The sequence below is a fragment of the Physcomitrium patens genome, chromosome 7, assembly GCF_059467195.1.
Source record: "Physcomitrium patens ecotype Gransden chromosome 7, ASM5946719v1, whole genome shotgun sequence".
Taxonomy (NCBI): Eukaryota; Viridiplantae; Streptophyta; class Bryopsida; order Funariales; family Funariaceae; genus Physcomitrium; species Physcomitrium patens.
In genome coordinates, this window is record NC_143416.1 from 17,933,106 (window position 1) to 17,995,368 (window position 62,263).

The following is a 62,263-nucleotide window of genomic DNA, read 5'->3' on the forward strand; positions in this document are numbered from 1 at the left end:
TAACAAATTCTAAGTAAATCCTTACCAAATTAATTAATATATTAAAATTTTAATAACTAAAAACTTAATTATTGAATTAGATTTACAAATTTTATATCTTTTAATTATTTAATTAATAATAAACAATAAAAATTTGAGGAAGATCAAATTTACCAAATTGAAGATAAACTTCATAATTCACTCAAGTATTAGCAACCTATCTTCTCCAGCCTTCATGCTAATCCTCTAGTGCCAATATCTCCTGAATTTACCATTTAATAGTTCTCAAATTTTTTGAAATTTTTAAAAATTAAATTTAATATAAGTATAAAACATATTATTTCAATCTAATGGATAAATTGCTACAAATCTCAAAAACCTTTACTAGTCCTCTAAACTCTAATTTCTCAGATCCAAATATACTTAAATTTTAATTACCTTCAAATAAACCATTTGATCAAGCTCAAACTTATGATACACATTTAACCCAATTATGATTATACAATCACAAAATTCCACTTATAAATCAACTATCAATCTTAAGAAATTCTTTAAAGTATAAACTTTTTATAATTCTCAAAAATTTAATATCACATCAAAGTCATTATAAACACAAATTTTTCAAAATAATTGCTTAAAAAACTTTTTTTTAATTTCCTCTCATATCCTATTCTTTGATCAATGAAATTATCCCAAAATTACCAAAGATACATAATTATGACCTTGATTCATGATTCATTTTCTTTGGATAATAATTCATTATTTTTGAAGGTAATGTTTGCTAAAAACTACTCATTATTCTTTTTTAAAGAAGTCTATATCAATTATTTTTCTTATTTACTTTCCTTTGTCTCATTTATGGCCATTCAAAGTAAGTAGAAGTTTAATTTGCAATTAGGAAGCATTATGTCAAGGACACGAATCTCAAAGAAAGAAAATCCTCAATACACTCTTGTATCACTGAAAGGAAGTAGAAAGTCACTAAAAGATGATATAATATTGAATTAGAAGGGCTATTGCAAAAAATAAGAAGATTAGAAAGTCTTGAAACAAGACTAAAAACTAGAAAGGCTTTGACAAGAGTAAAAAAGGCTTTATTCTTGTCTCTATATATACTTTTTAACTAGGAGTTACGTGGCAATATTCTATAGGACCTCCAACAAGTGTTGACTTTGCTAGCCACATGTATTAACTTGCAAGGCAAGTTATTTATATATGTGCCACATAGTTAGCTTGTTCCACAAGCTACTACATTGAGTTAATTTGTTGGCCAAGTTTCTATCCTACAAATACATCTAAAATCAAAACCACATCTATGAAGCTTCTAGGAAGCTTTTCTAAAAGACTTTATGAAATTAATTTATATTTACTTATTTCTACCAAATCATATATGTAACTATTAAAGTAAATGTATATATTCGTGATATTACTTTCCCATCTAGGAACGAATTCTACAAGATGCAATCATCATCTTTCATGGATCTTTGCAATTCTTCATCTTAGTTTTGATGGAAGTTATCAATAAAAGGCTTCAATTCTCTTTGTTACATTTGTAAGATTCTTTAATGGTTCCCATAAGCATTCACTAATATCATCTCCATTAGTGAATAAGATATTTTAATCTATTTTAGCATCCCTTTAATTCTAAGACTTCTTCCACCTTAAATTCTTAATTATTATCCACTTCTATAAAGGGAGGTGGCATTTGTCTTCTTCCCAAAATATTCACTATCTTATTTGGCTCAAGAAGGAATACATGAAATATAAGATGGATCTTCATAGAATTTGATAGATATAATCAATAAGCAAAAGGATTGATTTTTTTACAAATAGAAAAAGGTTCTAACCTATGATAGTCCAACTTATTATAAAGATGAGTAGTCTTGATATTGCAACAAAATAACCATACCTTGTCACTTACATTGAATTGTGATTGCTCCTTGTGATAAGCATCCGCATTGGTCTTTTGTCATTCTTGAGCATCTTTTCATTGTATCATCATTGTTGCATGTAGCTCTGACAAATAATTTGCTAAATCTTATGCCATAGAATTATCAACTTTTGAAAAGTCAAAAGTATCAAGTCGTAGATGATAACCATAATTAGTAAAAAAAGGTATTTGTTGAGTAGAAGAATGTATAGAATTATTGTATGCAAACTTTGCCAATGGCAAAAGAGATGTCCAATCATCTTCATGATAGTTGATGGTACACCTCAAATACTGCTCCAGAACTTGATTCACCTATTTTGTTTGCCCATCAATTTGAAGATGAAAAGTCAAAGAGAGCTTTATATCCACCCTTAGAATCTTAAATAGGATTTTTTAAAATCTTGATACGAATTGAATCTCCCTATCTAATATAATATCCTTTCGTAATCCATAATAGCGATAGATATTTTCAATGAAAAGCTTGATTATTTCTTTAGTTGAAATAAATTTTGTACATGATACAAAATGAGCTATTTTGATGAAGCAATCTACGATTATGAATATAGAGTCATATGAACTTGAATTTGAAAGATCTGTAATAAAATCCATAGAAATAGAAGACTATGGTTGTTTGGATATAAACAATGGTTGAAAAAGTCCATAGGATTGATAATGAGGAGTTTTTGATCTTGAAAAAATATCACATAATTGGATAAAGTCTTTTATCACCTTCCACATTTACAGCAACCAAAAATCTCTAGATATAAGCTCTAAATTTTTATTGTATCCAAAATGTCTTGCTACTTGAAAGTCATGATGTGCTTGAAAAACACGTAAATGTGCTACTCCTGCTAGAACATATAGGCATCTTTTGAAGTAGAAAATATTGTTCTTAAACTTAAACTTTGAAACATCATGAGACTTAGAAGAAAGATTCTTGATATCATGAATAAAAAGATCAGAGGACATACTTGATTGAATTTTTTTGACAAAGGTCAAATCAATAGGCAATGTTGATTTCATTGCTCAAAGATGAAAATACTTTGGCTTCAAGAAGATTGTTTTTTATTAATCAAAAGATATGTCTCCTTCTTTTGGTGTAAAATAAGAATATTTAAAAAAAGCATCTAATAAAGCTTATTATTTTTCAAGTTGATATGTGATCTTCAAATTAAATCTTGATAATGATATACTCTAACGTACTTGGTGATGATTCAAAATACATTCTGACATGAAATATTTGAGGTTCTTGTGATCTATATATATATTGTGACTGGACTTGAAGCGCTTTTTAAATAATGATTCCATTTTTGAAATGAATCCACAATCGCAAGAAGTTTTTTGTCATGAATCTCATAGTTAATCTTGCCTGCTAAAAATTTCTTAAAATGAAAAGCTACTAGATGGAATATGTTATCTATTTCTATTTGTGATAATACTTCAAGCAAGGCAAATTCTGATGCATCAATTTTCATAAAGAATTTTTTAAAAAAATCAACGCAACACAAAGTTGGTACAAAAGTAAATTCTTTCTTCAAAGCAATAAATGATGCTTTGGCTTCTTTATTCCACTTAAATTTGATATTATAAATCAAACGTGTAAGTAGAGCTACTACTTGAAAAAAGTTCTTGATAAAGATTTGGTAATAATTGGCAAAGCTCAAAAAACATTGTACATTGCTTATTGTTCTTGAAATCTTCCAATCTATGATAGTTTGGATCTTTTTTGGATCCATCACAAGACCTTCATTGGAAATAATGTATCTCAAAAAGTTAACTTGAATAGTGAGGAATATACACTTTTTCATCTTTGTATATAATCTTACGTCTCTTAGTTTTTGTAACACACAACAAACATGAATTTTATGCTCTTCTATATTCTTAGAATAGATTAAAATGTCGTCTTAATAACAAATAATAAAATCATCAAAAAACTCACAAAAGACATCATTTATTAGATGTTGGAAAGCAACAGGTGCATTTGTTAGTCCAAAAGGCATGACATTATATTCAAAATATCTATACCTAGTTCAGAAAGTAATCTTCCATTCATTTCCTTCTTTGATGCAAATTAGGTTATATACTCTTTGTAGATCTATTTTTGTATAGATCTTTGCTTGATTTAGTTGACCAAGAAGTCCTTGAATCAAAGATAGAAGATACTTATTCTTGATGGTGATCATGTTAAGTCCTTGATAATCCAAACACATCTGTAGAGATGTGTCTTTTTTCTTTACAAATATGATAGGAGCACTGATTGGAGAATTAGAATGGCATATAAAATTCTTAGCTAAGTTCTCATCAATGTATTCTTTGAGTGTAGCCAACTCATTTTGTAATAGGCTATAGATTGGTCGAAATGGTGGTTGAATTCTTTCTTGAAGATCGATGGAAAAATCATAAGGATGATGCTGTGGCAGAATATCTATATTTTTTTTTCAAAAATATTTAAGAAATCTTAATATTGGCTAGGAATACCGCTTGATATCTTTTTACTATGAACAATGAGCATAGAATATATAGAAAAAGATGACCCTTCATTTGTGACATGCATAAATGCTTTTGCACCTATCAATAAGGATTTGGATATATTAGACTTATGGATTTCTACTTGCCTAGTAGGACCTTAGGCTAAACTATGAAAAAAATTGAAATTGCAAGAAATCTAGTCTATTTGAAGATTATATCTTTCTAATCTCAATAACCTTGAAATGATTGGATTAGAAAGAGACTTAATCATATTAAATATTATTAAACTATTGTGACTATTATTTGCTACTTCTACAAGAATAGTTTCATGTGTAGTATCTCTAGAAGTTAATAAACGTCCATATGTTATTTCTACATGCATAGGTTTGATTTTCTTCACTAAGGATATATCTTGTTTTTTAACAAAGTCTTCATCTATAAAACAAGTTGAGGCTCTTGAATCCAACAAGGCTAAGACTTTGTGATTTTTTGGTCTTAAACAAACTTCTATTGTAAAGCAAGGTGAGAGATGAGAGTAGAGAATAGGACCTTTTCTAGATGTTGCACATGATTTTAGCCACTTAGTTTCTATTATAGCTAAAGAAATTCATTTTTTGATACATTGTGTCACTGATATATACATTATCTGAATAGTTACTTATATGATTTTGAAGAAGTAAGTAAATATAGATTAATTGTAGAGAGTCTTCTAGATAAACATTGTAGAAGCTTCATAGATGCGGTTTTGACTTTAGATATATTTGTAGGATAGAAACTTGGCCAAGTAGTTAATTATATATTGATAGCTTGTAGAATAAGTTAACTTTATGTTGTAGCTTGTGGAACAAGCTAACTATGTGGCACATACATAAATAACTTGCCTTATAAGTTAAAATGTGTGGCTAATAAAGTCAACATGTTTTGGAGGTCCTACAGTTGATCACCACATAGCTTCTAATTAAGTGTACATATAGAGGCAATAATGAAGCCTTCTTCACTCTTGTTAATGCCTTTTTAATCTTTAAACTTTTTCAAGACTTTCTAGTAAATTTATATTTATTTAATAGTAGTGATATTTTAGATTTTTAAAATTTACTTAATATCTACTACTAATATCTTTTAGTAATAAATATCACTACTATTAAGTAAATATCTTTTACATAGTAGTGATATTTTAGATTTTTAAAATTTTAAAATTTTAAAATAAATAAATATCAATTATTAAAATATAAAATCATTAAAGCATATTGAATATAGTAATTATTTTATTCTAATTCTAGTTAAAAAAAATCAATTTTTCATGATTGAAAGATGTTTTTATATTCAACCAAAGAATCAACTACAAAATTTTTGAATTCTTAAATTAAATTTTTTTACAAACACAAAAGATAAATCATTTATATGCCAAGTAGCTTTGTATTATGCACCTAATTTATACAGAAAAGAAGAACTAGAAGCTATGCATTGCAAGGTGAAAAATATTGATGACAAATTAAGGTCAAAGGTGAATAAAAAACAAGAGATATCTTACTAACAAATAAATCTTGGTACTCAAATAGTTTTTCTTTTTACTTATGTTGAAGTCTATCTAGAATTTGACTAATAAAATTCTCTATTTATTAGTATGGCTAGTTTATTAGTTTTATTATATTGATCTTTTAAATCTTTATTAATGTACAATCTTTGTAATTGTGAAGCATCACTTCTACTCAATTATTTGTCATTATTCATCTATACATATTAATCAACTTGTGATATTGTTAAGAACATAAATTATAAATAATAAAAACCTAAATACACTATTGTGTCTTTAAAAAAGAATAGATATTTACTCAAAAATAGTATAGTATTAAAACTACCATGGTTATTATCAAAGACAAAAAACTAGGGACTTTTGAAACTAGACTAAGTAGAAGAAAGGCATTAATAAGAATGAAGAAGGCTTCATCCTTGCCTCCATATATACTATCTAACTAAGAGCTATGTGGCGACATTTTATAGGATCTCCAATACATGTCCAACTTGCAAGACATGTGTTTAACTTGCAAGACAAGATTTTTATATGTGCGCCACATGGCTAGCTTGTACCACAAGTCACCAATATGTATAATATGTAGCAAACTTGTTGACCAAGTTTTTAACCCACTAATCACATACAAATATATATAAAATCAAATTCATATCTATGAAGCTTCTAAATAGTTTTTCCATAAGATATTATCAAATCTACATATATTCACCTAATACTTCTTATCTAGAGAATTATATATGTCCATAATAGTTATATTAATAAATATTAAGTGTGAGCTTTAGAAATATGTATAAATTTATAAAGATTATACTAAATTTATTTAATATAGCATAGAATCATTAATTATAATTTATGTATTTAAAAAAATATTAATAATTAAAAAAAAATTAAAAAATCTTATATTAATAATAAATTAACAAATTATAAGAAAAATAGTAAAATCATACAAAATTTTGAAACTAAAATACATTATAACTTTCATTCAATTTTTTTTGTCTTAATTTTTTTTTATTTTATTGAAAAAAATTCTTATTATCTTTTCTATACAAATGAAAATTATTACTATTTTATACATACCAATTTTTCATCTTCTTGTCATATTAAATTTATTTTTGATTAGATATTTTTTTATCTTTTATTTTATCTGATTAATCTATTTTTAGATTGATTATATATTTTTAAAAAATTTAGATTATCTTTCCTATTCTATTAATTATTTTTTATTTTCTTAATTACTACTTGAGTTTTTTGATTAATACATACTATATTTGTATTATCTATAGCAGATTATATATAATAAAAATATTACTACAATATATTATAGGAAGTAGTAAAATATTATTGTGTACTTTAAGAATACATTTATACCTGATTTTTTTTCTAATATAAGGTTTTTTTTAATAGATGCAAAGATTGTCCAACAAAATTTACACAAAGGATCTCAAATGGTCTTGAAAGCCCTTAATTATAACCTCTTAGTATATTGCAAGTGCTTTTGTTAGTCCAAATGCAATAACCACCCAAGCATAATCACCTAATTTGATAATAAAAAGTAAAAAAAATGTAATAATTGAATAAGTTACCTGTAGTTAGATTATAGTTGCTTTGTATATTCATAAATAAATATAGAAAATAGCTTCTTGTATTATTAAGTACATTATATGTACATTTATATTTCTTTTTGGTTATTTATTTATTTATTTATTTATTTATTTTACTTCTATTGTAGTTGTACATAAATATATTATATTTTCAAAAATTAACTTAACATCGTATCTTTGATAAAATCACCACAGCTAAGTAATGCCTTAAAATATAGGTATTAAAGAATATCCTTAGAAATTTGATAATTTAGATTTTTAAGAATTTAATCAAATCTGAAATTTAAATTTATTTTCATTTTGATGAAACAAAAAACATATATACAAATAATTAATTAATATTAATAAATAATTTATAAAAATAATATTGAAAATAATAAAGCTGAAAATTTTAATAAAAAAATATTTTTTAAAATCCAAATTATTAAAATATATATTTACAATGAAATAATGTAAAAATGAGTAAAAAAAAATAATATAATAAAATAAAATTACATGATAAAGCAAAAAAAATTATGAAGCAAAAAAAATTAATTATATTTATGAAGCACTAAAAAATAATACTTAAGAAAAAAATAATTCAGTATGAGAAATTAGTAAATAAAAATTATTCTTAAATTTTTTAATTTAAAATTGATGCAAAAAGAACTCTAATAAAACAAAATTGATAAAAAAAGAATACCTATTTATTTATTAATTTATTTATTAATTAATTTATTAATTTCTATATATTTCCTTATTAAATTTTTATTCTATTTGCATTTATTTCTAATTTAATATATTTTTTATTATTTAGTTCTTTCACTTTATTTTGGTTATATCTTACTATCTTACTATCTTTTTTTTTAGTGATTACTTTTATTAATCTCAATAGATTTTTTAAATTTTAAAGTCAATAATTTATTATATTTATTTAGGATTTTTGCTTTATTCACTAAATTTAGATTATTTCATCTTATTTTGTTTTTTTATTTAATTTTTAGCATAAAATTAATGTTTATCTTTTGCAATTTGAAGTTAAAATTGCCTTTTATTAATTTAAAATCTCTTTGTTTTCAATCTTCTTCATTGTATATGTGACTATTAATTTTATATGTTTTTTTAATTTTACTTATTATTGATGCATATATCCTTCTTACTTCCAAATATATCCATTTCTAGTAGCTCTTAATCACACTTTATTCTATTATAGACTTTGGTTTGTTTATTACATATTGCTTTATTTTTTCTTACACTATGTACTTGATGTTCTTTATGATTTCTTATTCATCACAATTTACACCCAAAATTTATACACAAAATCCTTACATATTCAAGTATATGTAAGCATGATGAATTTTACATCCAAATATATACTTTATTTGGATTACACATATAACCAATTTCTTTTAATTACATAATTATAAATATTTGTAATTAACTTACAGAAACATACTTTATTTCTAATATACAAGATCCTTTTAAACATAAAAATACTTGTGCTACCAATATACTACTTAAAAATGAAATACCATAGTTTTTATATTGAGATACTTGGATTGATATCCAAATCAAACTTGTAAAATTTAAATAAAATTCTATTTATAAATATTAATTTTTTAATTTTAAGAATTTTAAAATTTTAAAATTTTAAAATATATTTCTAAATTTTAATCCTTTTTACATATTTTCAAAAAATAAATTAGAGTAATCTTGTAAATTTTATTAATTTTAATCATTTGGTTTAAAATATAATATTATGTGCAAAAAATATTAACAAAATGGTCCAATATATAACAAAGGTCGTTTTGTTGATTTATTGTATAGAAGGTTAATTACAAGGATTTTTTTTTGTACATTTATATAGCACTATACATCAATGTCATATCTTTAGATCCATGTCAGACATTTTTAATTTAAGATGTATTTTAAAGATAAATCCTTGATCTCTTTTCTTAAACCTTAACTTTTAAAGTTAGATAATATTTGAGTTTTTTACATAAGTAGATTTAGATGTTTGTAATATTTTTATTAATAATCATTTTAAATCTAATTAAGACTAACATAATTTTAAATTTTAAATCTTTGAATTCGGTTGATGTATAAATTTATATCTTAAAATAAAAGATGTAAAATCCAAATTAAATTTATTCTAAATTCACTACTATAATAATAACCTTTATACAATAATAAAAAAAATTACAAACCAATTTTATAGATCCAAGTAAAAAATTTAATATAGTTATAAAATATTTATTCAAAAATTCTCTCTAACTGTATAACATGATATCTTATCATTAATAGAAAATTTAATTTTTTAAATTATATATTATCTTTCACTTGTTAATTTCTTATTGATGTATTTTTGAAAATTTAATATGTAACTTTAAAATTTCTAAACAACTAATAAAATTTTAATTTATAAGAATGTAATTTATGAAAAATTCTTCATTAAAGTATTTGAAAACAACTTATACAGCAAGCAAGCAATGAAATGATTCTCTTAATTCAAACCAAATTAATACAAGAATAATCTTTAATTTTATTTTATTTATAAAAAACAAGATTGTACAATCCTTTTTTGTTCACTTTGTAAAATATTCATAATTATTAAGGAGAACTTTTTTTAACAAATGTTAATAGATTGGATGGAGGCACAAGAATCTTAAATGCCAAGAAGTCCTTATAAAAGCTAAGATTTTAAGATTGGATTCTTGAATAAAATGGTCTTCTTGATTATAGAACATATATGTATAGAAACATAATCAAATAATTTTTTACTTCAAAAAATTTGATTCTTCCTATCAAAAAAGTTGTAAACTTTATTGGTTGTTTCAAAAAACAAAGATTACTATTAAATCTTTGACAACCATATCTTTCTTCTTTTATTTAATGCAAACAAAACACCAAATAAAAAAAATAAAAAAACAAAAAAACAATACCCTTTTAAATAGTAAAATTTAATATTTACTTGTATACCTCAGACATTGAGGAGAGGAAAAAAGCACAAAGCTCAAGACCCATTAATTACTTCTTATTATCAACCATATAAAGAAACTTCATAATTATAAATAATTACATATAAAGTGAACATGTAGCTTGTACAATATAGACACAGATAGAGTGGTGAACTGGCTGAAGGATTTCTGCGACAAAGGCAGGATTGCATCTGCCATGGCCATCCTCACTCCCTCACTAGAGCTTGCTTCACTTCACTGACCACATCCCATTCACCTCAAAAGCCTCCCAGTAAGTAAGCGCACCTCAGGAATTTTCCAATGTCGGTGGACTGTGTGGCGAGGAAAGCATGCCTGCCGAATGTGGAGCCAGAGGGGGCACCCACAGATGCGGAAAACATTATAAAATTCAAGCCCTTTTCTGCAAGCTTTCTAGACTGGCTAGCCCCCCACTCCCCCACCTCCATCGCCATTGCGATTTCCTTCATTAAAATCAGTTCTGATAAGCATCGACGTCTTGCAACTTAATCTCGCCTTCATCAGACTTGGATTTCCATGACATGGGGGAATGTGATGTGTCCATGTGCACTTCACCTCTGTGCTGCACGAGCAATTTTTTGGACTGAGATATTGCATTTTGCGCCACCAGCTAGACTACACCAATTTGTCCAGAAACAGGTGCTCACGGATTCCGATGGCAGGACTTAGGCTCCATCGTGGCAACTTGCACGATTTATGAATCGGGAAGGGATCCTGCAGCCATTGGAACTCTACGATGATTCATTGAGGCTGTTGTCATCATTCCGCTTGCAGTGGAACTTCATTTGCGTCGAATTCTGTTGGGTCGAATGGTCGAATGGTCGAATGGTCGTAACTTTGCCACGTGATCGACCACAAGTAAAGATCAAAATTTGGCAGCGGAATAGAATCACGTTCGGCGGTTTTCGAGACAACAATCCTGGCCCTAGGCAGTTGAAGCAAGAATTCACTGGGTCCTGTAGTGTAGGTCCATCCATGTCGAGCTTTACAATCATCGGCCTGTTGCATGTGATTGCGCATCAGTAACCTCTCATTGTGTGAATCTCGCCAGTCTAGTATTGACCAACACCTACATTGCCACCACCAGGATCGACGTCGCCGCCAATACCACCTTCAAAGTGGTCGGTGCGGTTACGACACCTCGACGTATGCCGATCCCGGATCGGACCAGGGGCGGACGCTTCACTCTCCAATCCATTTGCAAAAGCTCTGAAGAAGTGTACTGAATTGTCCTAGAACTGAAACAAGTGATCGGATTCTGCACCAAGTGGACGTCCGACAGTTGGGAATTTGTTTTTCGAAAGGACCGGACGGATCCACTTGCCGGCTCTGACGGAGCCTACTATCCAGAAGACCACGGTGTCTCAATTATCCTCCTTCTGGTGCTGATCATCGCAAAAGGACGACCCTAAGCTTAAGTACACAGTCGACGTACATGGTCGGTGATTCGCTTTTTGCAGTTTTCCTTATGAAGATCACCAGTCCATGGATTCGTGAATGCTGCATGTAAGTTACTAACCCTGTTTCTATTTTTATTTGCAACTGGGCTTCAGTGGAAGTTGGCAAGGGTTTGAACTATCTCTTTTGGAAAATCGATCCAATGATAAGGGCTCTGCTGACATGAGCTCTTATCTACGCATCCTCAGCACAGATGAACTCCTTGTGTCCTATCTTCTGTGAATGAATGAATGAATGAAAAAGAAGAGATATAGAGAAGAAATGGGAGAAGGATTGAGAAACTGCTCACAGTTGAGTTGACAATGTAGCATCGAAATTCATCCTCTACCTTGAATTGACTGATGGCGTGACAAAATAACGAAACAACGATAATTTGCAATCTCTCACAAGGACTGCATGGTTCTTGCTCTCAGATTATCTTAGTTATAAATGGACTGGTGTTTGCAAAACACGCTCTTCTGTTAGATCACGAAATTAGTCAGAAGCCCACAATCTTGACTGGATCAAAATTTAAAGGCTGTTTGAAATCCATGTTTGAAAAACTACCCACAAAAGAAAAACGAGAGCAACCCTGCCACGTACACAAGGAATTCTTTTTACCACAATCGGTAACGAATTTCAAAAGCGGTGTGGATCATTTTGCCTATCCTGGTGACTTTGGCTGGCTGGGGGCTGCTTCCGCTAAATGGACGGATGCAGCGTGGGAGGTGCGGGACCCCATTGTGTCGTGTTTATATATTTTTAAGCATAGAATACTGATTTCATGAGGGATCGCGACGCAGGTTCCACGGATGGGAATCCACGCAATCAGCAAGGCTGCCAATGGGGGAACTCAGCCCACTCGATTACCTATGTCAGCGCTCAGCGGTTCGGGAAAAGTAAAATACGTCCAGGTTGGTTCCGCCTACGGTTTGCCAGGTGCTTATCCACGAAGAATATTACAATGCCAGCCCGTTACTTTCGCAGCTTTTACAGGCACCCACGTCATGTATCATTTTTCCGCCGCAGTTTGCTGAGCGAACGTTACGCGAATCAAGGGGACCGATGGTTCCTGGTGACGAAGTATATGAAGAATACCGACATGTTGAAGCTTCTTTCTCTCTCCACAATGAAGAGCCTCACTTTTCTCATGCCTCCAGAGCTTTGCCCACATCTTAACAAACCTATCAAAGCAAGAAACAAATCCACTCACTGTCAATATATACATGTTTGTATGCTTACAAGTGTGTATATATGTTTTCTACCCTTTTGATTGGTGTCTTTACAATTATGCAACGCAATGAATGGGAGGAGGAGGGCATAAGAATATACTTCCAAGGAATATGAATAGATCGGGATTTATGTCAACGGTGGCGATTATGTAGAAGCCTCTGGGGTTTAGAATATGTGTGTTGAACCTTGTGATTCACTTGTTGCAAATTATGGGTTGCATAAATAACAATTAAGTGAACAAGCTACCAACTTTCAACCAACTCTTAACTAACACAAACATATGGTATATGCAGTAGATATTTGAACTGTTCAGTGTTTTTTGAATTTTATATTCTTTCTGAAAGATCTTTATGGTGGTGTTAGTGGCAGTGTTATTGCTCATTTAATTATTTATACTGTACAATACATTTTATTTTTATTTTTTTTGTTGTGTAGTTTGTATGCAATATATATATATACACACACACACACACAGAGAGAGAGAGAGAGAGAGAGAGAGAGATTGTTTTTTCTGATCATCTTAAAAAATGTATAAAATTATATTAATTAATAGTAGCAGGTAAACAAATAAATAAAGTGTAACAAAGTTCCAACCCAATAGCGTATATCTTTCAGTTATTTTTATTTATTTTTTATTTTTTATTTTTGTTATTGGTTTGGACACTTCGTAAAAGAGAAAACTTTCACTGTGAAACATATATTCAATACTATGAAAAATAATAAAAGTTGGTTGTACTAAAGCACTAGAGCTTAATATGCAGATAATTATTGTTAGGGGGATAGAAGGTTATTTGTGTGTATGAAAATGATGAGAGCACATTATATAACATTGGATGTATATGTTTGTCATTTATTTTTACTACCATACATACAATTTATTCACTGTATATATACATGTATGTGGTAAGTAGATATAACTGTCTATCAAAGAATATGTGGTGTTGAAAGGTACTTTTTTGCATGGGTTCAATGAGGAATGCAGAATTTGCACAATGCTGTTATGTATGGAATCACTGAAAGCGGAGTGTGGATGTGCCCAAATTGTCACGCTGACAATGGTTAAGGCCGCTGCCGGAAATCCTGAACTACATGCATGCCGAGATCGATACCAACGAGTTGATATGGAAGTACGAGAATGGCAACGCAGCAGCAAAGCACAATCACCAGAGCGGAAGGCTCGAGATTCGAGGCAGTTGCCAGGCATAGCAAAGCTTAACCAGCATGTATGGGCTACATTATGAAGGCTTCGCCTCCGACACTAATGGCACGGTACAACGTGGTGGGCTGCGTGCGGAGCCTCCTCAGCATCACCATTATCATCCTGCTGTCACCGGTACAGTGGAGTTTCCATCTGCCAGCATTGACGTCACTGGAATGGGGAGCATTTCAGTCTCGCCCAGCTCCATGCCAGTGTGCTGCTCGGTTGTCTGGAACCCAACTGTCCGTAACAAACCGCAGTTCCAGCCCACTTTTGCAGGCCTACGGTGAACTGATTCGGCAGCCGAAGCTAAGGTAGCTGTAGAAAAATTTGGCTTCACGATCGCGCGGATGCCAGTCAGTCGTTGGCTGGAAACTGAAGACTGAAAACTGACTTTTCATCTAAACAGTGGTAAACGGTTCCAGCGGAGTAATTTTGTTGACGTGGAGAGTGGTCAGCAGTTTGCGGGGACGAAGTTAAGAGTTAGAAACATACTTGGCGGCAACGTACTCGCTGGATACAGTGTACCTCTTTAATCACAAATGGTAGGCGGGTGAGGTGGAACAGCCATCTTTGAAGGATCCGAGTTAGTCAATGCGCTTCGACCTCCCGTTGTACTCCTTGACTGACGTCGCCGAACTGTCGGTAAAGACGAACCCCCCCTGGTAATAATTTATTGAAAGTAGACTGAGGGGGTAATTTACCACTTGGTAGCAAGGTTCGGGGACGAGACTTTGACTGGAGGTCACGCATTCGTTGAAAATCATTGCTGAGGAAGCCAGCCAGTTTTCTGGCATTAAATCTCTCGCGTCAAAAATGACTTGGGAACATAATTTAGTTTAGACACTCCACCGAGAAAGAATTCGCCGTTGGGTGTTCGCCAGGGAGGAAAAAGAAAAAGAAAACAAAACCCTCAGACTCGTACCGCAGAGGATGAGTTTCAGATGAATGTCTGCAGCACAAGTTGCTTGCCAGTAAGGCCAGAATCCTATGCCGGAATGTTAACACGTGAATGATCGTCGACATCCACGATCGACATTCGTCGACTTAGCACGAGTCCAGGGAGTCTCGTTTTTGCCAAAGCGGCTGGTGTCTGGATCACCATCTGTGCAGGCTTTAATTAGTAAATGGTGGGGTCTGGTGGAAGATTGCTTCTCAGACCGGTACAATCTGGACTGGTTCCGACTTTCCTCCTATTGAACCTTTAAAAGTTTGCTTTGAGAATGGTCTAAAACATTTTTAGTTGTCGGTGCTCAAGAAGCGGCTACCAATTTGCGCAGGTTTCGTTAGCTTCTAGGCTTCCCAACTTTCTTGGGACCTGCATGTGCCTGGGCTCCACAACCACCGCCGGTATGTCAAATCGCTTATAAGCGACTCAGAGGCACCTGGAGAGTAGATGGTTGTTTCGAAACTGGGGCGCGCTTTCTTTCTCTCGAAGTTTGAGGCATGCGTCGATAAGTCGGCTAAACCACCAGAGCGCCGATTATAGATCGTCGAAGTCGAGCTTGAGCTTGACCAGGCCAGTGGTCGTCGCATGTGCTAGGCTACATGTGCAGGATAGAATTGTACTGGTGGCGGACACGAAACTTTGTGGGCGCAGCAGCCGTGCTCATGCTGCGTTTCTGAGCAGCAATTCACTGAACACCTTCCGGGGATGTGCGTGTAAAGAGTGACGCTTCTTGAATGTTTGGCTCAAATTTTGGAAGATTCGTGGTCCAGTTGGAGTGACTTTTCAGTTTCTGTGGTGTATCAATTTGAGGAGAGTTTGAGAAGGTTAGGCCTAAGTTGTTAGGGAGAGACAAAATGCCGGAGATGTTGGCGTCTCATTCTGCCCAACGATTTTCGGCTCTTCTAGCATTTCAAAGAGATGTCGACCCGGCATACCCTACCCACATGGGCAAGGCGTCGAATGCCGGGATGGACGAGTTCAGCTGCCCGGACAGGAGAGCCCCTGGCCATCACCGAGTCCGCCATGACGACTCCTGGCAGCAAAATTGGTCGGACACTCTGTCAGCGTTCCTCGCATCGTCTTTCAGACCGAAGCAGAAGCCCTCCCCACCAGCGCGTCCATGCGGCGTGGAAGCCATGGCCTCGAGTTCTCGCGGCACTCTCACCCGATCCCAGGGCCAATTCTCCCCACAAAGATTCATACAGAACGCAGTGAAGCGAGCATTGGGCACCACCGATTTCGCCACGAACGCGAAACGACCGAGATTCGAAGATCAGTTCCATACGCCGGTGCCGATGGTGTGCGGTTAGGGTTCTCGCACAATAGCCTCCTGCCGGTGTACATACATAGAAAGCTACGTGTGCGGTGAGGCTCATCGTGGGATTCGCATGTGCATAGAAGGGTAAAACTACGTGATGAAAGTTAGGATCAGAACAAATTCTTTGACCCGCTTGTGGGATAACAGGCATCAATCAGACAATCAACCCATCAATCAATCAATCAATTTCTGAGAGCAGAGCCAGAGCGTATGCTGATGAGAAATCTGCATCCCACTGGAAGTTTGTAGAGTGTTGTTTATGTTTTTCGCACCGCCAGATGCAGTTTGATCCTATCAATCCTCTTCGCAGCGTCTGCACAGCTAATGGAGCTTGACACCGCAATTTCTCTTTGCTAACATGACAAACATGACCACCATTCACTTCTCGTCTGCACCCACTTCACACATTTCTTTTTTTGTATTTCCTCTACTTTCTGGTGTGCTTCATAGTTTGACGATTTCTACACTTGTTGAAGTGACATCGAAGTTGTGGGCATTGGGAAGTATCTGTTCTTCTCCTCGAATTCGAGGTTGGATGGATGAATGTGGATGGACAAACAAGTGGGTGGATGGTTATATGAAGACTCTTTCAAAGAGGGATCAAATACTGAATAGGTGGCTTGCAAGGAAGATATTGTGATGGTGTGGCTTGCAAGGAAGATTTACGATTACAAAGATATAAAAACAAAATAAATCAAAACAAAAGAAGTTGGGAGGTAAGAGAGTCATTGGATGAGGGTTGTGAAACAAATGAAGTGAAAATGGTTGGAATATACTTTACTTCTATATCTGTTGTTAGAATATCACACAATATGCTGAAGTTGATGAAGCCAAGTATTTTGTTGTAGTAGAATTTTAACATTGTATCTTGGATTGGTTATATCCTTTATTAATACATTAGTTGAGACTCTACTCATGGCATGCGTATTGCCACTCATTGCAATTCTGATCAATGTAAGACTTTCTACTTATTATTAATTATGTGGCCATACCACATAATGTCATTAAAAAAGCAAACAACTAGTTGGAGAGGCTTATGATGGAGACAATATTAAGATTCAAACCACCAGTAGAACTATTTAGGTAATATATTTTTATTTGACGTGGTGCAAAAATAAAAACACATTATGAAATTTCTATGTGTGTAAATTCCAACTTGAAGATGTTATTTGACATAACAACATAACTTGATCCTTTTCAACAGTTTGTTGTTTGCACACAAGATGTGAATTTGGACAAACCATGTTTCAAAGTGACATATTGATGTATGTTTAAATTCTTTGTTCTATCATTATAGTTGACTCTATGCTTAAATGCTAGAAAATTAATTAGTTCAAAAAGCAAAAGAAGAAAATGCTGGCAATTTTGGATATTAAAATAGTGATTGACTTAATTCCATCAATATAATTTACATATGCTCATGTGTTCATATGTTATTACAACAAGATAATATTTAATATCACTTAAAATAAATTTTCATAAACAAAAAATTGTACTTTGTATCAAAATAACCCTGAAACTATTGTTTATTAAATTGTGGTTTGTTATATTAAAAATAAACATGTTCAAATATAGTATAAAAATTATATTAAAAAAATGTGACTTTTATGTTATGAATGACCAATTTTTTAGTTCATGTTTTTATTTTACACGCTTTCCAAACTAATCATGAATAAAAATATTTCTACTTTTAAATAATTTCAAGATTTATTTTTTGAAAATAACACCAACAATTTGTAATGTACTTAGTTTTTTAGATGTTACACATGCATATTGGAATTGTATAAACATGTGAGGCCAATTTCTTTAAAATTTTCTTTTAATTTTTCCTCTATTCCCAACCCCTGTCCCCAGTAATAGTTGCTGTTGTTGTCCCCCCAGCTCCCATTTCTAATTTTTAATTCAAATCTCACCTAAAAGCACCAGCTGTGAATGAGCTTGTGAGACTTGGGTGGGAAGCTTAGTATTGTCGGAACAGGTTTGCAACCTTGGATAGGAGCGACCCGAGCAGCTGTTGCTGTCGTGGAGGTGAGCGATTCCAAGTCCGAACCTGCAAAATCGTCTGCCTCCCTGAAGTTTTACCAAGATCTCACACCTCAAAATTCGGTTCTCTGATCCGCTACCACGGGGTCCATGCCAAGTCTTGGCTTTGTGAGATAGTACGTACACAAAGCCGAGGGCTCCTGGACATGATTAGAAGAAGCAAAAAAATCCAATTTTTCCGACTTTGGATTGTTGGGCCTCTCGCAATACCAACTAAGGCGATGTACCACTAGATTCCTCGGCGTATTCATCTGCCAGCCTCCTTGTGGTTCACTCTCTGCTGAGCACCGTTTAGTTGAGAGGAGGGAAGACTGATGCAGTACTGAACTGGTCTTATGATAGCTTAAAAGTTACAACCCCGACCAACGTCGTTCTGGAGCGAACAATCAATGGTGCGCGAGGAAGATCATTAGTGCGCTCAGCCCATGATCAAGGACCTTTGTCAAATCGACTATGTTCTAAGGTACAGTTAGATTTCTCAAGCTTTTGGGGGCATATGTCGTGATATCACATTCCTTCAGGGCTCATTGTAATCAGGGCACTTGTGCTCATTCCAGATTGCTCCATGAAGAATCACAGTTGTAGATCCGCCGGAGGTTGCTAGATCGCAGAGAACGCACCTGGACTGTCGTGGGATGTAACGTTCCACCTCAAAACAAAACGATCAACACAGAACTGTATGCATGTAAATAATATGGAAGATGAAGAAATACTTCTTACTACCCGTTATGATCCTACACCTATTAATTTGGCCTAGAAGGATGTCTTGGCTTTGATTAGCCATATTAATTACATAAAAAAAAGACTAGTGATGTCGAGGCCTAATTATTTCATGGTTCTCATTAAACATCACTAGCATGATGTTTAATCCACTACCTCCTACAATTGTGTGTAGGAGATGATTTTATCTACTATAGACACTTTTAATTCAATAGACTTCACTTCTTATACTCCTTAGATTGTTATAACATGGGCTTGGATTTTTGCATTAGATCTTTAATGTCTTTTAACAAGTAGGTCAAATTTTTTATTTTTTATTTTTTTATTTATTTATTATTATTATTATTTGAAAAATCTCTAATAATTGAATAATGGTCATGTCAGCCTTAATTTTATTCAAGTCCCTCCATAAATTATAAGACTTTTTTTGCTTGTCAATTGCATTCTAGCTTAAGGATTGTGAGTCCTTTCCATTCTTCTATAAAAAGAAATTCCTCTACATTGATTTTTTTCTTCACTATTTTGAATTTTTGAGTGAATGTAGGTTCTAAATCTTAAAGTTTTTTTTTTTTTTTTTTTTTTTTTTTTTTTTTTTACTTCATCACATTATCCATTGCCTCTTTTTTGGATTCATTTAAATTTAAAAAATAAAGAGAGTTGTCTAAACTATTCTTACTATCTATTGATAGGAAAGAGAGTAAGTATACCTAAACCTTGTCATAGTTGGCAAAGGCGACATGTTTGGATTTTTTTTTTTTTTTTTTTTTTTTTCTTGAGCTTGTTTATAAAAAGTATAATTTGCATAGAAAGAAGAAGGTTGATCTTTCATGGATTGGGAGACTTATTCTTCATTTGATATTTCTAAATATTTCACATCTTCTGAATTTTGGCCATCATTTTATTAGTTATATTGAAATTAATTCATATTTAAAGGAATGTATCTTCTTTTTATATTTTAACTTGAGGGAAGATATTGGATTTGATAATTATTACTATAATCGTAAAATAAGTTGAAAGGTCTTAAACTATTCTTGAAATTTGAGTTTCTTACTTCTCTCAAATAATATTAGACTTATTGTTAGTGATTTTTTTTGTAAAAAATTCAAAAAAAATACCTTGTCAAATTGCTTACATATATTTATACAATTATTTTTTCTACAATTTCTACATTCTATCATGTTTTCTATCCAACAACTATTAAATGAGTGTCTTTATTTTTTCAAATATTGTGCACTTCTTGCTATTGTCATGATTGATTCCTAAAATTTTGATTAGGATTTTTTTCAAGCTTAAGGTGAGAATTGAATCTTTTATTACCTTGATTTCTATAGAAGAGAATATATGATTTTTGCCTTCTCAAATTTTGTTGATAATTTTGCTAGTTTGAACAAAATTGACTTGTATGTTCTAATTGGCTACATTGAATGTACAAAAGCTCAAAAGTGTATCTATCAAATTCTATAAAAAATAGGATTTGGTTTGAAATTTGGATCTTAAAAAGAAACATTTATTCTTGCATAACCTTCATATAATAGGGTATAGATAAGATAATTGTGTAGATAGTTGGAACCATGGAAGTTTCTAGAATTGAGGTCAAATTAGTGGACCAAACATGATCCATTGTAGAACATTCTAGAAAGAGTTTAGGATAGTTATTTAGATGGGACCTATCATATAACATTCTAGAAAAGCTTAAGGTAGTTATTTAGGTGGAACCTATCAATGGAACCTTCTAAAAAGAAAATTTAAGGTGATTATGTAGGTGGAATCCATCACCTTGGGACATTCTAGAAAGTCCAAGGTGATAGGACAAGGTATAAATAGGATGGGCTAGGGCATTTTGGAACATTTGATAGATATAGCTTTGGACCCTTCTTCTTAGTAAAATTTGATTTTTTATCTTTCTATTCAGTTCTATTTTGTTCTATTCCTGTTTGCTCAGTTTGATCTTTCATATCCTATTATGTTTAGTTTTGTTTAGTTTTATTCTAATCTATTTTATCTTATTTTTTGATGAAGCTTTACGTTGGTGGGAATTAGAAGGAACTTGGATTTTTGAAATAGTTTGATCTTGTTTCATTGGTATCAAACCAGATATGAGATTGTTTACTTTTGGTAGCATGTCAATAGTTATCATCTAGTCCAAGGTCAATTATTATAGTCACACTCAATACTATGTTGAAGCCATCGTGAATTACTCTTAAAAAGTCAATCGGGAGGTAAAAATGTATTACAACAATAGAAAAATTACAGTATGAGAGATATGGCAGAGCAATCCCTAATGAAGGCTCAAATATCACACCTTTTAGGCCAGATAGCTACTTTGCAAGGATAAATAGAAGCCTTGAGGACAAGAGAGTTGACATCTACTAGGTTGAAATTGAGTAAGCCTAATATATACTTTGGGACTTCAAGACAAAAAGATGTATGTCAATTGATCTTCAATATGCAACAATACCTCCAATTATCTAGAGCAAATACTACTGAAGGAATTATATATATAGTTAGCTATTTGAGAGATGCAGCACCTATTTGATGGCAACATTGAGTTCAAAATTATAGAGCTCAAGGTGGATATTGTAACTAGCAGGAGTTTGAGACCAATTTTAAGAATTAATTTTGGCCCATTAATGTGAAAAAGATAACACGTAATTAGTTAGTAAATCTTGCTTAAATTAAGTTGGTGCAAGATTATGTATCCTAATTCAAGTCCCTATGTCTCTAAATTGGTAATATTTTAGATGTAAAGATGATGGATTGATTCCTACAAGGTTTGAAACTTGGAATCCAACGAGAAATGGAGCTAAAGGATCTACAAATATTTAAAGCAGCAATTCGGATTGCAGCTTGGGTTAATGCTATAGATTTTAGAAATTGTGGATTATAACCTATAATACAAAGTCCTATGCCGCTATCTAATACTATGGCATAACAACCAATGCCAATGGAGATTGATGTCCTAAAAAGATCACTGACACTACAAAGACAACAAGTATTGGTGCTAAAAAGATTATTTTTCTATTCTCGAAAGTCAAGCCATCAGATTGAAGGTGGTCCAAAATATCAAAATTTAAGCATCAAGAAGACAAGGCAGATTTACAATTTCAAAACTCACCAAGTTGATAATGAAGTAGAGCATAAAAACAAGGCTCTCTAATAAGGCACTATGGGCGAGTATTGGGGATAGCTATTGTCTTTCAAAGATAAATGGTATGGCCTCAGAAAACTACAAAAAGAGTCAATTGGTGCATCTAATGGGACTACTAAGAAGACAACCATATCAAGTACTTCTAATTTGTAGCTTTACAAAAAATGACATCTTAATTGAAATTGTTGACCAACTTAGAATTAAAATTAAAGAAATCAAGGAAGGAAGTATATACCTTATAGATGACCAAGAAAATATATTAAGTGAGACTTGTGAAGAAGAAATTTTAAGATTGATAGACATGTTGTCATACTATAAATGCTTACAGTATGTGAAAATTAGTTAAAACATAGTATATGTTAATAAATCTAGATGTGTGTTAGAGTGGTTAGTAGATTAAATTAAAAAGAGTTGGTATAAGAAATTTTACTTTTTTTTTTTTTACTTTTTTTGATTTTGACATTAAAAAATATATAGGACCTAAATGTTTAGTATGAAGCCTTGGGAGAAGGTGGAAGCTTTAGGATGAAAATCTAAACTAGTAGGAGGCTAATTGGGAGAGATGAAAGTAAGGCATGGTCGGATGAAGGCAAAAAATGGGGAACTTCATCTCTATTGGTCGAATACCATGCCCAATGGGCTTTGAGGAGGTTGCCTGCAAACTTAAGAAGGATTTTCGGTGACTTCAAAGAAGGCATTTGGAGATGAGAAGCTAAGATTATAAAGTTTAGGATTTGGAGTACAATTTGTATATAAAAATTAGAGGATTTGGAATTAGCGTGAAGAAGTTATAGCTGTTTGAAGTTAAGGTGTTAATTTAAGATATATTATTACTCTTTTGAGGATATGAGGAGTTGTATAGTAGCTTTTGAAGATCGGAAGGTGCAAATGGAACGGCAATTTTAAGGCCTACATTTTTCACAAAAAATTATTACTTTTGAAGTTCTTGTAAAGGAGTTATAAGGAGTTGAAGGCAGCACTTCTAAATCAAAGGCAGTAAGTGAGCAGTTTTGTTTATAGTAATGGTTGGAGCCATAACTTAAGTTCTCGGATGAATTTTTGGCTCAAACTTTTTGGAAAATATAAAATTTTGTGTTAAAAAGCTATACATGTAAATTTTGTGGCATTTAAGCTTATATTTTGTGAGAGATGAAGAAAATTACATGGAGGTATATAAAGACAAGGGTTTGAAGTGGCTATTAGAATTTGAAGTTGAAATTTGTTGTAGAAGTTAATATGAATACAACAGTAGCTTATGTAAAATTTGAGTTTGTTTGGACAGTCGGATTAGGAGATATGACGTGTTAAAGTTCCGAAAAATTTCCACATAAGGATATAGAAGGTTTTAGAGGATTTTATCATATTTTGGATATTGTTGGTTACTTGAGGCTTATGTATTTGGTATAATTTCTCAAAAAAGAAAAATTTATATATAAACTTAGGGCTTCTTTTATTTTGAAGCTTGATTGAATAATTAGTGATAGTGAGAAGTGCAACGTTTTCTTGAGGCAAATTCTCTCTACCTCGACAATGTATGTCTTAAAAGAGAGATTTAAGGTCACAAAGCTAAGGTATGATGTTATCTTTGCTATGCCATAGCTATAGATGGAAAATAAGTAAGTTGATTAGATAGCAAAGATAATCTCTTTTAAAGATAGAAGAATCAAGGTGATTCTTTGTACCTTCGCATCAAGTGAAGAGAAAAGAGAAATTCCAACCAAAAACTTACTTGTAGAGACGATCTTTATGAAGAAGCAAATATAATATGAGCAATTGGTATATATGGTGGTTCCAAATCTTGCATCACTGGAACAAAAGATAGCAATCCAAGTCAAATCTTGAATCAAATCAAATCCTAGTTCTAACCAAATCCTAATCCTAATAAAATCCTAACCCTAACCAAAATCTAAAACCTAACCAAATTCTAATGCTAATCAAATTTTAATCAAATCTTAAATAAGCCCTAATAAAATCCTAGTCAAATCCTAATAAAATTCTAATCAAATCCTAAAAAAATCTTAAATCAATCCAAAATATTAAGCCTAACTCAAGACCAAATTCTAAACCGAATCCTAATCAATTCCAAGTAATTCCTATAGCAGATTTAGAACTCAATAACTAATGAATGATCTATTTATTTTAATTCAAATTTTGAACATTTCTAAATAATTAAGTTGAAAACAGGTACAAAAAATGTTAAAAAGGATTGGAACTACCAAATAGATGATAACTTCAAAAATGTGCTCAGGTATTGGCCGGCCTCCTTCTCCAATCTTGATGCCAATCTCCCAAAGCCAATTACTCTTGATTGAACTATTATTTTTCTTTCAAACTTTATACACTTGTTAATAATCAAGTTGACTACCTTTGTGAAAAAGATTTGTATCAATCTAATTGGCGGATTGACAGATATCTAAAAAAACCTCACTGGTCTTCAAAACCATGAATTCTAAGACCATAATCCACAAAAACCTTCATGCTTCTCAATCTAATTATTTGATCAAATCCAAATTCATAATACACATCAAATACAACTACATCTACAAACACAAAATATTTTACTTATAGACCTGCTACCAAACTTAGAAAATTCTCCAAAAAGTATCACCTATTTTATTTTATAAAACTAAAGTCATCCAAAACAAATTCTAACTTTGCAAAGCTCTTACAAAGTCAATACACACTCAAATCACCCAAAATCAATACTTAAAAAAATCCTATCAAATTTGCTCTCAAATCATACTCTTTGATTTTCCAAAATATCCTAAAATTATAGTTGAAGCTTGATTTTAAGCCTCAAGGTCTAATTTCGACCTTGGTTGATAATTGGTCTTCTCTACATATCAATTTTTGTCCCATTTGAGATAAATTCTACTAAAATCAACTCCTAACTTCCTGCTACATATGTCTATATCTTTTATTTTTCTAATCTATCTTGTTTTGTATTATTTATGGCCTTACAAAATAGATAGAAGCTACTTTTCTAAAAACGCAGCATTACTACTAAAAGTTTTACTACCTTCATATCTTTTATCCATATTTTTCTATTTTATCTTTTAACTCGGCTCTTTTATAATAAGATCCATATTATTATCTTTTACTATATAATTGTATTACAATATAACAACATGAATATCAGAATGTCTTTCTAACCAACCTACCTAGTAGCTTATCTCTTTAAGAGGTGCCCCCTTTCAAATAGAACTATTGCGTGGAGCCAAACTAGTAAGTTGACTAATTTATTTCGTAGCACCAAAAGAACTTGAAGAGCTATGAAAGACATTGGATGAATTCTTAGAGAAAGATATCATTGAAGAAAGTACATCACCAAAGAAAGCACCTATATTCTTTGCATTTAAAAAAAATGATAGACTTTGCCTTTGCATTGATTATCGAGGCATCAATAAGTAGACTGTTAAAAATGCATATCTTCTTCCACACTTAGATGATCTTCTTGACCAACTTCAAGATTTGACGATTTTCAATAAATTGGATCTTTGAAGCAACTATTGACAAACACCTATTGCAAGAAAGGATGTAAAAAAGAAGGCATTTTATGCATGCTATAGACATTTCAAATGGTTGGTTTTACCTTTTGGCCTCACCAATGCTCCAACCTCTTTTATGGGTTAGATAAACAAATTGTTTTAAGACCTTTAAGACAAGTATGTAGTCGTCTTCATTGACGATATTATCATATGTAGTAAAATCCCTAAAGAGCATGAGCAACACCTATATTATATACGTTGGCTATAAGATAGCTGCTTCTATTGCAAGCAATCAAAATATGAACTTTGAAAGTCAAAAGTCATCTTTTTGGGCATGTAGTGTCCCTTGAAGACATGTGTATGAAGCAAGATAAGATAAAAGCAGTGGAGGATTGGCCAACCTCTAAGAATGCTTCTAAAGTTTATTTATTTTTAGGCCTTGCTATATACTATTGCCATTTTGTTTGGCGATTTGCTCAAATTGTTGCTTCATTGATAAATCTATTTGAGAAGGGTGCGCCATTTGAATGGAAATTGGAATAGAAAAATGCCTTTGATAAGTTAAAAGAGATACTCATTACTACTCCAATATTACAATCATATGATTCTAATCTTTATTATATGCTTGACATTGATGCTTTCAACTTTACTATTGGAGCGGTCTTTCAACAAGACTTTGATATGGGTCTTCAACTTGTGGCATATGAATCACGCAAGCTCAGAAGAATAGAGTGCAATTACTCTGCACGTGATTGAGAACAATTAGCAATTATATATGTATTAAAGTTATGACAACACTATGTATTGGAGAAGCCAATGGTTGTTCAGATTGACCATTGATCATTATTATATGATTTGTATCTAAAAAATATGAAATTATAGCATTATTGTTGAGAAGAACAATTGTTATTTTTTGATATCTAGCTTGAATACAAGTAAGGGCAACAACATAATGTGTCAAATGACTTATCGAGGAGACCTTACTTGAAGGAAAAATCAAGAAATAAGGCAAAAGTCGCTACTACTAGTAGTGTCATTGTAAATCTAACTAAAGAAGCAAAAATTAAAGAAGCTATGCAGTGGAATGCTTATTTCAAGATGATTAGTGATTAGCAAAAAGTGAGCAATATATAATATCAAGATTACACTCTTAATAATGACTTACTCTATTTCAAAAAGTAAATTTATATATCTGATAATACTAAACTCCAGACGGGCATACTTCAGGAGGGATATCACATTCCAATATCTAAACATCTACAACAAGAAAAGATTCTAGAATGGATCTCAAGCATATGATTTTGGGCAAGTTTGGATCGTAATGTTTGAGCCTTTGTACGCTCTTGTAAATTATGTCAATGTAATAAAGTATGCAACGTAGTATCTCTTCGATTATTATAACCAATTTTGCTTCCTATAACATGTTGGAAGTAGGTGACTATGGAACTCATTATGTGTTTGCTACAGATGCTTTATAATCATATTGTGGTTGCCGTCTCTGTGGATCAACTTTCAAAGCAACTTCACTTCATCATGGTATGCTTGAATATGAATGCCTTAATATTTGTATGAGTCATCTTTGATATTTTTTTTTGTCACGGTGGATTATCTCATGTTATTATTTTAGATCAAGGTCCACACTTCATAAGAAGTTTTTCACAAGCCTTGTTCAAGCTACTAAGCAGACAACTTACTATTTCTATAGTCTTCCATTTTCAAACAGATGGACAAATAAAGCGTACAAATTGGACCTTGGAAGATATGCTATGGGCATTTGTGGTGGCTCATCATAATGACTAGGATGAATATTTGATGTCCTTGGAATTTTCTTATAATAATAATATTCAAGCAAGTATCAATCATTCACCATTTTTCTTTAATACAAGTCAGCATCCAATTATGCCAATAACTCTCCACCGTCCCTTTAATACTAATAATCTAAAAATAGAGGAATTTATATAACAACTTATAATAGCCTTACAAGATATACGATATTACTTCTTTATTACACAAAATTGATAGAAGTAGTATGTTGATAACTATCGATAATATAAGACATTTTGGGAGGGTTATTACGTATTATCTTTCAACGCCAATTTTTTACTTGCTACATCAACTCAAATTTGTAAACTAATACCTCGGTGGCTACGAACTTTCCATATTTTTGTAGTAATTTTTGATGTCACATACTGCCTTGAATTTTTGTCACATATTAAGATCTATCTAATATTCCATGTTTTATAATTGAAGTAATTTTATATCGAGCCAAAGGACTTTTTGGATTAACATCAACCACCACCACTACCAGTTGTAGTTGATGACTAACAAGAATATGAAGTGGACAACATTTTGGAACATAGCTACATTTCTCGTGGCAGTGGATGTCTACAACTTCAGTACAAAGTTCTTTTGAATGGTTATTCCATTCTCAATGCAACATAAAAACCTGCACAAAACCTCATCTATTGCCAAAAGATAATTCGAAGATACTATCAAGAATGAAAGAGGAATATTTTACATTAGTAGAAGAGAATTGATTATATCAGGGCATAGATAAAATAATTGTATAGATAGTTGAACTATGGAAGTTTCTAGAATTGAGATCAGATTAGTGGAACAAGTAGAATCTACTATAGAACATTCTAAAAAGAATTTAGAATAAACATTTAGATGGAGTCTACTACAAAATCTTCTAAAAAAAGCTTCAGATGGTTATTTAGATAGGATCCACTATTTTAGAACATTCTAGCAAGTTTAAGGTAATAAGACAAGGTATAAATAGGACTAGCTAAGGCCTTTTGAGGCATCTGATTAGGTATGGCCTTAGATCCTTCTTCTTAATAAAATTTGATTTTTCATCTTTTTGTTCAATTCTATTCTATTCTGTTTCTATTTTCTCATTTTGGTCTTTCATGTCCTATTTTATTTAGTTTTATTTAGTTTTGTTTTAATCTATTTTGTCCTATTTTATCATGAGGCTTTATATTAATGTGAATTAGAAGGATTTTGGATTTTTGAGATAGTCTCATTCTATTTCACTTCATCTCTTGTCTCAATTTATTTAAAAATATCCATTAGCTTTGAAAAACTTCATTTTAAAATTCTTCCTTCTATCTATATTTATCTTTGGAATATATTAATTCAAAGAAGTTAGAAGATAATCTAACCTCTAAAGATGCCAAATAGTGGTTTATGGGTTGGAATTGATTTTTTATACCTCTTTACAAATATCCCTAGAAATTATTGATGTTTTGGACATGGATAGGAATAAAACTTGGGATCCAATGGTCTTCTTTTCTTTACATTTTTTCTTATTTCTTGTCAATGTCTTTAATGACTCAAGTTATTTTCTTGAAATTTTATAAATTATTTAGTCTTTACTTGAAAATTTCTCTAATTATTTCTTCATTATTGAATCCTTGAATGAAGATGTGAGTGAGGGTATTATCCATGAAAAGAGTTTCCATGAATTAGGTTACTATAAGTTCAAATTACCAAATATATTTGGTGATTCCTTCCATTTTTTCTTATTTCAAAGAAGAAATGGCATAAAAGACATTACTTTGTTCTATTTTCTATCTATTTTTTTTTAAAGTTTTTTTATAAGCATGTTTCAATTTTTAAAGGTTTGGAAGAAATGGTCTCTTTACCATTTTTATCTTCCATCTTTTAAGATGCTAGAAATCCATACAAAAAAATAACCAAATTTATTTTTTAAACATATCATGAAAATTCTATAACTCTCTTTACATGTACCACTAGATCATTATCTCTATTTTTTAAAAATATACAGAGGTTGTGAAATATAAGAACTATTTATAAATCCTTTGGAATTAAAATTTACAAATTCTTTGATTGAATCAAAGAATTAATGGATATAGAGGTGAGTGAAGATTCTCTCTCATGCTCCATTAAAAAAAAAGTATTGACTCTTCTCTCTCTTTATTTATATCAACAAATAAATTAAGAAATTCATTTTTTTTTTCTTTTTTTTTTAGTTATTTATTTAAATTCAATTCAAAAGTATTTAATAAAAAAATATCCTTTGATATTAGAAGTAGATGTTGTTAATTCATTTGTTGGATTTCAATTCATTTGAGTATTGATTTGTTTTTTTTTTCACCCTCGCTTTAAGGTTCTATATGGATGAAGATAGGTTGGATTGCTTAGATCTATTTGAACAATGCATCTATACAACTATGGATATATTATTCAACTTAAATTTGATCTTAATCTATCGATCTTACAAATAATTCTAAATTTTGGCTTTCCTATTGGCAACTTACTTAAAGTATCTTTTGATAAGTAAGAGAAACATAATAGAAACAATTTAAAGAAGAATGGTATAGAAACTATTCCAACTTTACTTGATATATAATATGATCATGTAAGAAAAAATGATTCCAAGTAATATTATTTTTTAAAAACAAATCTATATTGGGATGGCAAGAAGCTTGAGCTTTCATTTTTTTCTTGCTTCTTTACATTAAGATTACTAAAACATTATCTATTATAATAATTAATACCAAAATTTTACTACACCAAAATATTTCTTAAGAAATAATTACACTTTGTTTAAAGATTCATGTATTTGCATCTCTAGCCAATTTGATTTATATTAAAGAATTCTCAAAATGCAACTTTCTTCTATCTAATTCCAAATTAAACATTTGAAAGAAAAAATTGAAGTGGAATAAGAAGAATTTTCTAAGTCTTTATTTTTCTTCTTAAAGAAACCTATAATTCAGCTCTAAAGATTATTTTTATCTACATCTTCTTCCTAGATTCTACCTTCCAAGTTCTAACTGCCACTCCTTGCTTTTAAATGATTTGCTAAATTTTCAAAGAATATAATAAAATAATAAAAGTCCAAAGATTCACTTGTTTTTAAGCTATTGGCACTATTCCTTCTTTTTAAGCTTCTTCTTGTCAAATCTCAATTTGTCATAGCGAAAAAATAAATTTAAATTTAAAAATTTCTATTGAAGAAGTATTTATCTTACAGAACAACCTTAGAATTGTTGATCTTGATTTTTTTTTTTCATTATTTTTTTGCTTTTTTTACCTTTTTTTATCTTTTTTATTTTTATTTTTTTTTATTTTTATTTTTTTTCCCCTCTAAACTTTTCCTATCTATCTTTTTCTATCCACTTCTTCTTGAATTCTTCTTCTTTTTTGTTAATAAAAAATTCTCTTGAGTCCTTATTGGACTCTTTTCTATACTATTCATGTAAAGAGAAGAGACGCAAGGGATAATTAAATTTTCTTACTACTAGAGAGTGGCCCCAAATAAAAAAAATACAAAGATGCAAAGAAATAGTACAAAGAATAGAGGAGCTTCAAAATGCAACTCCTTATGCCACTCCAAGCTTAAATTTCTTTTTTAGAATTTATGCACATAAATATCAATTAAATCAAATCTCTAGTTATCTTTTAAGATTGTTAGAAATACCTCACCTCCTACAAATACACCAAAATATAAAGTAAAATAAACCTTCACTACTTGAAAGTCTACTCTAATTCACAATAATTTAATTATCTGAATATTCTAACAATTATTGATTAATATTTGATTTAATGTCCAAGAAGTCATATAATATTTTAATTGTGAGATAAGATAAACCACCTTAATTGGTGATTTATTCTAATTCACAACTACTAATTAACTAAAAAGAGATTAAATAAAAATTCTTCTTACTTCTTAATAAAAAATATTTATCTTTCTAACAAATTAAATTCATATGCAAACAATTACAATGCACAATACAAGCCATTTAACAATACAAAAGCTACACACATTTAAAAAGAAATTGGTTTTTATGTTTTTTATTTTATTTTAATACAATTTTTATTTTTATATTTTATCTAGTATAAAGTATCATCCAAGTTAATTTTCATCTAAGGAAAATTTTCATCCACAAATGAGTTTTCATCTGCAAATGACTTTCCATCCACAAATAAAAATTCATTCACTTTAGCCAAAAATCATCTATCAAATTCATTCATCTATTCTTAATCTAGCTACATCCACTTTTTATCATCCTTTCAAACCCTAAATTCATCCAACTTAAACCTACTTTAAACACCACTTTAAAGGCACCTCTTGACAATTTTAAATTCTATGTAAATGGTTTATCATATATTTTATTTTATTTTTCTTCTATACAATGGCCAAGAAGGATGGAGAAAAACAACTAGCTGTGCACAGTGGGAGGACTCACTCTCTTCCAATTCGCAGCTCCAGTCCTTCACCCTCCTTACTGATGATGCTGGGTGTCTGGCAATGATTTGCCGTCTTGAACCGACCACATTGGTTATGCCGATGAAGATATGCACGACCACAGAGGATTACTCGCAGAAAACTCCAACATGGATTCACCCGACTCTCCCTTGGAACTTTTAGGAATAGCAATTAGCAACAACCCCCCTTGTGAAGAGTAGCCTTCTCGATTGCTCAGCTTGTGAATGGACTTCCCTTCCAATGCGTGAGGGAGCTAATAACCGAAGGTAAGGCCAATTATCCAACAATGAGCATGCAGCCTAACCTAGTAAAATGGACCGTGCTCCTATTCGCTACTGTAACACATTCAGAAATCTCTTCAAAAATCAGAACTTAATCTTGACGATGGCTGCAGCCCATAGTAAGTCACAATCGGATCCAAATGACATGAGAAGACCACCGCTTAGAAGCCGGCAATTCGGAGATATCGACAGAAAATAACAATCGATGTTGATGATGACGAGATCTTGATCAGCAACTTGTCGTATCGCAAAATCGGCAATAGTTGCTGCTACCAATGCGGTGGTCAAGAAGCCAAGGTTGTAGATAACAACTCCACGGCGAGGGTTCGATGGAGAGCACAGGATGCCGACAAGGAAAATCTCTCGAAATTTTGATTTGCAATGTGAGCAACTTCACGAGGAGAATTGTGTTGGTCGGATAAGAACAGAAAATCTAGCCTCAACGCAACACCACCAACAGGAAGAGGGAAATCAAAGCTCGTTCATAACGATTGCGACCAGATTACTGGCTCCTCCGAACAACGGCGCAGCAACCGCTTCGAACACAAAATTGACCCTCGTTGGGCCGCAATCACAAGGGGAAGGAAAAAACTAGATCCACCTAAGCGCTTCGCCCTCTTTTAGATTCAAAGCTCTACTCCTAGTTCAACAGCAACAAACCTGCGGAGCGCGAATGATCCTGCAGCACAAGCAACAATGCTGCCATACAGTCGTTGAGGAATCAAAACGGAAGACCAAGGGTTGTCGTCGCTCCACACAATGGCAGCGCGGAGCCAGCGCCACCACCAACTCTCTACCCACCGGCTGAGCCACCAACAAAAACAATAGAACCATTCCGTCAATGCCACATCCACAGCAGCTTGACCTCGTAGCAAGTCCAATGAAGATAAGCTACACAGTAAAAAGATCAGAACTTGATCCTAACGAAGCCCTTGATGAGTCCAAGCTTCGTCCACTATGAGAGTCACCACCACTGGAAGTACTACCACCACCAACGAGGCTTCTCCGCACACAGAAAGGGAAGAAAAAACAAACCAGTGTTACACCGCAACACTCCAACGATATAAGGGAAAGAAAATACTAGAACCACACCACATGCAGCGGACAGCACTGCTGAGCCGCCGTTACCGAGGGAGAGATTCTTTTTTTCCAAACCGCAGCAGAACTATGGGAAAGACAAAACCGCCACCACCGCTGCTTTTGGATTCCCCGCAGAACACAACGCCTAAAAATCGTAGTCTCCACCCTACCGTACAGTATTTCGATCGTCGTCGACCGTATATCTACCATACTAGATTTATACTATATTTGTATTCCATATATCATATCTGTATGGTTTTAGTACCATATCTGGTGTATTCAGACTGTAATATTTTTTCATACGTATTTTACTCCATATGTCATCTTCCTACTATAATATACTATTTATACTATGCTGGTACTAAATCAAGCCATATCCAGTACGTATTCAGGCTGTATTTCCTATATCTGGACCATATGAGGACCTTCTTTAGACCATGTACGTATCCCTACAATACTAGAATTTTGAATATTTCAGATTCTTTCTAGATGCTTCTAAGATACTAAAAAGATGCCAACTTGATACTTTCTAAGATGTTTCTAAATTTGGGATTTTCTACATTATACACATGACATCTTAGGATAATTTAGGAAATTAAGCTGACTTATAGGAGGCAAAAGAAGTACAAAGTTATATTTTCTATAGTTATTGTATCTTTTAAAATTTTGAATATAAAGAGGAGATGAAATATATAATCTATTGCAAAAGGTTTTAAATCATTCTATTGATTTTATATTAAGTATTATAAGTCTAAAGTGAGGTAGGTTAGTTTAAATACAATTGAGGATTGGATTGATAATTTAGTACAAACTAGTGCAAAGAAGAGAATAGAATCTAACTAAGATATAAATAAACAACAAAGATCTTTATAGCAATAAGCTTCATACTTTTTTGGACCAACAACAATCTTCTTGATATTGCAAAAATAATCCTAATTTTTCAAAGTCTTTACAAAGTTATTTCAAACTCAAATCACTTAAAATAAATTCTCAAAAAATCTCTCTTTAATTTTCTCTTAGACTCGACTCTTTACTTAACTATAAAACTCTAAAATTGCCATAGGTACATGGTTATGTTAGGGACATAGTCCTTAGACCTTTCTAGAGACAAGTTTCTAGAATCTTCTAGAAAGAAGTCTCTAGAAACTTCCAAAAGATTCCTTGAATATTCTCTTAGAATATTCTTTAAAGATTCCCTAAAGATTCTTTAAAGATTCCCTAAAGATTCCCTTAGAAGGCTCTAGAAGATTCTTAGAATATTCTAGTAGATTCTAAGAAGTTACTTGAGAAGCTTCCTAGCTCTTGGGTAGTTGCTCGAGAAGCTTCATAGTTCTTGGGAAGCTTCTTGATGCGCTTCCTTAGAACCATAGGCCAGTAGTATATATAGGAGTCGAGGCTGAAGAGTTCTTCAGTCTCGACAACACATCTCTTGAAGCTCTAGCTCAATTCTCTTGGCATTGCTCTTGTACTCATCTGATAATCTAGTTCTTGTCATTTCTTCTTAAACTTCTTGTTTAGTTTTCTTGTTTGTATTTTTGGTCCGTGACAGTTTGTCGAGACTACCTTTATCTTAATATCAGAGCTGAATCCTTCTTGTGTGAGAGCAGATTACCCCTCTTCTTGAAGGTATTCTAGCGCTTTAGGGGTTACGGATTACCTTCCTCTAAACTGATATTTTCTCAATCACAATATCAGAGCTTAGTTCTTTGAGGCAGAGAGTGGACTACCCCTTTCCTTGGAGATACTTGAGCGTTCTAAGGGTTGCGGATTACCCTCTCTTGGACTGATATTAATTCTTTCTTTTTGTTTAGCATAGCTAGTAAAAAAGACTGTTAACATCGATTTCAGAACTTTGCCTTCTTGATAGAGTGCGGATTACCCCTCTTCTCGAAAGCATTGAGGCATTTTTAGAGGTTGCGGATTACCCTCCTCTAAAACTAAAATCGTTTAGTGTTTTTTTTTTTCTTTTCTCCGAGTAGGTTTTAGTGACAGGTAGTGCTACAATTTTCTCCAAGAGACTTAGAAATTTCTTCTTCTCTCAAAATTTTAATCCATCTATTCTCTAAATATGGAAGTAGACCAGGTCATAGACAGTGCATCTCCACAAGTATACAATATAGTGGCAACTCTTGCAGATCTTCAAGCTCTTATGAATAGTGTACGAAAGGAGATTACATTTCTTCGCAATCCAAGTAAAGAACCTCAAATTGATCTAGTGACCGAAGAAGCTAGACGCGAAATTCATAGCCTACAACAAGAGATTATTCGACTGAGAGAAGCAAAACATGTGTCACATACGACCCCTATAGATACTTCAAGGATTAGTACGAAAGAACCAAAAGCGAGTATGCCAGACAAGTTTGACGGAACAAGAGCCAACTTCCGAGGTTTGGTGCAACAAGTACGGCTTTAACTACGCCTATATCCTTCTCGTTATCCGAATGGATTTACCCAGGTTGCTTTCATAGGTACTTTTCTATTAGGAAATGCTCGCTCTTGGTTTGCTCCACTATTGGAGAAGGATTCTCCAATATTGTACGACCTAGAGGCTTTCATAGAGAGACTTACTGCTGCGTTTGGAGATAGCGATCGAGAAAGAGTGGCTGAAAGAAAGATACAAAATCTGCGACAAGGATCACGTTCTACTGCAATCTATGCTGCAGAATTTCAACAGCTTACATGTGATCTTGATTGGAATGATAAGGCGTTCATGACACGATTTCGATATGGACTGAGAGATGATGTCAATAACTTATTGATCACCATGCCTAAGGCGGATACTTTAGAAGAACTTATATCTCAGGCAATTATTTGTGACAACCGCCTCTTTGAATTACGACAAGAAAGACGATCAGGCTGGAAAAATGATGGAGCATTTGCTACATTTTCAAAAGGTCCAGAGAATCACTCCACAGATCCTGAACCCATGCAAATTGATGCGGTACGTTTCAAACCCCTCACAGCTGAGGAAAGGAAGCGACGGTTTGAACAAAACTTGTGTTTATATTGTAGAGAAGCGGGCCATAAAGCTGTAGATTGTTGGAAGAAACAGAAGCCTCAAACAACAAGACTCAGGAGTATAAGCATGCAGGAAAACAAGGACGCCCAGCCACAATAGAGACCGTGCGGTTGGACATCTCAACATCCAAAATTAATCAAGGTCCCTTTCTCTCAGCTCAACCTTCAGATTGTTTTATGGTACCTTTACATCTAGGTATTCAAGAACTACAAGTCGATGCTTTATTAGACTCGGGTGCATCCGCTTGCTTTATAGATGAAGAGTTTGCCAAGCTTTACAATATTTCTCTTGTAAAGAAACTTAAGCCTGTCCATGTAGAAGTCATAGACGGACGACCATTGTCTTCGGGCAATGTTATCCATGAAACTAAACCATTGAAGGTACGTCTTGAAAACCATGAGAGCAATATTGTGTTTAATGTTATCAAGACCCCTTCATGTCCTATCATTTTGGGACTATCTTGGCTTGATAGATATAATCCATTGATAGATTGGAAGTTGCGGAAAGTGACATTTCCAACAAACTCCTTGAAGGTGGAATCTGCCAAGACAATGTCTAGAAACAAATCCTTGTTTATAGGTGCAAGGGCTTTCATGAAGGAAGCCAAGCAAAATACACCTCTTCTCATCTTCGCAACTCCGACTCGAGAAGATGCAACTCCGACTTTGGTTATTCCAAAGCAGTATGAAGAATTCAAAGATGTCTTTAAAAAGAAGAATGCTGATATGCTGCTAGAGCATCGACCCTATGACTGTGCCATTGAATTGCAAGAAGGAGCACAACCACCTTTTGGACCAATCTACAATTTATCGCAGACGGAGTTGACTGAGTTGCGGAAGTACATTGACGAGAATCTAGCCAAGAACTTCATCCGTCATTCGAAGTCGCTAGCTGGGGCACCAATCTTATTTGTGAAGAAGAAAGATGGCTCACTACGGATGTGCGTGGACTATCGAGGTCTCAACAAGGTGACAAAAAAGAATCGCTACCCACTACCTTTGATCTCTGGTCTTCTAGAACAACTTGGGCGTGCAAAGATCTTTACAAAGATTGTCCTAAGGGGAGCTTACAACCTTGTGCGAATTAAGGAAGGAGATGAATGGAAGACAGCGTTTCGAACAAGGTATGGCCATTTTGAATACAATGTCATGCCATTTGGTCTTACTAATGCTCCAGCGGTCTTTCAACACATGATGAATGACATCTTTCGAGAGCATCTAGACGATTTTGTTGTCATCTATCTAGATGATATTTTGATATTTTCTAAAAATGAGGAAGAACATGAGAAGCACGTTCGTCTGGTACTCAAAAAACTACGGGAGCGAGGACTCTATGCCAAATTGGAGAAGTGCTTATTTCACCAAACTGAGATGGAGTTTTTGGGATTCATTGCGACTACGGAAGGCTTGAAGATGGATCCAAAGAAGGTGGAAGCAATCATGTCTTGGGAAGTTCCGAAGACGGTTAGGGACGTACAATGTTTTCTTGGATTTGCTAAATACTATCGGATCTTCATCAAGAATTATTCTCAAGTTGCTGCCCCCCTCACTCGGTTAACGTGTAAGGACAAGCTCGAATGGGGACCTATCGCAGAAAAAACATTTCAAGATTTGAAGATGGTATTTACTACAGCTCCAATCTTGGTACATCCGGACTTTACAAAGGCCTTTTATTTGGAGACAGATGCTTCGGATTTTGCTTTGGGAGCTATACTTTCACAGATGGGTGTAGATGAGAAGCTCCATCCAGTTGCGTTCTATTCTCGAAAATTCTCTGCTGCTGAGATCAACTATGAGATCCACGATAAGGAACTCCTTGCTATAGTAGATTCTTTCCAAGAGTGGCGCCACTTTCTCGAAGGAACTGCACATCCAGTGACCGTATATACGGATCACAAGAATTTGGAGTATTTTATGTCGGCTGGGGTTTTGAATCGGCGTCAAGTTCAGTGGAGTATGTCGCTATCCAGGTTCGACTTTGTTATTACTTATCAGCCTGGGAAGCAACAAGGGTTGTCCGATGCATTATCAAGGAGATCATATCTCATGCCAAAGGCTGGAGATGCAGCATTTGATCAATAGTGCACGACATTGTTGAAGCCAGAGAAATTTTGGCTCAACGCAGCTATTGTACCAATTGATGCTGACTTCCTCGACCAAGTACGGGCTACAACCATTGAAGATTCTCTAGCCCTTGATATCAAGCAACATGCTAGTGATGATAAATTCAAGATGGAAGGAGATCTAGTATATTTCGAAGAGCGGTTGTATATCCCAAAAGGGCCAACACGACTTCGAGTTCTTCAATCTCGTCATGACTTTCCAACTGCGGGATATTTTGGATTCAATAAGACCTTGGAACTTATTTCCCGTGATTTCTGGTGGCCTCAAATGTGGAAGGATGTGAAAGATTTTGTTGTATCTTGTGACATTTGTTCAAGATCCAAAAATCCTCGACATCGGCCTTATGGACTTCTACAGCCATTGCCTATTCCACGCCGACCATGGTCTTCGGTTTCCATGGACTTTATTACGGATCTACCACCATCAAATTCATTTGACAGCATTTTTGTTGTCGTAGAGCGGCTTACAAAGATGGCGCATTTTGTCCCTTGCAAGAAGACATCGTCAAGCAAAGACACAGCAAGACTCTTTCTTGATAATGTGTATCGATATCATAGTCTACCAGATGATATCGTATCGGATCGAGGAACCTAGTTTGTGTCAAAGTTTTGGAAATCTCTTTTTGAAATATTGAAGGTGGATATCAAGCTTTCTTCGGCATTTCATCCTCAAATGGACGGCCAAACAGAACGGGTGAATCAAGTTTTAGAGCAATATTTACGTTGCACCATCAACTATCAACAAGATGATTGGGTCGCATATCTACCGCTAGCCGAGTTCGCATATAACAACATCCTTCATGCGTCAACTCAATAAACGCCATTCTTTTCCAATTATGGATACTATCCGAAGCTTGACTTATGGAGTTCGTCAACGATTAACAATCCGGCAGCTGAAGGATTGGTGAAGGAGCTTTCGCAGCTTCAAACTACATGAAAGCTTCAATTGCAAACTGCCCAAGAATCTTACAAGGCGTCCGCGGACAAATTTCGGAATCAGGCACCTAAATTCACGATTGGAGACAAAGTTTGGCTACTTCGACGAAATATTAAGACCAAGCAGCCATGTGACAAATTGGACTATCGGAGATTGAGACCATTTGTTATCCAGAAGCAGATCAATCCTGTAGCGTATCGTCTGGAGTTACCAGCTACTATGAAGGTACATCCTGTCTTTCATGTTTCTTTGTTGGAGCCTTATCGAGAATCGTCTTTTCCTGGAAGAGTACAATGTCCACCACCTAGCATAGAAATAGAGAACCACGAAGAATATGAGGTGGAAAAGGTCCTGGATTCACGGCAAAGACGGGGTAAATTAGAATACTTTGTGCATTGGAGCGGTTACGATATTAATGAACGAACATGGGAGCCGGCCGAATATCTCGCGAATGCGCCTCAAAAGGTACAGGAGTTTCATCGACGATATCTTGAGAAATCCAAGCCAGTTCGACGATAGCTTCTTACTGAAGCTTGTTCATCCAGAAAATAGAAAAGAGGAGAGAGCACCACCAAAATCCATAGTTGATGTAGTCATTCTCTCGAAGATAGCGTAGAACTTTGTTAGTAGCCCAAGTTTGTTCTTATTGTTTTAGCCTTTGAATATGGATAGCCAAGATACTACACTTGTCATGTCATCTAAAGCAACTAGCTCACGAAGACGACCGCGAGATGAAGAACCGCTTGCACCACGATGACGTCGAAGGATTCCGAGCAACAGATCGCTGGTGATTGTATTTGAGGTCGAGCCTGCCTACAATGGTCAGCCAGAAGGAGTGTTTGCAGGACAATTTCACAATGAAGACACGGATGTTCATGCTTGGTCAAAAGTTGAAGGCGTGGGCCACTACCGTTGGCTTCAAGGACCATTGAATCACTTGCCTTGTGAACAACAATTGGAGTTCATAGCAGAGGTTATGCGACAGATCTTCATTTTCTTGCGTTGGTATTGACTGACGACAACATTGCTTCTCGGAGACCTCGAAGCTAAAGGAGGAGGTGATGTTAGGGACATAGTCCTTAGACCTTTCTAGAGACAAGTTTCTAGAACCTTCTAGAAAGAAGTCTCTAGAAACTTCCAAAAGATTCCTTGAATATTCTCTTAGAATATTCTTTAAAGATTCCCTAAAGATTCTTTAAAGATTCCCTAAAGATTCCCTTAGAAGGCTCTAGAAGATTCTTAGAATATTCTAGTAGATTCTAGGAAGTTACTTGAGAAGCTTCCTAGCTCTTGGGTAGTTGCTCGAGAAGCTTCATAGTTCTTGGGAAGCTTCTTGATGCGCTTCCTTAGAACCATAGGCCAGTAGTATATATAGGAGTCGAGGCTGAAGAGTTCTTCAGTCTCGACAACACATCTCTTGAAGCTCTAGCTCAATTCTCTTGGCGTTGCTCTTGTACTCATCTGATAATCTAGTTCTTGTCATTTCTTCTTAAACTTCTTGTTTAGATTTCTTGTTTGTATTTTTGGTCCGTGACAGGTTTTGTATTTTGAGGTCTGATTTAGACTTTGGTTCAGAATTGGTCTTCTTTGAGTATTAATTCTTGGTTTTTGAAGATGATTTTTACGATAGACTATTCTTAATTCTTTTTTAAAGATTCTTGTATTAGTTGATTTTTTGGTCTACTTTATTTTGCTTCAATTATGGCCATACAAAATAAATAGAAGCTCATTTTATAAAGAAAGAGCATTAGCACTTACTAATTTTACTACTTTGTTGACTATTATCTATAATTTTAAGGTAATTTTTTATAATATTTTTAATTAAATTCTTCCGTAATATAATTTTTTTTTTATTTAATTATTATATTATAATACAACATTGCACAATTATTATTGTACTTGGACAAACTTATTTTTTGACATATTATCTTTGTTGGTAGTTATATTCTTTATTTTGTAGTTGTGTTGCTTCTTTGAACAATGCTGAGTAGTGTACTTAGATTTTCTATAATATAAGCACGATTCTCCTCAACAATGATAAGTCTTTTCTTACTTACTAAAAGATTCAAATATACCATATCAATTTGCATGACTTTCACTTTTGAATATATGTATTGAGAAGTTATTGGTGTTACTAGTAAATTGTAAAAAAATTGAAGCTTACTTGAATAATTTTTAGATTAAAATTCAAAAAGCCTATTTTCATACTTCACAATAAAATTGATTGCTTGATTCATTGTCTAAGGATTATGTAAGTTCAACATCAATTTCTTTACTTCATATTGTAATCTATAAAGAAATTGATTGATGAGTGTAACATCATCCTATTTAATATCAATTGCAAGTTCTCAAAATTATTAAGCATATAATATTATAGATCAATTGCCTTGTTGCAAAAAACAAATTATCTTGGCTGCAATACAAATTGTATCATGTTTTATATACATGGATTAAAACTCCATAAAAATGTCTTCAAATTATCTAATATTGAATCATATTATTTAAAAGAAGATAAAAATTATTATAAAATAAAAATTAAAAGTAGTATTTTAATAAATCTAACTTATAATCTTAGAGTTAGATAGCTTTGAAATTGAAATTTAAAGATCAATTGTATTTTATTGATGAATTTCCAAAAATTTGATCTTATGCCATGAAACTTCTTATGTAAGATAACTTTTGGTTCTCTAATGGTTGAATATTGTTCTACTATAGAAGAAATAACATGATTTAGCATAGATGTTGAAACAATTGCAAATATTTCTATATCTTCAATTTTTGTCAATCTTATTGCTCTTCAAAGTAATAAATTGAATTGATGCATTGCAAGCATTAACTTTTTCATCTGTTCTTGCATTTTGTCATATAAACAAAGATCATTATACACAACACATCAAGTACAATAAATCAATCATAATGTATATAATTTAAACCAAATAAAAATATACAACCAACACATTCTTAAATAAAAGATTATAAATCTACACACAAGTAAATCAAACTATCTCTTTCATTACAAAAAAAGAATCCAAGAATGAAAAAGTGAAGAATAGAAAAAATCCTAAAGCTTTATTAAAATGGCTAAATCACGATAGCCAAGCAAATCTTTATAATATATATATATATATATTTTCAAAATCATTCATAAGATTTAACTTGACAAGAATATTAAGTCAAATATATTTTTTAATTTAAATATTCAAACTTTAATTGATATTAATAAAATCAACTAATAAAAAATTTCAATAGATGAAAAACTACTAAACAAACTAAACTACATACATTCAATGAAATTTGGCACCTAATATCATATCATGTGAAAATTTGTATTATTGTACTCTTCATTTCAACAAGCTTTGTCATAATAATTTAATAAAAAAAATAAGTTTTTTAATACAACTTAAGACAAATAGAAAGAAAGAGTTCAAAATAAAGAATATTCTAAGAATAATATTAATTTAGAATTGAAGAATTTACAACTTTTAATATGCTTACGTCTTAATCAAGAAAAGTCAAAGCTTTCATATTATAAGAATACTCTTATCAATGTATCAAAGTAAGAATTCAAAGTATGTAAGTAAATAAATAAAATATTTATTAAAAACTATTGATAAAAAAAACAAATAAAATTGTATATTTAAAAATATTAGAATGGCTATTGCCAAAAGTCAAGAAAACTAGAGACTCTTTAAACTAGACTAGAAGTAAGAAAAGAATTAATAAGAGCAAAGATGGCTTCTCTCTTGCCTTCATATATACTATCTAACTATAAGTTATATAGCAATATTCTACAAGACGTCAAACACGTATCCAACTTATAGAATATAAATGTAATTTGCATAACAAACTTCCTATATATGTACTACATGTCCAACTTATACAACAAGTTGCCAATATATATCACATGTGGCCAATTTATTGGCAAAATTTTCAACTTACCAAATACTTATAGATATGTATAAAGGCAAAGTTGCGTCTATAAAGTTCTACTTTTATCCAATTTATCTAATTTTATCTACTTTTATCTACTTATATTATTTAATTAATTATTGGAGTAAATATGTATGTTTATGATATGTTGTAAGTGGTGATCTTGGCAAAAAATAATATAATAAAGATAAGTATCTAAAATTTCTTGACAAGTTTTCTACTTCTAATCTTTAAAATTTAAAGTCTTTTTTATTTAAAAGAGAAATTATCAATGTATAAATTTTATAAAATTATAATTATTTTATTTTTTTATATTTTTATTTCCATATGAGCATGGAGATTAATAAATAGGATCAAATCTTGCAAAGCAATTTTGAAATTTTTAGGTTTTAATCTTTAATTATATATTTAGTAAGTATAAAAGTTGTGTTTTATAAATAAAACTTTCTTCTTTATTTTATAAATAATAAACTACCTTTTATAATATATTTTTTTTAGAAAAGCATCAAATTTTAGGTACATTCAGTAGAAAAAGATGTAGTAAAATCATGCAGTAACTATGTTAGATTCAACACTTAACTGTATATACAATGTGAATGCATCAAATATGCATTTAATATATATAAAATTGCAGCATTAGAATTTAAAAAAATAAAGTCGATGCTAATATAAACTCTTATAAGAAAATATAATAAAAAAAAAAAATTTTGATCCAAAAAATAAACTTTGCAAATGTGGCTTGATGTAGTTTATGGCATATTGTTCATAAGCGTGTACTTTATATTCTTTTGCAATTCAGTGCACCAATTAAGTTTTGTTAATGATCAAAATATTTTATTTATATATATATTTATATATATATATATATATAAAATCAAACAAATAAAAGTATTTATTGTTGTTGGGTGATATCTTATTTTGACTCCCAATTGTTTTAACACAAGTTAACCTTTGCAATATTTTCTTATTCATTGTATGATTTTAACAATAATTTTGCTTTGCTTTAGATTGCCTTGGAAACAACTTCAAATAAACAAATTAAAAACTCTAATTCATACTAAGATGATATATTCATCTATAGATTTTTTTTCAGTCATGTGTATTGTATATGTGGTACTTGCATGTGTCTATTATAAGGCTGGAAGTCGTTCTAAAATGCACACTGTGGTACAAACTCTTTTGAGAAATGTGTAAATAAGTGATATGAGAATAATTTTTGAAAATAATATAATGTTTAAAATCGCCTTCAATAATAAGAACATATTAAATATAAATAACATATACATATTAAATATAAATAACATATACATATTAAATATAAATTTGTTATTAACAAAGAAATTATATGTTAAAAAGGATGAATGTAATCTTTTGAATAGTAATAGTCTTATTGATTTGTATAATTTGGCTTAAAAATCCAACTTCAAACTGAGCCAAGTAAGTTGCAATTAGTCATAATCTACAGTTTAAAATCATAATTAAGTATATTTATTAAGTTTATTTATATATCTTACATATTTTGTGTCTTATAATTTTGCAATTGTATTAAAAAATAAAAAATATTAGCTTATAATTATAGAAAACACTAAAGTTTACCTATTAAAGGGTATTCAATGTTCATAAGAAAGTTTCTTTTCAAAATACTAATAAGATTTATTTTATAGTTTAAAATATATATATATATATATATATATATAAGATATTATAAATGCCAGCACTACCATCTTAAACTTTTACAATTGACACTCCAACATTTGCTACTGCCACCACAATCTACCATCTCCTATATGCAAGTACTCTTTTTGCTATTGCCACTACAACATGCCATCTATCACATGCCATACATACCTTGTAACAATGCTAAATAGAAAAGTATATATTTTAATTATTTATTAAAATTATCTCTATATATTTAGATGTGTAATTATTTTTAAAAGTAATAATATGTATTTCTTTTTTTATTAAAAATATCTTATTTTTTTATACTTCAATTTCTTTTTATTGAAATTAAAGTTAGAATTTATATTTTCAAAAATAATATAAAATTAATAATATATTTTTTAAAAATTATTAAAATAAAAGAAAAACTTTAAAAATATTTTTAGTGGGTGGTGAATTGTGGTGGTAGTAGCAAAATGTATAGTGGCAAGTAGTAGTTGGCAATTTGCAATGACAATAGCAAATACTATGGTAACATAGAAAATATTGTATGGATATATATATATATATATATATATATTCATATATATAAACATAAGTATTTGTGTGTGTGTATGCATGTGTTTATCTCTATATTGATATATATATATATATATATATATAGAGAGAGAGAGAGAGAGAGAGAGAGAGAGGGATATATATATATATATATATATATATATATATTTAAATTTAAAATTTAGAAATTAATTTTAAATTTACATCAAAGTATAATATCAATCTATATACAAGTAAAAAGTTAAAAAAAAATAAATCAATTTTTCGAGTAATGCATGAAAGCATTTTTAATTTTTTTTAAAATAGATAATTTCTATTTCATATTTTTTAAAGCATCAAGTCTAAAAACTTTAGAAGTTTCATATATAAATTGAGAGCTCTTTAAGTTTCTATAAAAATATTAAATAAAGTTATATTTAAAGTTACAATGATTTATATGTGTATTTAAATGTAAAAAAATAGTTATATATATATATATATATATATATATATACACATTTGAGATTAACAATAAGACTTAAAAAATTTTATTTGTTAGAAATTATTATACAAAAGTTTAAATTTATAAATATAAAGATTTGGATACAATAAGATATTGTGAAAAAATTCCAAAGTATAACACATTTAGATAGTATTGTTAAAAGTTATAAATTATTTAGTATAATATATAATTGAATAAAATAGTAAAGACATAATATATTGACCTTAAAATCTAGATCTTAAAATTGATAGTTCAACATTGCTGTTATAAATATCAACAAATAATAATTTACATAAAGTCCAATTTTTATATTATATCAAGTTTAAAATCTTTGCATTGTTTTTTACACTGACTAAGTTTTTTTTATTTATTAGTATTGTTTGACGCTCTACTGCACTAGTACATTGTTTTAAGACAAATATAATTTAACAACTTAGAGTCCAAATTTCTTTGATTTGAAGACTTTTTGTACTATGTTTATACATGTTTTAAAATAACTTGAGACAAGTTGGCATTAGTTTTGAGTTTTTTTAAAAAAAATTGCATGCTACAAATGATGGCCCTACTTTCATAAGTAGTAATTTGTTTATTGATTTATATAATTTGGCTTGATGATTTGGCTTCAGGGTGAGTCATTCATGTCACATTTAGGTATAGGATATGATTCAAACCCAAAACCAATTACATTTTTCCTCTCTTGTTTTTTAACATGTCTCAGATTGCATGTATTGAATTTGTATATATTTTGGTTTAAAAAATCTTCAATGTTTCATAGAAATAGTAGTGAATTAATGTTTGATCATTCATATTGGATTAACCTAAACTATATTTTTGTCCCAAACTCCTGTTATGCACATTTCTAACTATCTAGCATTAGCTGCCACATTTGATTTTTACGAAATATTATAAATATTTTTCCTCAATTATTTTCAGCATATTAAGTGCACTAAAAGGAAATCAGAGCAACAATTTAAACATTTACAATTCTAATATGCTCCCAACACAAAACCTTCAGAGTAAAAGTCCCGTCACTAAACAATTACTCCAGACTTTAAACGCACACTACATCCATGACTGATGCATTGTAATACAAAAAAAGGGGATTGTCAACTTCATATTCACAGTCATCATGCAATGCCTTCTGCAATATCCTCACAAAACTCTTGATGTGGATGAGGACAATGCAACCTCTACCTCATGTTAACTACGTCTTGTTTCAGTCATTTTCCAAATCACTGACCATAAGCTTTGCTTCTGTGGAGTTTGTTGCAGAAGCTTCTTCCATATCTCAAAATGAAACGACATCAGTTTGGTGCTTGTGGGTGGAAGCTATTCATGCTTAGCAACAGCGGTGGACACGGTTCATAACCGAATTTGGGTTCAAGTTCACACAGCAGTTGAGTTCCGTGGATGCTGAATGACATGAACTGAACAGGTTAGAAAGAATATGAGGAGAAGAATGCTTTCATAACTGCGTAGTGACGCATACATGCGGGAAGGTCTAACAATTACAGGAAAGGTAACCATGAGGCTTTCTTTTCATCAGCTTCTTTCGTCTGTGCTTTTGCAAGTACACGGACTACTTGAGTCATCTCTGGACGATCTACTCCATGCGGTTGTATGCAGTGCTTGGCAATATTTATCACTAGTTTCAATGCCTTCGGGTTGTAATGACCACCTAGTTTTGGATCTGCCACGGCTTTGAGTGCTCTGGATGCGGAACCACTATTATATTGAGTCTCTACCTGGAATTCAAGAGCAGTTTCAGACAGAGTCAGCACGGTTGGAGTTCCATACTCGCATAGGAGTGAAGGGAATCCTCGATTTTATACTTCAGCCAGGACAAAATCTTTACCGTATGTTTACCATGTGAGAACATCGAAGCAATTTCTGTGAACATGCAACAAAGTAGAGCTACAGTCCGGCCAGACTTATGAGACGAACACCATCTTCTACTACTCACACCAGGCAGAGCTTGACATCAACGTCAGAAGAGCGGTAAAGACTGGCTCACCCAATCGCCGATGAAGCAATGCTTGTCGGCATTGTTGATTGGTTTTCGGCCTGTAATAATCTCGAACAGAACAACTCCAAAACTGTATACATCACTCTTCTCTGTCAGCTGACCCGTTTTGAGATACCTGCACCATACAGATTGGTCAGACTGCTGTATCGTATTTCATGAAAAGGCCTTGGCGAAAGTCATGGGAGGTCGATGAACCAGTGGCGACACGTTTCCGGCGGATTACACAGCATGTTCTAACGGTGCGGAGCATTGAAAACACACCGAAAAGTAGGACTCTTGCAACAAGCAAAATTCGGAGGTGAGGGATCGAGAAATACAAACAACACACTTAGAATAGCAATCTACCACATTGGTTCAGTAGCTAGACGCGGATAGCAGACATACTCTGGATCTAGATACCCAAGCGTTCCCTTCACCATAGTGGTAACATGTGTCTTCATGACGTTATCTTGGTCAGCTCCTAACTTTGACAGGCCGAAATCAGCAACCTTAGCTACCATGCCTTTCGTAAGCAGGATATTTTGACTTTTGATGTCTCTATGAATTATTCTTGGATTACAGCCGGTGTGCAAATACTCGAGCCCTGATACAAAAAATGATCAATATGGATTCTTCAGCTTCATCATCGACACGTATCCTGGTTCGTGATGAACACACAAACTAGCAAATTGGGAATGGTGTTGCAACTCCTAGGTGTTGTTCACCCATTCCAGTTCTATCCAAGGTCAGAAGAGATTTTGCTGGGCTAATACTGAAAACAAATGCGGGAACATTGATCATCATACCACGGGCAGATTGCAACGCAATATTCAAACGTTGTTTCCAGTCGAGGCTCTTTGCTCCTATTGCATTTCATTGCATGAGACACGTCAATCGAGTTGCAAAATCCGATTGCCATGGTGCTCCAAAAGTCAAAAGAATTCTGCTTCATTGACTAATGCTGCAAGCCAAAAACAAATCTTACAACTGCCTATTTCTTTCCAGGAGAAGTAATTCTGACCTTGAAGATGGTCCCATATACTCCCTTCTTCTGCAAATTCGTATATAAGAACCTGTCTCTCCTCTTGACAATAACCCAAGAGCCTCACCAAATTCACATGATTCACTCTTTTGAGAAGATTCACCTATCCCAACATGACCAAACGAGAAAATTTAATGAGATCAGGAACATAAACTTTAAATAATTCAACATTTCCACAGGGATATATGATAGAAAAGTTTAATTCCATGATGAGGAAACGCAGAAGACGAAGACGAAGAAAAATAAAATAAATAAATAAACAAATAAATAAATAAAACAGACAATAGAAGTAGGAAAACCTCATTGAGGAACTCGTTTGTCCCTTGTTGAGAAGATGCATCCAGGACTTTCACCGCCACCTCTCTTCCATTGTTCAACTTCCCCAGGTACACAACACCAAAACCACCCTTTCCGAGCCGTTTGGATTGCAAATTATCCGTCATAGCCAGAACTTCGTCCCAGTAATATTTCTTGACAACATCTTCAAACATTGCATCACTTGACCTAACTAGCGGGCAGGAGGCGCTGCGGGCATTGACTGGTACTTTAGGTGGCCCATCGGCGGTTGTCGCAGACCTATATAATCTTGGAGAGGCATGACCCCCATGTTCCGCAACTCCGGAGTTATGCTCTGATCCATGGTCTCGAAGTGGCCCTGAGAACTCCTCAGAGCTTACGTCAGAGGTGGAGCTTGATTTAAAAGATGCTGATCGGTCGGATGAATCATGCCGCCTACTCTGTGAAGCGTTGCCCGACTTGTGGACTGGAGACAGAGCAGCAGACTCGTAATGTGTGCTTCCAAAGGCGCTCCCAGATCGATGATGGATTGGTGATGGTTCAGAAACTTCATTTGGCCTAGATTCTTGTGGAGGTTGAAAATATTCACGTGGTCTGCTCTCTAACCCATCGTCTCTCTTGTTCACGGGATAGAATTCAGAAGTTTCACGTTGCTTGGCCTCAGAGCCGCTATTTGACCGATAATGATGTGTTGGTATCGGCCCGAAAACATCCTGATGCCTGCCCCCAAAAGTCTTATTTGGTCTATACACGTGAGTTGGTTCAGAGTGATCACGAGAACTGGTAACCACACCATTACTCGAGCTCTGTTGCTCAAGTTCAGAAAACCCCTGTGATCTTCTCTCAGAAGCGCTGCTTGATCTCTGAGTTCCTACTGGCTCAGAAGACTCCTGCGGTCTACTCCTCAACGTCTTGCTTAGCTCGTAAGCTTGTTGAGCTTCAGAGGACTCACGTGTTGACCTGATGCTTGTCTTGCTGGAATTGTACACTGGTGGTCGATCAGAAAATTCTTGCGATCTCCTTTCCATAGAGTTGCTCGACCCATATGTTTGTGGTCCAGAAAATTCCTGTGAAGTGATTCCTGAACCAATGCTTGATGCGTAAGGGGGCGGCGGTTCAGAGAACTCTTGTGACCTATTCTTAACGTCGTTGCTGGATCGGATGGTTGCCTGTGATGGTTCAGAAAATTCATGTGACATATCCGAGACAGTTGTGCTGGATCCAGTGGAATGAGGGGGTTCGTAAGTTTCCCGTGACTTGCTCTCTGTAAGAGTGCCCTGGACTTCTTGGGAACTTGTCACTTCAGGATGATCTAGCTCTGGCTCTTGTGAGAAGAGAATCTTCAAGTCGTTCAAAAGTTCCAAAATTTGCTCAAATCCTCGCTCATTATATGGCACATCCTCTAGACCTGGTCCCTTGTTCATTTTCATCTCATGTAAAGCTTGAATTTCTTTGTTCAGCATTTCTGCCGTCTCAAGTTTGAATTGCGCAGCAACTCTTTCCAGTTGATCTCTCGAGCGTTCGTGTGACCCATCCAGAGCAGTAGTTAACTCAGCATTCAGCAGGGTGTCAACGGGGTCTTCAACGGCGATTGACCTTTTGAATTGCTTTTGTACCATTTCAACCTGGAGAACGTGGAAGATTAGAATAGTGTTCAAGGAAGTTCTGATTAGAACTTACCAAATTGCTTCACGCTGGAGAACACTATTGCTTGAATCAAAATAGTTGGCTTGATGCCAGTCCAAACGTACAAGCAAAAATCAAAGTTCAGCAGCCACAGAATCTGCTACACCAAAAAACTGAGTGCACTGTGGATGAAGGATGGTTGTGGACCGCAACAATGTTGTGCAAGGTGGTTCAAGGCTACTTGAATTGCTTTTAATGTGGTAAGAAGCGCAACGTCAAACATGAAAGATAAAAATTAGTACAATTCTTCGGGAGTATTCCGGTCCACAATATGTCCTCTTTGGTGTAGGTAAGATTTACCTGCTCCCGCACTTCTTCAGGGATTTCAAGGTCCTGTAACTCTGGCAACTTGTCCAATGCTTGCAAAAATTTCATGTTCAACAACAAGAATTTATTTGCCACCTTTTGTTGCTCCAAGACCTGAAACAACAACGTATTCTCTAGGCTCATCAAAGACCGTTTTTAGCACTCTCAGGACAATGAAAGAGTATCAAATTCGATTGACTCGAGGTGTCACAGTACAAAGTCCCCACGACGAAGGTCAGCAAGTCAATACTGAAACAGATAAACCAACGGCAGTTGAATACGATGCCTTCAGTAAAATTTCGTTATCCAAAACCCCGCACTAAAAAGCAAAGATATAGATGTTCCAGAAAACCATGGGTGGAGTCTTTCATACAGGAAGCATGAAAATTACGTGGTAGAAACTCACCAGATAAAGCTTACTTCCATCGTGGCACAAGAGAAGCAAGGATTTGGCTTTGATTAGTTCTGACTTTAAGGAGTTAAAGCATGCGAAGACCTCTTCGGACAAACTTAATCCACTATCTTTGAACTCATCAAATAGTAGGACGAGTGCCTTAACCCGCCTTGTGAGCGTGGAACACTCCTTTTTGTGAGCCTTGAAGTCTTTGATTGACGCTATTTCAGTGACAACCTCAATTATCCTCTCTAATAAAGCGCCCTGCGATCTGCTCTCCTCGGATTGGCTTATTTCAGATGCTTGTAGTGGTGCAGAAGTTTCCTGGTTCCCATTGTTTACGGAGTTACTCGATCCATGTACTTGTTCTACCTCTGTAAACTCTTGTGACGATTCCACCAATTTGCTTGACCCAGACGCTTGTGGGGGTTGAGGAAATCCACGTACCCTGCTATCAACGACGTGGCTTGGTTTAGATACTTCTGGTACCTCACCGAGCTCTATCGATCCACTCTCCTCAACAACGATTGAGCCATGTGATTGGGGTGGCTCAAAGTATTCTTCAAACACCATTTCCACAGCATTGCAAGACTCAAATACTTCTGGTACTTCAGAGAATTCGGTGGGGTCGTCCTCAACTATATTGCTTGAGTCATAATTTTGAGGTGAAACAGAAAGTTCTCGTGATCTGCTCTCCTCGGCTTCTGGAACATCCTCAACCGAAACTGCATTCCCGTCGCTTTTCTTGTCGCCCAAACGAGACCCCCGTTTAAGCACAAGCTCCTCAGCTTTTTGTTCCAACTTCTGTTTTAACTCTTGTTTTTCTTCAGCATCCGGTTCACACTCATCGCTCCCTTCGGCCACCTCAGAAAATTCATCTGAATTATTCTCTGCGATTTTGTATAATTCATCTACTTGTGCTCCCAAAATTTCTTCTGAACTGCTCTCCACGGTGGTGCTTGCTTCGTGGAGTCTTGACGAGGTATAGGACTGGTTTGAATTTTCAGATGACGAAGAGGGTTTACACACCTACAAGTAAACGAGAAAGTTTTAAATAAATAAATAAAAACGTCCCTCGATTCAATTTACACAAGAGCTGTGGGGTATTTCAAACCTGGATTGGAAGCCTATGGCAGCGCTCCTCATCGTGATGCACGGTGATGTTGGCAATGTCAACCTCGTCCTGCAGGTAGAATCTCACACACGACCACAACGTAGTAAGTATGACAGGTTGGCATGTGAAAAGGATAGTGTTACTGACTCTTTACTTTTCATTGTTTCTAGCTGTAATCCAGAGCCACCAACAACAATTAAATAAACAAAAATCATTGACTGACGATAATCTTTTGCATAAAGATTCAACAATCAATTCTAGGATAAAACTTGGATAGTTAAAATACACTAATCTGAAGGGTTTTATGGTTCTGTAATCCTTACCACGCAAATTTTCACCTTCTGTCCGGTTGTCTCATCTTTGGCTGTAACCGTCAAGATATCGTATGCATCGATGTCAAAACGCACAAGGATCCGAGGCACACCACGTGGAGCAGGTGCTATCGCAGACAACTCAAATGCGGCAACCAACATGTTGCATGTTTGAGGATGTTCACCTTCATACACTTGGATATACATTCCATCCTGGTTATCATGAACTGTAGTGAACAATTGTTCACTACTCCTCGGAATGCTGGAATTTCGTGGATGCATCACATGCATCACACCTCCAGCTGTCTCCACACATAAGGATATGGAAGTAACATCCACAAGAAGGAAGCTGGAAAGTTCTTTGTAACCATGAGAGACTCCAGATCGAGCAGCAGCACCAAGAACAACAGACTCATCGGGGTTGATGGACTTGATGATTATTGATCCATCATTGAAGAACTCAGTCAAAAGATGCTGCACCTTAGGGATGCGACTGGAACCACCAATCAACAAAACTTTGTGGACGTCAGCTTTATCCATCTGTGCATACTGGAGACAATCTTCCACACACTTGATGCATTTTTCGAAAAGGTCCATGTTCATCTCCTCGAAACAGATACGTGAGATACTAGAGTGGAAGTCAAAATCCTCAAGCAAGGAATCGATTTGAATGATCGTCTCCGCTTCATATGAAAGGGCTAACTTCACTCTCTCCACTTGATTTTTCAATCTCCTCACGACACGAGGATGACTAGTGATATCTCTCTCATACTTCTGCTTGATTTCTTGAATAAAATGATGAAGCATTCTGACATCAAAATCCTCTCCTCCCAATTGGCTGTCTCCTGCTGTTGCTTTTATTTCTATAACTCGGCCATCGATGCGGAGCAAAGTGACGTCCAACGAACCACCTCCGAGATCAAAAATCATAATGTTCTGCTCACCAAGTGATTCAAGATCCTTGTCCAACAAATAAGCAAGGGCAGCACAACTAGGCTCATTAACAAGAGTGACTGTTTCAAAACCGGCCATGCTGCAGGCGTTCCGAGTGGCTCGTCTTTGTGCAGAGTTGAAGCAAAGAGGAACACTTACAGAAGCTTCATCAACAACTGACCCCAAATACACTTCCGCCAGATCTTTCAACTTCCCCAAGATCATCGAGTATACTTCTTCAGTAGAGAAGACCTTCTCTTTACCCTTGTACTCGACATGTATCATTGGCTTATTATCCACACCACATGACACTCTAAATGGCCACTGAATGTTCACTTTATCAGATTTGATACGCAAATCGCTGAATTTTCTACCAACTAACCGCTTAACATCTGTAATAAAAAAAAATCAACACTGTCAATGTTGACAGAAACACGACTCAATTTCCTTCCACTGAGATGAGTGTAACCCTGTCAAGATTTGTTGCAAAATTTGATATGAAATTAACCTCATGCTCTAAATTGTTGGATTTCTTATGCAATTCAACCGTGATTATTTTGTTTAAGCAAATGCACATAGTTTTAGACTGCCCATGGAACTCTCACTATGTATACCCCATTCTTGAATAAAACTTCGATATTTATTTGAAGCAGTGCGCCTGAGAAGTAATCAATGTCAATTATCTTCTTTATTACACATTTAAGCTTCTGTCTTGAGTTATAATCACAAAAATTCACATGGTTTGACCAGAAACGTACCAAACACTGTGTTCGCAGGATTCCTCGTTACTTGATCCTTGGCAGCGTCTCCAATGAGACGCTGTGTCTCAGTGAACGCGACATAGCTGGGTGTGGATTGTTTACCATGATCATTAGAGATGAGTTGGAAACGATGTTCCTCATTCAACCAGATACCCACACGACTATTTGTGGTCCCCAAATCTATTCCAATGGCAGGTATCGTATCCTTAGATTCAGCCATCGCATGAACTAGATCTAAGCTGATTGTAGATAGCTGGCTTGGAACAAATGAAATACAGCGTACGCTAGTTCTACTCCCGCTTTACACAAAGCAATCAGTCGTCTCCACCAGAAAGCTTGAAAATCCTTTCAGCTTGCAAATTGAAGTTATTGCTCAAGTTGTAAGTAACTCCAGGATAATTCTCTGTACACGCCGTTGAGATAAATAAGAAACTGATATGGTACTAGAAACTAAAAAGAATTACTTTTCAAACTTACAATCCCGAGGGCAAGGGTGTGCTGTGACAAATTAGATTCTGCAAAGGTAACGTAGTATCTGACTACGCTAGACGACAGATAACAATCTGGCATTTCAAATAATCCTCATGTACAAGTGCTGCTGCAATCTGAGCCCTGATTCTACTCTGAGGGAACGCTACATCAAATAGGCTGCCCCTAGACACCAAAGAACATGTCTGTTACTGGACTTCTCGAATAAACAAAAATCCATGAACATCCTCAAAGGATATTTCAGCAATTGCTACACCTCTCACTCAGCTGCGCGCAGCTTGAAGCCAACGAGGTCCTTTTGTAGATCATTATACTAAAGTCGGACAATTTTCTTTACCGATAGAACACATTCTCCTCAAACACTAGGAATGCATTTCAATGATATTCACTGAAGTGTGACAAAACTCACTACAGAAAATTGCAAGCCGCTATTACAATCAGCAACCTTTGACGCAGAGAAGAATCCCAGCTGAGAGCAATATCAGCACGGCTTCAAGCAATAGAAAACCCAGCAAAGTTCTCCAGCGAGCGCACCACAATCACAAGAGCAACAGAAAAGAACTCTGGACATTCCCTACTCTATTGAAGGAACGAACACTACACTAAATTATCGAAATGATGGTCTTTAACAAGGACTGCTGTCTGTATGGTATTATCGATCGCAGAGTAGAGTAGACAAGTGGGGATTAACGCTTGAAATGGTGATTGATCGACTACCTTCCAACATGATCCTCACGGAAAGAAAACAATATCATCCGCCCTTCATTAGTAAGCGTACTGGCTCCCATATCGTGTCGCAACCACTTGCGACGCTCCCATCCTTCCTAATTCGCATTTCTACAACCACTCAGAGCTTGTCATTGAAGATGCTCCCAGAAGGACCAACCCTGATCTGCACTCGAACTTTCTCGTCAAATAGATAAACCCCTGCTCACCGCCTGTGTCTAATACGAAATTACTAAGTAGATGGCTAAGTTGGAACAAAATCCCACCAGCAACTGACAAATCTGGGAAGAGAGCAAGACAATCAAACAATCCAGATCCATAAATATTCCATTCAATGATCTCTTGCAAACTACTTCCTCAACAACAGTCCCTTGTAACACCTCAAACACCACAACGCACACAAACCTTCCACCAAGAATTTAGGTGTGGCAATTTGGTACCTGGCATAAAGATTCAGATCGGCTGTAAGAAGCAGTCTCACGTCACTTCGTAAGCCAAACGAGGGGAGCAAGCTGTCAAAATCCAACCAGAAGTCCACAGTTGATCCAAGTCACTGTACTCCAAAAGTTCAAGGGATCCACACTAATCAAACAATTAAACAAAGTGAAAACATCCTATTCGACCGAAGAGGTGAATGATGACTCCCTCATGCATTGTTGGACTCTTTCTTTCTACAAACACGATCCCTACCGTGCCACAGGACTGTTGCTGCGGCAAGTGGAACAGCGGGGACAAACCCAGAATGGCGGCTTTGTCACTACATCGAGCGAGAGCATCGGGGCGCGGGAATTCCATAGATTCCCCACAGTAAAGTTAGTGGGACGTTAAGGAGAGTCGAGAAACCACATTCGCAATACGTTCCATAGATTGATAGAGTCAAACCAACTACTGATGATGACCATTGGAAGATTCCCCGTGTCAAAATTAGGAATTAGCTTGGTGTAGCTCGAGACTGGATGTGAAATTCCCAGTGTTCTACGGAAGAACAGATGCTGGCATTCAGCAGCTTGGACACGAGAAAGGACGATAAGATAGCATCCTTGGGAAGTAGGAATCCCCTCCGTCCTCCCATTACTTTCTAAAGAAAACACTGTTCGAGAAGAATGTAAGAGATCTGTGAACAAGTGGTGGGTTCCTGCTTCTCGAATACCGAGTCTTCCTTCTGGATCAAACCTATCGAGGAAAAGATCCTCACTTACTACGCAGCTAATGAAAAAAGGATTGCACCCGATTTCCGAATGAAGAGTTTACCTTGTCATCTGGTAGGGTCGAGCATTATTGGACGTCAATCAACAGCCTTAGTTATCCTGACATGTGAACAGTAATTACTGAACCCAGTGCTCTGCACGAGATGTCCGTGACCGTGTGGAGGATCCCAGTTTCCAAAAGATGCTACATTGACGGTCATAGAATGGCAGATGGCTGAGACCGTGAACACCGATAGACTTCTCGGACTCTTAAGGTGTTTGATATTTTATCGGCGAATGCACGAGAGAAGAGATTTCTCCCCTGTTGAAATTTCTTACCCTAACATTGTTGGCCAAGTGGTGGATCACGATGTCCATATCTAAAGTTGCGCGTCTAGATCACGCCAAGACCCCAACAAAACATTCATTTGGCCATACATGGACATCTCAAACATCTCCATCTTTTTTTCAGTCCGAACCCGATACTTTAACCATCTTTACTCTTTCAATAACGCAGTCTCAAATGCTAAGGCCCTCACGCGAAATCTTATCGTCCTAACTTTCCTGGAACAATGCATTCGAGTTACATATAGAGAACAGTAAGATCAATCGAAGAAGGTTTTAACTCCTAGCTCGATCCTTCCCCTTCTGAGCGAAAGATGCGAAGCTCCCGCGTGATACTGACAACGATCTTCTGTATGGATCTGTGCAAATCATTGGTTTGTGCGGTATTTATGGTTTGATAACGAAAGTTACACAGGCAAGTATTTTTCAACCTTGCAGTTCTGATTTGTCACTGCTGTAATACTGCATCCTGAACTTTCCTTGTCTTGTTTCGTTCGACTTGATGTGATCAATTTTTCAACCCTTACCGAAATTTTTGCGGAAACTCGTAATATTTTGCAGGAGGTGTGCACAGCAACTGTGGGCACCTTTCCTTTTGATGTTTTTTTCTTTCAGGCGACGCTGTGCATCGGCACCTCGGCACTTAAAGGAATGTTGTGCATTTCTCTCTGGTTCGCTTCTTTTGGTAAGTCCTTGGATTCAGGAAGATGTTCAACGCTTGCAGTTGAACAAATCAAAGATTTCACTAATTCTGGAATGGCATACTGTCCAATAAATTCCACTTTGGCATCACGACTCTTGGCGTTGCATCGAAAACTTCACTGTTGCAGTTAACTGTCTGCATAACAGAGCTTTATTTCTTGGGAGGAATCTTTCTCATACCATTCAATTGTTAGGATCACTCTGTTAGCGGATGCAGTTAAACTCTGTTAACAGGGAATTTAGAGTATAAATTCCACATTATCTGTATTGTCATGTTTAAAATGGTCGTCTCCAACCATTTGCGTGGTTTAGGTGGGCTGGCTACCCATCGCAGTTAATACGAAAATTGCAGATTTTTTGTGCATGAACTTCCATTAGAAAGGGCGGTGACAGACTTTGCTGTGTGCAATCTCGTCCCTTATCTTGTTATCATGAACTTCTTGGGTTAAACTGAAGGGAGAGCGTTCTAGAAGGTGAAATCTACAGCAAACAGTGAGAAGCACATAGTGTAGTATACCAAAGACTGCATCACTTCTAATCCATTTGTCATAAAAAAGGATTTCAGGATTCTAGCTTGGTCTATAACTGATCACCAATTGTGGAATTAACGAAGAATTATGCTCTTTAGTCCAAAATCTCGTTGGAGCAGTTGAATAAAACCGAACACTTCAGAATTTGAAACTGCGTGTGTGAGTCATCGCTGAGAACATATGTGGCGTGACAATCTAGGCACACTGAGATGCAAACCTGACAACCCTTCTTGCTTCCTTCATATTTCGTCAGAGCATTGGATTTTGACCAATATTGGAATCCAGTAAAACAGTAGGATAATAGATACGATGTTAGAGGCAATCACTGCTGAATTGGTGAGTCGTCAGCTGCTATGCCTGCTCATGTACAGTTTAACTTCATTATCCTTTACCAGAACTGTAGAAGTGCGAACTCAACGTTTCCGTCCTCTTATACCTTAACTATACATTAGTTTAATGCCCAATTTCATGCTATAATCGAAACATGACATGGTCTCTGCAGTAAATATCTTCATCGAAAACAGTGTTTTGCTTGATTTTGACTGCTAGGTCAAACATCATGTTCTCAAACCACGCCACAACTTCACGAATTGTGCATATATATTTATATTTTTGAGATACTTGAAGAACATTTATTTCATAAATTTTTTGAGCGGGTTTGTAAACAAAGCATTCGAAGCCCCAATATACCCTCATTCAATGCAGGTTTAAGAGTATGAAAATCATAATACAAGATGCTCTCAATGTTATCCTACAATTCCTGGTTCAGTTCATGCATGATTAGACCACCATGTAAAACTCTGATATTCCAAGGTGTTAGCATTCTTTCTCTAAATTTTCACATTAATTTTGCAATTCATCATTTGTTCCAACATCTAAAATATATTTATTTATATATTTGGTTGTTTGAGATTTTATTTGCAAATATTTTTTCTTTGTATACAACCATGGTTGATAAGTTTAAATCATACAAGTTGTATTATATGTGTATCATTCCATACTAATTTATCAAAATTATTGATTTTTTTTAGTATTTATATAATTTATAAAATTCTTCTATTAAAATAATCAAATTTATTTTAACTATTTAATATCATGATAAATTATTAATTATAAATTTGATATTTAAAACTAAAAACCTATCATGGGCTCTTACAACAAGGTTTAATAACAATAATTGTTTATTCTGAAGTACTTAATATGTGTTTGTGTAATTTAAAATTTATGAATTGTAAATTTAGTTTAATATACATAAATTTTAACCTAATAATATTCTAATAAATTATTTTATCTACATTTTAAGATCTATTTTTTTAATCTTAGATTTAAGATATAAATCATCAATATTTTATATTTTTAAATTTAAACTCAAAATCTTTAAAAAATAAAAATAAAAATAATTAGAAATTATAATCTAATTGGCTTTTTATTTTAAATTTTTAAGTTTTATAAGTTTTATAATTTTTTATTTAATTTTAAATTAATTAGATAATTTATAAAATCAAAATTTAAATTCTAATAGTGTGCTTAAAAATATTTAAAAAAATTGCAATACCTTTATAGAATATTTTTAGGTTGTAATCACATTCTTTTATAATTTTAAAAATAGTTGTTATTTGAATGATTTTGGCAACTTGTCATAGATATACATAGGTATTTCAGTAAATATCTATATAATTAGGTAAAAGTATATAAAAGTAGATAAAAATAGATTAATTTTATAAGACCTTCTAGAAAAGCTTCTTAGAAGCTCTATAGATACTACTTTGATTTTACATGTGTTTGTAGTTTATTGGTAGGTTAAAAACTTGGTCAATAATTTAACCACGTGTTGGTAGCTTGCGGAACAAGTTAACTATGCGGTGCACACATAGAAAAATTGCTTTGCAAGTTAAGATACATGTCTTGCAAAATCAACATGTTTTGGAGGTCCTATAGGACATCACTATATAGCTCCTAGTTAAGAGTACATATAGAGGCAAGAGTGAAGCTTTCTTCAGTCTTGTTATTGCCTTTCTAGTCTTTAGTCTTGTTTTTAGACTTTCTAGTTTTCTTATTTTAAGTAATAGTTATTCTAATTCAATATTATATCACCTTTGAGGGACTTTTTAGTTCTTTCTAGTGACATAAGAGTATATTGAGGATTTTTTTTTCAAGATTTATGCCCTTGATAATTTAATAAGAGTGCTAACTTATTATTTTTGTCTTATTTTAGAAATGAGTGTATTATCTCACTTCTATTGTTATATTTTGAAGATTGTGGACTACCTACCTTCAATCATTTTTTTTTATATATAATTTATTTTCTAATAATGTTATTTTCTTTAAAGAGAATAGATTATCCTTTTTCATGGAAATTTTCATTTGGTATAAGAGGTTGTAGATGGCCCTCTTCTAATTTAACTTTTTGAATTTGTTTGAGTTGTCTATAGAAGGAAAGATTATAGATGCTATTCTTAGCAACTATTATAGATCTTCAAGTCCTTGTCAATATTCTAAGAATAAAAATTTCACATATTTTAAATGTGAATCATGGAAGTATTATGCCTATGTCTATGGAAGAAGTTTAGAGTCTGCGACAAAAAGTTGTGCAATTGAAAGAAGCAAGTAGATCAACCTTGCAACCAAATTCACATAGTTTTACCTCTATAAGTATATCGAGGACAAAGATTAGTGTACTTAAGAAGTTTGATGGAACAAGATCAAAATTTCAAGGATTTTTATAATAAACAAAGTTCTATTTAAGGTTGCATTCCTTCCAATATCCTGATGGATTTACTCAAGTCAGATTCATAGGTATACTTCTATCAAAAAATACTCTTTTTTGGTTTGTACCTTTAATGGAAAAAGTTTTGTAACTCCTTTAAGATTTGAATTCATTCTTAGAAATATTTACGGCCACATTTGAAAAAATAATTCAAAAAAAGTAGTAGAAACTAAGTTCTTATTATTACAGCAAAGATCACGGTCAGCTACCATATATGCTGTTGAATTTCAAAATCTAGCTTGCGATTTGGACTAGAATGACAAAGCCTTTATCTATCAATTTTGATATGGATTGAAGGATAATATCAATGATTTGTTAGTAATAATGTAAAAGGCAAAATC

The 62,263-nt window shown here is 33.8% G+C and overlaps 1 protein-coding gene and 2 long non-coding RNA genes across 7 annotated transcripts; 1 reads left to right on the forward strand and 2 right to left on the reverse strand.

Annotated features, from left to right (window-relative positions):
- Positions 1-31,408: 31,408 nt before the first annotated feature.
- LOC149988602 (uncharacterized) lies at positions 31,409-33,715 on the reverse strand. Of its 2 annotated transcripts, XR_016504319.1 has the most exons (3): positions 33,577-33,715; positions 33,202-33,345; positions 31,409-32,974 (listed from the first exon to the last, which is right to left on the reverse strand). It is a non-coding gene; the product is annotated as an uncharacterized LOC149988602 (long non-coding RNA). The 2 variants fall into 2 exon arrangements; XR_016504318.1 differs by having other exon boundaries at positions 33,202-33,715.
- A 13,700-nt stretch (positions 33,716-47,415) lies between these two features.
- Positions 47,416-57,234, reverse strand: LOC112284239 (uncharacterized). Of its 4 annotated transcripts, none has more exons than XM_090252217.1 (14): positions 57,129-57,234; positions 56,832-56,903; positions 56,383-56,502; positions 55,174-55,579; positions 53,495-54,807; positions 53,172-53,240; positions 52,070-53,086; positions 51,658-51,777; positions 49,674-51,296; positions 49,354-49,477; positions 49,139-49,195; positions 48,738-48,936; positions 48,342-48,468; positions 47,416-48,072 (listed from the first exon to the last, which is right to left on the reverse strand). In XM_090252217.1, exons 4-14 carry the CDS (start codon positions 55,394-55,396, stop codon positions 47,836-47,838), a joined length of 5,109 nt encoding a protein of 1,702 aa, XP_090108343.1. In that variant the 5' UTR covers positions 55,397-55,579; positions 56,383-56,502; positions 56,832-56,903; positions 57,129-57,234; the 3' UTR covers positions 47,416-47,835. The 4 variants fall into 4 exon arrangements, with proteins under 4 accessions (XP_090108343.1, XP_024379649.1, XP_024379650.1 ...); XM_024523881.3 differs by having other exon boundaries at positions 57,082-57,223; XM_024523882.3 differs by lacking the exon at positions 56,383-56,502 and having other exon boundaries at positions 57,082-57,223.
- An 815-nt stretch (positions 57,235-58,049) lies between these two features.
- Positions 58,050-58,989, forward strand: LOC141045596 (uncharacterized). Its single transcript, XR_012217881.2, has 2 exons — positions 58,050-58,338; positions 58,485-58,989. It is a non-coding gene; the product is annotated as an uncharacterized LOC141045596 (long non-coding RNA).
- Positions 58,990-62,263: the final 3,274 nt, after the last annotated feature.

Excerpts from the sequence above, each read along its gene's own strand:
- LOC112284239 (XM_090252217.1), bottom strand. The coding sequence starts at position 55,396 with ATGGCTGAATCTAAGGATACGATACCTGCCATTGGAATAGATTTGGGG. Across the intron at positions 53,241-53,494 it reads AGAAGGTGAAAATTTGCGTG|GACGAGGTTGACATTGCCAA; the intron begins GTAAGGATTACA and ends TTCTACCTGCAG. Across the intron at positions 51,297-51,657 it reads CTGAAGAAGTGCGGGAGCAG|GTTGAAATGGTACAAAAGCA; the intron begins GTAAATCTTACC and ends CACGTTCTCCAG.